This window comes from Mustela nigripes, chromosome 6 (genome assembly GCF_022355385.1).
Source record: "Mustela nigripes isolate SB6536 chromosome 6, MUSNIG.SB6536, whole genome shotgun sequence".
Lineage (NCBI taxonomy): Eukaryota > Metazoa > Chordata > Mammalia > Carnivora > Mustelidae > Mustela > Mustela nigripes.
In genome coordinates, this window is record NC_081562.1 from 48,498,537 (window position 1) to 48,570,625 (window position 72,089).

Genomic DNA, 72,089 nt, shown 5'->3' on the forward strand with positions numbered 1-72,089 from the left:
TGGTGGGGAGAGACAAAAGCCTAAACAAAAGTGAGTTCAAGAGAAAGGGAAGGAGAGGAACCAGAGGCAGTCATCACAGACAATTCTTTTAGAGTCTTTTCCAGGAAGGGGGAGCAGAGTAACAGGTGATAGTTGGGAGTGAGGTCAAGATGAAGGAGATAACAGCACAGTTATATATTGACAAGAGTAGGTTTTTTTTTTTTAAAGATCATTTATTTATTTATTTATTTGAGAGAGTGGCAGAGAACTGGAGCAGGGCAAGGGGCAGAGGGAGAGGGAGAGAGGCAGACTCCCCACTGAGTGGGGAGCCTGACTTGGGGCTCCATCCCAGGACCCTGAGATCATGACCTGAGGCAAACGCTTAATGGGCTCAGCCATCTAGTTGCCCCAACAAGAACAGTTTAACAAGAGAAAGATGCTGCCGCAGCCGCCAGTCCTTTGCACTTGTGCATGAGTGCCTCCAGACATTGCATAGGGTCTGAGGGAGGAGCGAGTGGAAGGGCTGATTTTAGGCACTCTGACAGTTCCTTCCTTGAGGAGGCAGAATACGTGAGCACTGCTGATAAAATCGGGAGATGTGGTGGGGGCTGTGGGAAAGCTCTTTGGATTGTTTCTTGGTAGCACATGAAGAAAGAGCCTTGCTGAGAATGAGGCTGGGGAAGAAAAGGTTGGAGGTTTGAGTACAGAAAAGAAGGCATGAGATAGTCTTTTCTGAGAGTGGGAGAGGGGAGTGGGCCAGGGAAATGGGAGATAATGCAGGACTACACAAAGGACACTTTTTGGCTCATGGTCACAAATTTGTTCTAAGACCAGTCATGATGAGTTGTGTGTTTTTCTCCAGCCAGGTTTGACTGCAGAGATGCAGGTAAGTAGAGAGTTGGATTTAACTGCTGGGGTTCATGTTTTGTCAAGGGAGTAAGAGGAAATGACAAAAGGGGTCAGGGAGTTAAGGTGTATATCCCAGGAAGTGACTCTGATGATTGGCCATGGAGGATTGAGTTGGTTAGGGCAGAAGAGTAGGACTTAGGAAGGTAAAGCACAGTGCAGAGGTGACAAGATCAGTGGAAGGTCTTGGCAGACATGTTGAAATTTGGGTACTCACAGGGGTTCGTTTTAAAGGTAGGAGGTGGGGGTCAGAAATTGGAAGTCTGGAGAGGTTGCAATTAGCAGTAATGGCGAGGCTTAACATATAATCATGGGAGTAAGTGGCTGAAGTCAGAGAGAGAACAGTGAGGAAGGAGGTTGAATTTCTCTAGGGAATTTTGCTGGTGGCTATTTATGAATTTCAGAGGGCACAGGGGAGAGCTTTTAGGTGGCGGGGATAGGTAGAAGATAGGATCAGAGCCCAGTTGTTCCCAAAGCCCAGTACTGAAGTCACCTCCTAGCAGGTACCCATTAAATAGGTATTGACTGAGTATTATTGGAATGACAGAATCTAAACTATTTTTTGTTGCTTGTGTATACATTGGCTTATGACAACAGGAATGTAGTCAGTGGATGATCAGAATCAGGTATTAGGAATCTCGTGCCCTCATGGACTGTTCTGTCCCCCACCAGCCACCCCATCCCCCTCACCCCATGGGGCCCAGGTTGCTTTCTGGAAGGTATAAGCTTCTGGACAGCTTTACCCACAGAGTTGACTACCCTTAGCTAAAATGAGTAGCTTTAATCCATATTGGTAGCTGGATTTATATATATTATTTTCACTCATTATGGCATTTATTGAATATTAGTTAAATTAACAAAATAAAGTAATATTGCTCTTTAATGCCAATCTGTCTCATTGTGCCCACAATGCAGTTTCTAATAAATTATTCCTATTATTCAGTTGCCCTCAATTAATATTATCCTATGTCTTTTTTTATCATAGGAATCAGAGAGAATATATTCTAATATCCAGAAAGTTAATGTCATTAACTTTTAATGACATTCAGTTGTAGGAGTGTTATGGGCAGCAGCAATTTGGGTAACTTACATGGGGCCCATCATAATAGCATTTACTGAGCACTTAACTATGTCCTAGCCCCTGTATATGCACTTGTTGAGTCTTCACAGTGGCTCCAGGAGGCTGGTCTTGTTATTCTCATTTAGATGTTAAAACCGAGGTAACATAGCTGCCAAATCATGGAGCAGAATTTGGTCCCAGACAGTGTGTTCTCAGAGTCCACATTTTAACTCCTAAATAAGACTCTCTCATAAAATTTAGAGTAGAATTCTCATAGTATTAGTGTGTCAAGGACCATTTTCACATTTTATAGATGATATTAAAAACCTACGTGTGTATTGGCTCACTTCAGTCTTTCAGAAGATGTTCCTTATCTGTTTACCCACGTACAGTAAAGGATAGCGAATGAAAATAGACCTGGTTCATGATCTTATGGAACCTACAGTCTGGTGAGAGAGATACACAGTAATTAAAGAATTATACCCCCCTCAAAAAAAGCAAAGTTAAAACTAACAAGAGTCTCAGAGTAGTATATAGTGCTATTCTGAAAGAAATTGACCTAGTCCTAGAAGTCTGGAAGCTTCTTGGAAGTCAAGGATGCTTCTTAGAAGAAGTTCTAATTGGGTTGAGATACTGAGGAAGAGGCAGAGTTGATGAGGTAAAAAGGGTGGAGAGGAGAAGCATAGCATGTGTCAGTATCCTGTGGTGAGAAAAAACATAGGGTTCTTTTTAAAAATTAATTTATTTCAGAGACAGAGAGTATGCAAGTGATCATGGAGAAGAGCGAGGAGAGGGAGAGAAAATCTTAAGCAGACTCCACACTGAGCAATGGAGCTTGATTTGAGGCTTGATCTCAGGACCTGAGATTAGGACCTGACCCAAAACCAGGAGTCAGATACTTAAAAAACTGTACCACCCAGGGGCCCCCATAGGATTCTAAGAAATAAAGGCAAGTATAGTGTGTGGCAGGGAGTAGGTCAAGTCTGGAAAAGATAGCAATATGGAAAATTTTTATCATTATCTTGAGAGCAATGGGAAACATTGAAATATTTTAAAGACCTTTCTGGTTGCCATGAAGGCAAGAGTAAACCGTGGTTACCCTTAGAAGGTCATTGGAGCAGTCGAAGTAGACATGGTGATAGCTTGGATTAAGGAGGGAAGATGTCACAGAAGTGGATGAAACTGAAGAATTGTGTAAGGGGAACATGAAAGCTCAGTGCTGGGTTGCATCATGGAGAGGGGTAAAAGACCATGAATGACTTCTATGTTTCTGCCTTGCCTAACAGGATTGATGGGGGATGCCATGTACTGAGTAAGAGAGTTCTGGAAAGAAATCACCTTTGGAGGGGGACATCAGGAATTTCACTTTCATTCACCCAATTCACTATGTAATGTGCTCTTGCTATGTGTCAGGCACCGTTCTAGGACCTGGGGATTCATTGATAATCAAGACAAAATCCTGGTCCTCATGGAGCTTACCTTTTCATTTTGAGAAATAGGTAATTTTTAAAAAAGAAAACTTCAGCACAAATAAAATCACAAAGGACCGTCAAGGTGTGGGTGAGGTTGCTTTACACTGGGCCATCAGGACAGGCATCTCTGAGGAGGTGATATTTTAGCTAAGACCTGACTCAATGAGGGATGGGTCCAGGCAGAGATTAGTGGAGACTGTTTTCCAGTTTGAAAGAGCAGTAAGTACAAGTGTGCAGCAGTAAGAGTTTTAAAGAGTGAGAAGACCAATGTGACTGGGGTGAGGAGAAGGATAGGAAATGAGCTTTGGAAGGGAGGGTGGGTGAGAGAGGGAGGGATGTAACTCTGAGGCTTTTGGGAAGCCCCGAGAGGGTTGAAAGCTACACAGCAAACATGATGTGATTTACGTGATAAAATCACTTGGGCTCTTCAGTGGAAAATGGGCTGTATAGGGGGGTACGGGGGTAGAGTGGTGGGGCCAATGAGAAGGCTTTAGGCTCAAAAACAGATCACCAAAGCCATGACATTAAACTTGGGAACCCCATAGGTTACAAATACTCTAGAGATTTCATTCAGGCCTTTTTAGCAATAGTGAAACCAATATGACAGATCTTAAATTCTGTGTATATATGTAGAAAAAGAAAAAATAATAGTTTTCCCAAGTGATACCTATAATTCTAAAAAGGGAAGCAAGAGGAAGATTTGTGGTTTATTTTAGATCTTGATTTAAAGAGAAATGTTTGTTGGATAAGACCCCAGGCCTTCTCCACTTTAAAAGCAGTACATTCTCTAATTGCAGAAAATGATACCTAAGGTCAGAAAGCAGTGTTTTGAATATTGTGTTGATAAACCCTAAGTCACAGAGTAAAAGCCACATTTACGAGGAATGATTAGGAAAGTTTGGAATTATGTTTAATTTTACTGGTATGAATTCTCCTAATAAGTAAAATTATACAAGAACTTTTAGGATAGTAATACATTATCATTGTGGAAAATAGAAAATACTGACCAACTAAACAAAGTAAATGCTTTCCTCCCTACTGTTCAGGGCCGGCCACTATTGAATGTTTGAGTTCTTTAGGTATATAGTGTATTTGTCTATTGTGCTGGAGATAAGGTTTCATAATCTATTTTTACTTACTTGGCAATGAATTGTGAACATATTTACATATCTTTAAATGTCACTTACAATTAAGTTTTAAAGGCAACATAATATGCAACCTATAGTTATACCAGCTGTTTATTATTGAAAGCAGTTTTTTAAAACTAGATGCCTGTTGTTATTTCTTAATATTTTAATTTTTTTGCTTTGAAAAAATGCTGTAAAGAAATTGTCCTTTAGCTACTTTTTTGTTCATATTATCTATTTTTGTAAATACTCCCCGAGTGTTATTGTTTGATAAAAAAAAGACAAAGTTTTAAAGCTTTCGATGTTTCACCAGCTCCTGGAAAGATTGTGCTCCCAATGACACTCTAGGAGAGTGCCAGTTTTTCCATATCCTTGTCATTATAGTGTGGCTTTTAAAAAATTTTTTGATCTTTAAATTTGGTAAATGAAAAGTTAGTATCTTGATCCTTTTATTTTGAAATTATTTGATTACTAGTGAGGTAGGATATTTCTCCTATTTGTAATTTATGTCTATATAATTTGCTTATATATATATTTTTCCATTTTTAATTAGTTAATCTTTCACTGCTTTAAAAGAAATATTTATGTGGCAATGATAATTCATTGTCAATATATAAGTTATATATTTTCTTCAAATTTGTGATTTAAAATTTTTTGAATGTTTATATATTTTTATATAGCTAAGTGTGTTTACCAATATTGGTTGTTAGGCTAATGATATCCTCCCCACACTGAGGTTACATAGGTTTTCCTGTAATTTCTCCTATTGATTTTATCATTTTATTTTTTGTGTATTTAAAGATTTGATTGTTTTATATATTATCAGACATATATATGTATCTTATTTTTTTGGTCACTTAGAAAGAAAGTCGCACCATATCCCTCCTGACTTCTCCAGCTGCTGGTATAAAAACAGTGGATCCCCTGCCTTTGAGGGAAGATTCTGAAACCAATATCCCCAAATTTGCTGAGGTAACTCTTCCAGTTTCAAAAATTCCAGAATATCCAACAAACACACCTGGGCAGTCTCCTTCTCCACCCTGGGCTCCATCCTACTGGCATCCCTCTCGTCGAATTCAGGGCTCTTTGAGAGATCCAGAATTTCAGCACAATGGTAACTACTTTGGTTTTAACTTTTTGTCTTTTTAAATGAAAGTTACACTGATGGGTACAAAGGCTTAAGTAAATACTATATGTTAATCAATTATGTTACCTAGTATTTTAGTTAATGTAACAGATTGCTTTAAGTAGGAAAAGTCTCTTCTCTGAAATAATCAGCTGGGCTATAACCCCAGTTCACTTTTGTGTGAGAGTGAGCTTTTCTTTTCTTTTTTTTTCTTTTCATTTCTTTCTTTTCAATACTATTTATTCATTTGAGAGACAGCATGAGCAAGGGAGGGGCAGAGATAGAGGAAGAAGCATGCTTCCCGCTGAGCAAGGAGCCAGATGTGGGACGTTATTCCAGGGCCCTAGGATCATGACCTGAGCCAAAGGCAGACACTGCATGGACTGAGCCCCCCCACCCCAGGGGCCCTCAGGTGTGAGGCTTCTTTCAAGTGTTTTCTATACACATATAGGCAACCCACTAGATGCCAGCAGCGCCCTTCTCAGGTGTGATATCTAAACATGTCTTCAGATACTGCTAAACGCTGCCTAGATGGGGAATTCAAGGTTGTAAGTTATTTTCGTTTGGTTTTATTAGGCATTGTCTGCTCTTTCTAGCTTCTACTTTTACTGTTGCGAAGTCTTGTGTTCTCATTTTTGATCATTGTGTGTGGCTTCTTTTTCCCTGGCATCTTTGGGGACCTTCTCTTCACACTCAGTCTTCTGAGCTTTTACCGCAGGTCTCTGTTTTGCTAGTACTCAGTGGACTTTTTCAGCTGGGGAACTTGGTTCCTCACTTTCTCAAATTATTTAGTCAGTAATTCCTTCCACTCCATTGTTTGTTTCCTGCTCTTCTGGCACTCCTTGTTATTCTGATTTTGGACATGATCTTATTTTCTTACCTTACCTTTCCTATTTTCCATCTCTGTCTTTTTATTTTAATTTGAAAGGGTTACTCATTTTTGTATTCTACCCCTTCTTCTGAGTTTTAAAGATTTTTCAGTATTTTTAATTTTTAAGAATTTTTTTAACCCTGTATGCTCCCTTTATATAGCATCCTGTTCTTATTTTATAGACGTCTTATTTTATCCCTTTGAAGAGATAAATGATACATAGAATTCCCCTGTTTTGAATATGGTACCTTTGCCCTTAGTTGAACCTGTGTCCTTCAGTCAGAGTCACTCTGATAAAGCTTTGGAGAGGAAAACTCCATTCCGCTTTTGGGAGGAAGACAGCCAACTGTGCAAATTTAAAGAAGGCCTTGGCAGACTGTTCTATACACCAGTTTCCTGGTTCAATCTTACCTTCACTCCAACTTTCAAGGGTGCTTAGTACTCATACGCCTCAGCCAAGAGCGGAGAACAAATTGGTTGCCTCTTCGTTTCCTTCCTCTGCTGGCTTAGGATCCAGCTTAGGTACGACAATAACACACTCTCAGTTTTTCTCTTTGCTTTCCATTTTCCAAAATTTTGTTGCTGTTTCATTGTCTTTTATTTTCTCTGTCCTATGGGTTTATGTCATTCTTGTAAATGTGTGTAGTCCATCTACCATCTTTAAACAGAAGCCTACAGCATTTCTTGAGGCCCCTGGGTGACACAGTCAGTTAAACATTCCACTCTTGCCCTCAGCTCAGGTTGTGATCTCAGGGTCATGGGACTGAGTCCCACATCAGGCTCTGTCCAAAGCACGGAGTCTGCTGAAGACTCTCTCTCCCTCTTCCTCTCCACCCCCAATAAGTAAATAAATCTGTAAAAATAGAAGCCTACTGCATTTCTTTAAAGTTAGAATAGGGACACCTCAGTGGCTCAGTGGGTTGAGTGGCTGCCTTCGGCTCAGGTCATGATCCCAGGGTCCTGGGATTGAGTTCCACATTGGGCTCCTTCCTCAGCAGGGAGCCTGCATCTCCCTCTGCCTGTCCCCACACCACCCTGGCTTGTGCTCTCTCTCTGACAAATAAATAAATAAAATCTTTTTAAAAAGCACAGAATAGATCAATATTGTCACTGTAAAGAATTCTAGAAATTTTCTCTTGTTTGTTTACATATTTGTTAAGCACATTGTAAATTAGTGAGTGGCTGTTAATAATAATTTCTATAAAAAACATAAAATCAATAAAATTTTTGATAGTTTACTTTCACTAAGGTTTTTCTGTAAATATACTATACTGTTAGGTGGCTTTGAAGGCTAATTTTTTTGCCCTTTCTTTTTTCAAGTGGGAAAAGCAAAGATGAACAATTTCCAGTTGCCTCAGCATGAAGTCTTTAATGATGAAGGTATTTCAGTAGTGAAATAACATATGATCAAAGTATGAGGTTTTATTATATGGTATTTTATAATAGTATTATGATCTCAACATTGGATTAGTACTTTATAGTTTACAGAGCACTTCTACAGATATTATTTTATTAGACCTGTGAAACCCTGTGATGGGGTTAAATTATCCCCATTTACAAATGAGTAAACTGGGACCTAAAATCAACTTGAAGAATTTTTTTTTAGGGCAAACAGAAAAGAGAGATTATGCCTAGCATCACATGTGAGGTTAATACTCTTTCTGTTTCCATCCTGGCTTGCTGGGGGTTCAGGAATTTGGTCTAGCAAAACTGTTATTTTTTTCAAATGTTCATATATTGTTAATTTTCATTTCTCAAAAAAATATGATTAGGGAAAATGGACTTTTTTCTTGTGTAGCAGTCATACTGACAAATTCATTTGCTTCTAATAGTGACAGGAAGAATTTTGAATTCCTGGTGTGAACAATCAAAATTACTATTTTAATTCATCCTAAAATGTATGAAATTACTGAGTTTATAAATTTTGGATGTAAAAGTAAATTTGAATTAATACTTTATGTATTATAAGTTCATATACATTGAAGATTTTCTGTCCTCTTATAAATTTGGGACTTTTTTCAGAATTCAGTGAACTAGAAATCGTTATTGGGTTTTGAAATGCAAACACCTGGATACTTCGAATCCAGCTGTGTTTTCTTCTTAATGGAAGAACAGTGTTTACAAATAACCTTATAACAGATTTGCTTACTGAGAATGAGGAATTTCTGTAATGATGAAGGATAGCATGTTAAAGTCAAACATTATTTTTACATTAAGTGAAATTATTTTGGAAATGTGATGTTAGCACTATGTTAAGGTATAGCATTTTGCTTTTAAAATGCTTATAAAAGCTTTTTGCTTAGAACATCTGTGCTTTTTAAAGTAGGACAAGACAGTATGATGATGAATTTTTTCCAAGTAATACTGAAATCATAGGCCATGTGTTTCAGGTAATGACGTTGTGGGATTTCAGGCAGGAAACAGAATGCTCATTTAACATTAAAATATTTGATTTCTAAATATGGTAAACTTGGGATATTACAGTGAACTATCCTGAAAATGTTAATATCTTATATTTTAATATTTTTTTCTGACAGATTCAGTATTGACATTATAGAGTTTGATGCCTTTAATTTTCTGTTAATGTTATAAAATATATTTATTAGAGGTATTTTCTACAATGATTATAATTTTTTCATTGCAGATGAGGACAGATTATCTGAGATCTCTGCTCGGTCTGCAGCTTCTAGTCTCCGGGCTTTTCAGACTCTGGCACGAGCTCAGAAAAGGAAAGAGAATTTCTGGGGCAAAACATAATTAAATGTGTATCTAGCTCAGTTGCTTAACAATCTAGGAAATCATTGACATAATCTTTTTTTTATTGCTTTACTATGTTGAGACTTTTCAAGTGTTTGGATTTTTTCCCATTTCCTACTTAAAAAGAATTGGTTGACTTTTCAATAGCCAATTCAGTTTACTTGGAAAATTTTAACACAGGCTCATACAAATTCAACTTAATTCTTTTGACACCTATCCCAAAGTACAAAGACGTAGATTTCTTCACGTGCTATAAGTTTTGTATCAAGGATAACTACTGGTAGAACTGTGAATTTTGCCTATCTACAGAATATTCTAAAAAATGAACAAAGTGAAATAAAAATTAAGATCCAACTATGAAGTATGTATTCCTTGAAGATTGGTTATGTTTATCTTTATGATTTGTAGATGTCATATGATGAATTTGTTGTTCCTATATCTTTTGCTGTAGTATTTCTTTTAATTTAATACTTCTATATGTGGTTGCAGTGTTAAGACTATTGTTCTTTAAATTGAAAATACGAGCTGTATATATTTTTCTTATTTATGTAACAAAATTTACTGAGAGAATATGTATATTTTTGATCTTTCCGTGTATTCTATTTGTTAAGGACTTTGGCTTACATTTGAATAATGTCTCAATTTTGAAAAATTATTTGTATAATGGAGAGTTAAAACTTTGTAGACATTTTGAAATAAAAATTGATCAAGTATTTCAATTCTGTTTTTTGAAGTGTTTCAAGTTATTAGCTTCAAGTTACTACATGGAATAAATAATTATCTTTTAGAAATATTTTACTCCTAACAGGTTAACTAAATAAATGTTCTGCTTCTTGTGCAGCTGTCCAGATGCAACAAAACTTGAATCCACAATAATTTTGTATGACTATAGAAAAAATACAGCATTTCCAAGGCAGACTTATTTTCAAAAATTTAACACATACTTTTTGACTATTCTTTATTCATAGGACATGTTATCTTACTCTTTATTTCATTTTGCAAGTCATAAATCTAATTTCCTGAAAAAATGAATTTCATAAATATTACATGTGATGTTTACTAGAAGGCACAGAAGGTACTGATAATAAAATATATAAAATATTCATGCCTGTTGGTTAGAAAACAAATGAAAAGTCATTTGGAAGTGCTTAATTTGGTCAAAAGTGCTTTTGCAAATCATTGATTCACAGTAAGTTTGTTAAAGATCTTATATTATGAGGTTGTAAGTAATGACATACATTATTTGCTTACATTTCATGGACTTAAAAATAGGATGGATTATTTACCTTTGTTGTAGTTGTTGACACCCCAAAAATAGTTATCCTGACATCTGGAATTTTGCCAAAGGAACAAATAATCTAATATGGAAACTGATCCTAGAATCATTTACATTTGGTTTTGGAATATATTTTTTGTACTTTTAGGTGAGGTGATATTAGTCATGTTAGCGTGCTCAGGGCCCAGTTTTTGTCAAACTGCCATCATCACTCACTTTCCCAAGATGAGTCAGCTGTGCAAAGCCTATTCCAGGCAAAGGAACAGTGTCTGTCATCGGACGAGTTAGGGTTGTGTTCCGCCAGCCTGCCCCTGTTGCTTGCTTAACTTGTGGATTAAAAGCAGGCTGGGAGTATCTTGCTAATGTTGAACTTGCACTCTGATTCGACCATTTGGGTCTTTCTCCGGGGGTGAGTAGAGGTATAGAAAGATCAGCTGCTTTTCTTCCTCTCAGGTTGAGAGGCAAGCTTCCTATAACACTACTTCGTACTTTATTCCCCACTCCCACCTCCTGGAGGACAGCAGCCTCCTTCAAGCAGAGGGCAGCTCTCCCATAGCACTACTGCTATATGGCTAGTGAGAGGGACAGTAGTCATCCCCAAGACCGTCTTTACTTCTCTTCCCTGAAATGAGCCATCTACTAGCCCCATCCATGGCTTCATTTTGCTCCGGTCCCAGTGTGTCCTTGGAAATTGAGTGAAAACTGAGAGCTTGCCTTTGGCTGTTAAACCCTCAGTTGTTTGAAATTGGCCATGGTGGGAGGATTTATACCATAGAAATCGGCTTCCTCCCCACTTATCCACCAGAGGCGGTTTCAAGCCCAGCAATGTGACCACTACACCAGTCTCTGATTTTCTTTTTATATCATTTGCGGTAGAAAACGATCCACTTAAGAAAGGAGAGGAGGCAGCCCAAGAGAAGCTGCTCTAAACCATTCGCATCTTCCCTAGTTTATAAAGACAAATAGCACATGATTTCGCTCATATGTGGAATTCAAGAAACAAATGAACAAACAGGGAAAAAAGATAACAAAAAACCCAGACTCTTAAATACAGAGAACAAACGGGTGGTTGCCTGAGGGGAGGTGGTGGGGTGGGGGGGCAGGGGGGCGGATCTGGTGAAAGGTGAAAGAGATAAAGGGAATTAAGAGCACACTTATCGGGATGAGCACTGAGAAATGTACAGAATTGTTAAGCCATTATATTGTACACCTGAAGCTAATATGACACTGTATGTTGACTACACTTGAATAAAAAAAATACATTGGTTTAGTTTCCTTTCTTGGCTGAAGTTCACCTAAAGAATAAAAATAAGCTACAAATAGCAGATAATAGATTGCAGAGGGAGACTCTCCATGATCCACCCATGGTACTGCCCAGAAATGGGGTCTGGGGGTCTGTGTGTATAATCTTCCAAATGGTTCTGATATTCAGGTAGTTGAGGAGCTACTGGCTTTGGGGCTATAGTAACCTATGGCCAAATTTCAACTCTACCTCGAGCAAGCTGGTTAAACTTCTTTGACTCTGTGTTCCTCATCTGCAAGATTTAAGATTCCATGGCTTAAGGTCTCTAAAGGTGTTTCATATACCCTATTCAGTTACTCAAAATGTTCTATTGTGTTAAAGGCAAATTTTCATTAAAATAATGGGGGGGTGTGGAGATCATGTTTTAGAGAGGCTAAGTTTAAATCTAGAAAGCAGGAGGCAGTGTATCTTAAAATTGTGGCAAATGACCTTGGGTCATTTGGGTAGCTCAGTTGGGTAAGTGTTTGCTTTCGGCTCAGGTCATGATCCCAGGGTCCTTCAGGTCATGATCCCAAAGCCCGGCATTGGCTCCCTGCTCTGCAAGGAGCCTGCTTCTCCCTCTCCCTCTGCTGCTTCCCCTGCTTGTGCTCGTTCTCTCTCTCTCTCTCTCTCTGTCAAATGAATAATATATATTTTTTTTAAATTGTGGCATCTGGCATCAAAGCCCTATCTGTGATGACCTACATTGAGCTCACACGGAGACAGTATGGGGCAGGGGTGGTGAAATGATTTGTCTGTTTCCGTTATGTGGTAAAGCAAAAAAGACTGACTATAGTCTTGTGACTCAGCAACTCTAGAAGGTGGAATCAATTACCTGAGATAGGCAAACTGTATTAATGTAACCATGAATTGGAGATGTTATCAGGAACAAGTCAGGCAATGCGGAGGTAAAGGACCCACCATAATTACTGATGAGAGGAAAGATAGGTAAGGTTGCTCTCTAAATGAATATACCCAACAATACCAAAGATTTCCTTTGTTTGCTACAAGTTATTTTTTATTTTAGAGATTGATGATATAAAACTCAAAAGTTTTGTATTTCAAGAAGAACATATAAATTAACCTAAATGGCACACATTCTTGGAAAATGTAGAAGTTTTACACTTACAAATTCAATTACAGTCAGAGTTTGGGCAGGTCACTCAGGAAGACTTTGCCCACAATGAGTACCTTAGCATTTGATGTTTCTGTTAAAAAATTAGGTCAAAACAGTTAAGGTTCTGGACAAATCAAAGAAGATTGGAAGTAGGTTTGCATGACAACACTAACTCTTTGGTTCCATAAAGAACCATTAATGTTATTAGACATGACTTGTAATTTTGTGAAGATGAAACAGATAAAGAAGATGTGGTTCATAAATATAACGGAATATTCCTCAGCTATCAGAAAGGATGACTACCAGTTACATCGACATGGATGGAAATGGAGGGGATTATGCTAAATGAAATAAGTTAATAAGAGAAACAATTATCATGTGGTTTCACTCATATGTGGAACATAAGGAATAGTGCAGAGGAGAAGAGGGGAAGGGAGAGAAAATGGAATGGGAAGAAATCAGAGAGGGAGACAAACCATGTGATCATGACTCTTGACTCAGGGAAACAAACTGAGGGTTGAGGAAAGGGAGGTGGATGGGGTAACTGGGTGACAGAAATCAAAGAAGACACATGTGATGAACACTGAGTGTTATAGTCAACTAATAAATCATTGAACATTATATCAAAGACTGACGACATACTATATCATGGCTAATTAAATTTAAATAAAAATTTTTTAAAAAGAAACCCAAAATGCATTGCAAATTAGCCTAACCTGGTACTACCAGCACCCTAGCCTGATCATTTAAATTAATTACTACATGAAGTATAGCTGCTAAGACTTTATTTTTTTTTTTACTTTAAACATTTTATTTGAACTTAAGATGCATGCTTACACACACATCCATTCACTAATATTTATGTGTGATTCTCTTTAGTGTATGATTCTGGTTATTTTATTATATTTTTTGAATTTTATTTTTTTTTAAAGTTCCAAAATTCATTGTTTATGCACCACACTCACTGCTCCATGCAATATGTGCCCTCCATAATACACACCACTAGGCTCACCCCCAGACTTCCTGCAAAACCCTTAATTTGTTTCTCAGAGTCCACAGTCTCTCATGATTTGTCTCCCCCTCTGCTGCTGAGACTTTAAAAATATCATGGATCAATGATCTAAAAAGTCGTCACTTTCTTTCATCATTTAGAATCAAAATGTGGGGACCAAGAAAAGACATTTCATTCAGGTTTGTTTTTATAATTTGAAGAAATACAAAACCACGAAGTACTAGAGACTAATATTCAACATGTACAATTCTTTATTCACTACTTAAATAACATAATAAAAATAAAATGTAGAAGCTGACTACTTTTGATTGGAGAAGCTTCTAGAAAAATATCAACCCTCCCTAGTTTACAAATTTAATGAATATATTCACTCATTCATTCATTCAAATGCATGCAAAAATTACACATATTATATCACACACATTAATCTCAGTGTATCTTCAGGCAATAATCATTTAAACATGTTAGAACTGCACTTTACAAAATCATCTACTAGACATTTGGCTATTTGGCTTTTGTTAATTCCATATAAGGAGAAAGATAATTTTCCACTCATGCTATATGGATTTTTAAATTTTCAAATTTATGGATACTTTCTTTTTTTGTAAGGGCAGCATAGCCACCCAACAAGTCTTCATTTTTCCTGTGACAGACTGCCTGTGTTAACTCCCTTTCCTAGTTGTTAATAGCAAAAATATCCATCTAAGTTACAGTCAGATATGGTATGTGTGGTGTGTGTGTGTGCAAGGGTATGTTTCTGCATGCATGTTAATAACACCAACACATTGTTACGTGTCATTTCCTGCCGGTTTTTTGTTGTTCACACAGAGTAAAATAAAAATATAACAAACCTTGTATGGCTTTCCCTCTGCCAAACCAATGTGCTTTAAAGAACATTTGACCTGTCTGTGTCTTCTGATTTTCCATGGTCCAAGGCATTGCTTCTAGAGAACGCATCTTTTCCTTGGCCCTCTGCAAGGCATCTCCTATCCAGACATGGCAATGATACAAAGCCCAATGTGTTAATGTATGTTAACATATTTTTCTCTGGGGGAATGAATCGATCTCCATAAGTGTTCCTGTGATAGATTTTCTTTAACAATCTTAAGACAACAAAGAAACTGGCAGTACCTGTGTGGCTCAGTCCTTTAAGGGTCCGCCTTTGCCTCAGCTCATGATGCCATGATCCCCTGCTCAGTGCAGAGCCTGCTTCTCCCTCTCCCCCCTGATTTCTCTCACCTGATTTCTCTCTTTCTCTCTCTCTCTCAAATAATAAATAAAATCTTTAAAAAAAAAAACAAAGAAGCTAAAAAAAAGAAACACCTATCAGTGTTCATTTTAAACAGAGCTTTCACTCTTGGATCCGACAAAAGATGCTTGAATCTTGGTTCTACCTCTTGCTAGTTGTGTGATACTGGGTCAGTTACCTAATTTCTCTGAGTTCTAGTTGATAGTATGCTAAATATGGATCATAAACAGGGGTAATAATAATAATAGGGATAATAATATGTGGTCTCTAATGGTTCTTATGGAAATTAAATAATTTCATGCATGAAGAGCAACTTAATGCAGGTGCCTAGTTAAGAGTTCAAGAATTATAACTGTGATAGTCGTTTTCCATCTTATTGCCTAAAATTGCTCTATTTTAAAGGAGATGAGAGACACTGGGAAGGATAAATATAATTTGAACTTAGTATCTGGAGAAATTGTAGTTAGCTCGTGAGACAGAAGTTGGGACAGCTGGGCAGGCAAACCCTGACAGGTGTGCCACCCCGCACAGGCGACTTTCTGTCTGGACCTCGCGCCTGCTCTCTCCTGACAGCATTTTACCACCCACCTGAACGGGACTTAGAAGTTAGAAAAAAGAGAGGATGTTTTTCATATTGAAAACTATAACCACAGCAGTGCCCCCACCCTGGAGATTAAACACAGAGGCACATCCAGTAAAGGGGCTGTATTATACACCAGCTACCACACTGAGTACCTGGAGCTTAGTACAGCTGGGAGAACTCTGTGAGCTTGTAGCTCAGCACCGAGGGTGGCAGGAACACCCATCAGTCCCTGTGGGAAGGATGCTGAGATGCAGAGGGAAGTGAGGAACATCAGTGGCATTGACACCAGGCAGGTCATGGAAGCAATGGTAAAGCCCTCAGGCCAGGGAGAGCAGGTGCTTCCACTGGAAATCAGTATTTACATCTTGTAAAAATGTGCAAATTGTTTTCTAGGGAATTGTATTAGTTGGCTGGGGCCGCAGTAAAATGGCACCACAGACCCGGTGGCTTCAAGAACAAAACTGATTTCCTCACACACCTGGAGGCTGGAAGTCTGAGATGAAGGTATTGGCATAGCTGATTACTTCTGAGGCATCTCTCCTTGGCTTGTAGGGACTTTCTTCCTGAGTCTTCACGTGTGTGATCTTCCCCCTGGGTCCCGATCTCCAACCCTACTGAGTTAGGGCCCACCCAGATGATTTCATCCTACCTTACTTACCTCTTTAAAGACCCTATCTCCAAAAATGGTGATGTTCTGAGGTTCTGAGAGGTCAAAACTTTAACATATGAATTTGGGGGTGAGAGGCAGATACAATTCAGCCTATAATAGACATATATCAAAAATATGAAATTGTGGGGTTACAGAGTCCATGTATTTTAAGTGTTAATAAACTGGCAAGATTGGCATCCTAAAAATGTTCATTTTCCTTATAGAGGAAAATAAATGAGGTTGTGTTTCTTGCACACCCGAGTTTGTATCCTGGGCAACCGCTGAAACCCATGGCACGTCTTCATGACTGAAGAATAATCCTTGGCCTGGCAGAGCTGGTAGGGGTTTGGGAGGTGAGGGGGAGTGAATTATTTATAATGGAGTAAACTATTATTTCTACACAGTAAACAGAGATTGTTCTTACCCCCATTCCCCAATCTGTTTTTTTCTGCTCAACTGTTACTCTCTCCTAGTTTGGCACTAAGAACGCAAGTTGTTATTACCTGTAAAAGGTTGTCACTGAACAGTGAAATACAAAGTCAAGCTTTAGGGTTTTGTTTTTGAAGGAAAAACATCGGATGACTTTGTAGTCAGGCAAAGCCAGTGCTTCCAGCCTCCAAGAGACCCAGAGTGGCCAGACTAGGGCTGGAAATAGGAAAGAGACAAAGAGATGTTGGTGGACTGTTGAGGAGAGGTCCTGGACGGAGCCCTGAGCTGATTGAATGAGTGAGGATAGCAGGCATTTCCATTCAGGTGAGGCAATGTGTGCTGAAGCCACTGCACCTGCTTGAGGGAGCCAGTCCTGGCGTCTCTGCCCAATTCTACCTCCAGGGTTCTCACACTGGGAGCTTGAACTGGCCATGGTGAGAATCGTTATGCTGCAGATCTCGGCAACTGAGACAAATCAAGACTTTTTCCCTTGAAGAATTGGTTGGTAGACGTTTACCAGCACAACGCCGGTTTGGGAAATATTGAGGATAAAGGTGACCTCTGCCTCACTCCCTGGATAAAGTCTAGAGAAGTGGCAAACCTTTGGAAATCCATCGCATGTCTAACCTGTATCTGGCAAAAGGTACAAATGACTTTTGCTGTGTTGTCTGTGACTTACTTTAGCAGAAGGGTTGTAAGACAGTATCCCACAATTTTCCATTACCTCAGATGGACATGGAAGGGCACTCAAATTTGTCCTGACTTTTGTTTTTTGTTTTGTTTTGTTTTGTTTTAGAGAGACAGAGAGAGCAAGAGTGAGCGCATTTGGGAGCGGGGGAAGGGCAGGTGGAAAGGGAAAGAGAGAATCTTTTTCTTTTTAAAAAGATTTTATTTTTTTCACAAGATAGAGAGAATGAGAGAGAGAGAACGAGAGAGCAAGCCTGAGGAAGGAGAGGCTCAGAGTTAGAGGGAGAAGAAGACTCCCTGCTGAGCAGGGAGCCTCACGTGGGGCATGATCCCAGGACCCTGAAATCATGACCTGAGTCAAAATCAGACACTCAACCATCTGAGCTATCCACGGTCTCCAAAATAGAGAATCTTAGCAGGATTCCACCCTCAGCATGGAACTCAACTCGTGGCTTGATCTCACAACCTGAGATCATGACCCGAGCTGAAATCAGGATTTAGACATTTAACCAACTAAGACACCCAGGGGCCCTTGTCCTATACTTTTGAGAGGGGCTCAGAAGTCACTGAAATGGAGCGCTATCTGTGGGTGTGATGATCAACAATCAGACAGGAAGATGTCCATCGCAGGGTATAAGAGGTAGACAGGTAACAGTGGAAGACTACTTTCCTTTCTGTCCCCATTGGTGCACAAGAATATGGAGATATTCAAGATATAATGGAGAAGCAAGAGGGATTCTTGACTGCGATTATCTGGATACCTGAATAGGACTTGAAGAAAGTTAAGTCTCATTATGGAGGAAAGTAAAGGCAACTATTTTTTGCACACCTGATCTTGGAGCCTGACCTGTATTCTCACCTCTTGAACCCTTAAGAAAGTTGGAACATCACCTGGGATATGCCTGCACACACTAGCTGAGAACCACTTCTCCAAAGCTTTGCTTTGTAAAAGTTGTAAACTTTTTTTTAAAGATTTATTTATTTGAGAGAGAGAGAGAGAACGAGAAAGAGAGAGTGAGAGAGCATGAGCAGGGCAGAGGGGCAGAGGGAGAGGGAAAAGCAGACTTCCACTGAGCAGGGAGCGTGATGTGAGGCTTCATCCTGAGCTGAAGTTAGACGCTTAGCTGACTGAGCCACCCAGGAGCCCCTTAAAGTTGTAAATATTTGAATAGTAAGAGCAAAATGGTATTAACCAACTTATGATATATTTTGGAAAAAAAATCTCTGAATGGTACAGTGGTTAAGCATATACACTCTATAGTTAGAATTTCTGGGTTCAGATTTAGCTTTGACATGCTGATATCTCTTAGACAAGTTACTGAATTTTTTTTTAAAGATTTTATTTATTTATTTGACAGAAATCACAAGTAGATGGAGAGGCAGGCAGAGAGAGAGAGAGAGGGAAGCAGGCTCCCTGCTGAGCAGAGAGCCCGATGTGGGACTTGATCCAGGACCCCGAGATCATGACCTGAGCTGAAGGCAGCGGCTTAACCCACTGAGCCACCCAGGCGCCCAAAGTTACTGAATTTCTTTAAGCCTGTGTTTGGTTCCTCCATGGATGAAACTAGTGGGTCCGTTCAGGATTCTTACCTCAATACCTGCACACAGCCAATGCTCCCTAAGCGCTAGCTATTGTTAAAAGGCAAATGACAGTGATTGATGCATTTTATGTGACTTGTCCTTTGGCTACATTATTTAATTCATGTTTCTAAACCATTTTATAGCATTGTCTCCCTTCTGCTGGCATGACAACTGAGGCTAAGATGAGTTGAAATCTAAACACAGATCTTCTAACTCCCAAACCAGGTCTAATCCTGTCCACTACCATCAAGCAAGGACAAGGAGCACCCACAGCCTTCTCTCAGTGACAGATCAGTGACAATTTGATAGTCAAATGAACTGCAGGACATTCTGACTTTAAGATCATAAGAAGTTGGAGCATCTGGGTGTCTCAGTCTGTTAAGCATCTGCCTTTGCTTCAGGTCATGATCCTAGGCTCCTGGGATAGAGCCCCATATCAGACTCAGCGGGGAGCCTGCTTCTCCCTCTCCCTGCTCATGCTTGTTCTCTTGTTCTCTCTCTCCCTCTCGAATAAAGAAATTAAAAAAATTTAAAATCATGAGAAGCTACACAAAACCTTTTTGACTTCTGAAATATCAGTCAAAAATGAAAAGATTTTCCTTAGAGAAGAAAAAAAGGTTTATTCTGAACAGGCAAAGAGAACAGGTCAGCCCCTTTAGTCTAAGAAAGGGGTTACAGTGGACCCATGTATTTGTTTTTATTTAAAAAAAAATCTTAATATCCTACTCTACATTGCTACTACTTTGTTTTCACTAATTAACCAGTGCTTGATAAAAAGAATTATACTAGGTGTTTAAGATAGTTATACTTTATCCACGTGAGGAAAGTCCAGCTGGTTGTCCCGTGAAGCCCGAAGCTCTTCATCCAGTGGCAGCTACATAAGTGCCAAAGTGATGAACTGGAAGGAAATACCCTAAGGAACTTGTCCTTAAAAGTACAATCCATAACATCACATGGGAGATTGGGTTGCAGGGGGAAAGTGCCACTTGCTTCCCTGAGTCAGCAAGGTTTAAATCAAAAAAGACTTTAATTAAATGATTAGGTTGAACCCTAAGAAATTGCCATGTGTGCAGGTCCCCAGTCATCAACTATTAACAATTCACATGGTTCAAACTATGGGTTAAATTAAATCTTTAATTCCATGAGGCGCCTGGGTAGCTCAGTCGGTTAAGCAGCCAACTCTTGATTTTGGCTCCAATCATGATCTCAGGGTCATGAGATCGAGTCCCCCATCAGGCTGTGCACTCAGTGTAGGTAGAGTCTGCTTGGAATTCTCTCTCACTTTCTGCAACCCCCACTCCATTCAAGGACTCTCTTGTTCTTTCTCTCTCTTAAATAAATAAATAAAACCTTTAAAAATAAATAAACTAATTTAGTCTTTGATTCTAGGTTAACTTTTTTCTTCCCCTAAGCTGGACTGGATGATAGTCCTAGCAATAGGAGGAGGTTTTGTTGTCTTAAGCATTTATACTCATTGAACGCTTATGATGCCCCTCTTCTATTTTTAGTGTTTTACATATATTAATTCATTTTGTACCACAATAACCATGTGGAATATTATTATTTCCATTTGAAAGATTTATCAAGTTGTGTATGGCAGCTGTAAGCATTGTGTTAAATGTTCTTCATGAATAATCTCACTCCCTAAATGTGATTGCCAAATAAGCACCAGCCCCTTAGAGCTTGCAATGTCTCAGAAGGTAACAGATAAACGCCCTTGCACTGATGTGGCAGTGAAACAATTTCTCTGGGTAGTGGCTCAGTATTACTGGATCTCCTCATAGACATACATATTTCTGTTACCAGGCAAGGTAAACAACAACTAAAGCTAAGTTGCTCATATCTGTCAGAATGGCTCTTACTAAAAGATAAGAAATGACATGTGTGGGTGAGGATGTGGAGAAAAGGGAACCCTCGCACACTGTTTCTGGGAATGTAAACTGGTGCAACCCCTACGGAAAGCAGTACGGCGTTTCCTCAGAAAAATTAAAATAGAATTGCCATATAACCCAGCAATCCCACCTCTGGGCATAAAATCCAGGATGAAAACATTCTCTCAAAGAGGTTCTGTGACCCCATGTTTATTACAGCTTTATTGACAAAAGCCCAAACATGGAAACAATCTAACTGTCCATCAACAGATGAACGGATAAAGAAAATATAGTACATGTATTTTATAGTGGAATACTATTTAGCCATAAAAATAATGAAATCCAGTTACTTGCAATGACATGGATGGACCCTGAGGGCATTATGCAAAGTTAAGTAAGTCAGATGGAGAAGGAGAAATACCCAAACTGATCTCAGTTTTGTATGGAATCTAAAAAGGCCAAACTCATAAGAAGAAGAATGGTGGCCAGGGGCTGGGGGTGGGGGAGATGGGGACATGTTGGTCAAAGGGTTCAAACTTCCAGCTGCAAGATGAATGAGTTCTGGGGGAATTTAACATAAAGCATGAGGAGTACAGTTGTCAATACTATATTATATATTAGAAAGTTGTTAAGAGAGTAGATCTTAACTGTTAATCACTATAAGAAAAAGATAATTATGTGAGGGGGTGGAGGTGTTGACTAACCTCACTGTCCAACTACGTCATCATATACACAGGTATCAAGCTGTCACATTGTACACCTTAAACTTACATATGTTACATGTCAGTAACATCTCAAGAAAGCTCAGGAAAAAAACCAAACTGCTATTTGCACTCTGTATGTGAAAGGTTTTCTGAAGACAAATGATTTAACTGCTTTTAAAGGATTTGCTGCCTTTGATCCAAGATCCAACCACAGTTGAGATTTTCCCCCCCATGTGGTTAAGTCGCTGAAGTGGGTTGTTTCCTGCTGTAAGAGGGTAGCCCTCTACGCCCAGAACATAAAGAGTGGGTTCATTTGGAACACTTGCCACACTCATGCCCATAGCTTTACACACTTGGTTCCTGTAGGAACTGTACAAATGAGGGCCTTACTCTCTTTAATTTAAATGAGTTGAAATGAAAAATAAAATGACAGAGAGATCATGAAAGTATCTGGTATCCCTCCTTCCAAACTTCAATGACTCTGCATGATATTTTGCCTAATGAGATACAGAATAACAGGCCCCCTTTAACACAGGCCAAATAATAAGACTAATGGTTACCATTTACTAAGCCCTTACTGTATGTCAGGCACAGAGCTAAGTGCCCATATGTGGATAATCTTTCCCGTTATCACCTGCATTTTGTAGATAAGAAAGCAGGTTTACAGAAATGAACTTGGCCAAGTTCACATCCTGTATAAATGGCATACTTGGGGCTCAATCCAAATCAACTGATTTTGGAGCTCTTAGTTTTTAGCCCCCTGGTACATTGATTTTCAGAAAATGCAACCAGTAAGCTCTGGACTGAATCTATAAGCTGCATCCTTTAACTGTGGAGTCCTGGTTTGTTCAGCTTTCCTGTCTGCACAAGACAGCCTCCAGTCCCTCTTTTGGGTGAGTGACTTTCGTAGTTGTTTTGTCCTCCTCAGGTGACATAATTGGCTATAATGGTTCCCAGAACCCAGGGTAACACTTTGCTTATTGTTATGGTTTATTGTAAAGAAGAGAAATGAACATTCCAATAAAGGGGGATGTAGGGCACGATCTGGAAGAGTCCAGAGTCCAGAAGCTTCTGTCCCCATGGAGTTTGGGATAGGTAACCCTCCCAGTGCACAGACACATTCATCAACCCAGAAGTTCTCCATACCCTTTGTTTAGAGTTTTATGGAGGCTTTATTATGTAAGCTGATTAAGTTTTAGGCTGCTGGTGGTTTTCACAATCTCTAGCCCCTTTCTCCCCCGTGAAGGTCTGGGGGAGGGGGTTGAACATTTCAATAATCTAATCCTCCCTTGATCTGGCTTATGTGTAAGCAGCACCCATCCTGAAGCTACCAGACCCACCAGGAGTCTACTCCTTAGCATTCAAAGAGGCACTTCAGTCTGGAGATTCTAAGGGGCTTAGAAGCTCTTGTGTCAAGAATCAAGGACAAAAACCAAATATAAAAAAGATGGTCCTATTACCCTTATCACTCAGGAAATCAATCACAAGGGTGTTATGAAGTCTATGCCAAGGATAAAAGACCAAAAATATATATTTTTTTAATTTTTTAATTTCTTATTATGTTATATTAGTCACCATACAGTATGTCATTAGTTTTTGATGTAGTATAATATATTTCTTATTATATCACAATATTACATCTGGTAATGTTTCTATGTTAACACGGGGAAAAGATCTACTTTGTACTCTTTTTTTTATTATATGTTTTTATTTTTCACTGAAATATATTTGACATAACATTGTGTAAATTTAAGAGGTAGAATATGGGGGCACCTGGGTGGCTCAGTGGGTTAAAGCCTCTGCCTTCGGCTCAGGTCATGATCTCAGGGTCCTGGGATCAAGCCCCACATCGGGCTCTCTGCTCAGCAGGGAGCCTGCTTCTCCCTCTCTGCCTGCCTCTCTGCCTACTTGTGATCTCTCTCTCTGTCAAATAAATAAATAAAATCTTAAAAAAAAAAAAAAGAAGAGGTAGAATATGTTGATTTGATACATCTCTATAATATAATATGGTTGCCATTGTAGCAATAAATAGCATCTTTATCTTGCCATATAATGTCATTTCTTTTTAGTGGTTGAAATAGTTAAGATCTAGTCTCTTAGCAAGTTGATAATTATAATACAGCTTTCTCATTTTTATTCACTATATCGTGAATTAAATCTCTAGGACTTATTTCTACTCACTGCAAGTTTCACTTTTTACTCTTTACATTTACATAGTATGGCATTATTTGGTTATGCTCTATTTTATCTAATTAGTCCCCATTAATGGGCATTAAGGGCATTATGATAATATAATGAATATTAAAGTTTTGGAATTTTATAATTACAAACAGCATTACAATGACTAAGCCTGTATAAATGACATCTTTAAAAAAATCCATGTACCGGGGCACCTGTGTGGCTCAGTGGGTTAAAGCCTCTGCGTTGGGCTCCGGTCATGATCTTAGGGTACTGGGATCGAGCCCCGCATTGGGCTCTCTGCTCAGCAGGGAGCCTGCTTCCCTCTCTCTCTCTGCCTACTTGTGATCTTTGTCAAATGAATAAATAAAATCTTTTAAATAAATAAATAAATACAATTTTTTTAAAAATCCATGCAGTTATATCTACAGGATAAATTCCCAGAAGAGGGACTGGTAGGTTAAAGGGTAAATGCATTTTTGATGGTTATTGTCAAATCGTCTATTATGGGACTCTCCCACCAGAGTCATATAAAATCCTCTTTCCACCACACTGCCAATAGAGTGTGTTATCACATTCCTGGGTTTTTGCCAATCTGATAGGTGAGAAATGGTTTCCTAATGAAGTTCTGATTTATAGTTTTTTTTTTTTTTTAATGACTGAAATTGAGATCTTTTCATATGTTTAAGGGCACTATGTTTCCTTTCTGTGAAAAATATGGAGTGGAGTGGGGAGATTATGTGCTTGAGATATAAGTGACAAGTACCTTTCCCAGTTTGTCACTTATCTTTTGACATTGCCCTTGGTGTATTGTTATTGTCATCATTGTTATTGCTATCATTTTGCCATTTCGAAGGCTTTTGTTTGTTATAGACTTGAGTGTGTCATTATTCTCTCCCATAACTCCTGGATTTGGAACCAAGTTAGCCTTTCTTACTCTGATGCTACAAAGGGATTCCTCTGTTTTTCTTAAGGTATTTTATAGTTTCTTCTGTTTTCCATGCATGTTTAAATTTTTATTTGGTGATATTCTGATGAGTGTTATGTTAGTAATGAATCTAACTTTGTCTTTTTGAGTGTGACTCCTCAGTTGCCCCAGCACATTTTAATAAAGAGTCCATTTTTACTCAAGATGCTACCATTGTCATATACTAAATCCCTGTAGGCATTTGGTTCTAATTCTGACTTTCTTTTCTTTTCCAGTGGTCCATTTGTCTGTTTGGCTAGTAGTATCACACTGTTTTAATTACTGATGCTTTATAGCACATTTTAATGATTTATAATATTTCTTTTAAGGAAGAGAGGATGTCCTTCTCCTAGTGTTTTAAAGAGGAAAGAAAGTTGCTCCTGCCCATTATATTGTGTGTATAAGTCTCGCCTTTTTACACATCAATATAAACTAGCACCAGCCTGCTAGTGATGAGTGATGCTATTTTACACCTCCTCTTTATGCGGATAGGGGTGGAGGGCATGAGAAGTATGTGGGGTTGGAGTTGATCGGGGAGTTTGTCTCCTGTTCTACTTGGATGTTTGAAACAATTCCTGAAAGGGAACCTCCTTGGAAGAGCACCAAGAAGCCAGCTCAGGGACTGATTTCTACCAAGTGGTATCTAAGTGGAAAGTCTTAGGCTTGATGCCTGTCTCTTGGAGCTTTAAGCTTTCTGCCCACTGACTTTTCAAAAGGTCCTTATTTCTTTACAGCCCAAAAAAGAAAAGAGAGTGCCTCTGTGAATTTTGATGAACAAGCCCCCTAAATCATGTCTTGTCCACCACGTTCTTAAAAAGCAGAATCACCTTTTCGGAGACTTTCCAGCAACATCTTCAGTCAGGATACATGTGCAGCCAGCACTTCCCACTTCCCAGCGATGCTATCCAACGGTGTTTAATTAAGAGAGAGTGTACGTACACATAAAATAAATATGCGCATTTCCCTAAGGTGTAGGCATTACGAGGATTGCCTTTTTATTTAGCCACCACGATAATAGCTCATTACGAGTCTGCAGCTGTGCTTTACTTTCTGCACGCATCACTTCATGGGCTCCTGGAGCAGCCTCGATGAAGTTAGCTCGGCGTGTGTGGTCATTTACAAGCTGTGCAGACCGCGGGAGCGCGGCCCAGCTGTCTGTGCGTGCGTGTGTGAAGGTGAGCAAGCAAGATGTAGGAGTGGGCAGGAAACCCTCTCTACTTGATACTGCAAACCTCTGAGTCATTCTCTTTCTCAGTAGGTGCCCATGTTATTAATTCCTAGACTATCTGTGGTTTGTTTTTAACATGCCTTGGCCCCCTTGCCATAGTGGGAACGCCTCCCTATGTCTTCACTGCCTTCTCTTTCTCCCACTTTGCATAGTCATTCCAGTTTTTCCCATTCTCCTTCTAGATCCCTCTAGTGTTTGGAGAGAACTCTGGCAGCTGTGACAGGCATCCTCACAAAACTTGATTTCTATTCTGGTCAAAGATCCATCAACCTCCTAATTAGTGGTACGGTTCTGACAGCGACTTTTCTCATAGGCATTAAAAGCGTTTCTTTTATTTTCCCTTAACAAAAGGCATGTATACCCTTAGATAAAATCCAAACACTGCAGAAATACGTATGGTTAAAAGTGAAGATCCCTTGGAATCCCTGCAGAGAAAACCAGTTTAACAGTTTAGTACTCCCCATTTCTAAAAAGGGGCTACATTGTTCTTATATTACAAAAATGGAGTTTTACAAAATGGTATCCACACTGTTTTGCAGTTTGCTTTCTTCAACCTCTCCATATGCTGAAATCCCTGTTGTAGTAATGAAGCCAAATACTTTTTTTTTTCTTCAAGAGAGAGCACAAGCAGGGGGAGCAGCAGGCTGAGGGAGAAGCAGGCCCCCCGCTGAGCAAGGAGCCTGATGAGGGACTTGATCCCAGGACCCTAAGATCATGATCTTAGCCAAAGGCAGATGCTTAACCAATTGAGCCATCCAGGTACCCAAGGCCAAGTATTTTTGCTTCCTCTCATTTCCATTCTCCTATTTTTGGCTCCTATTTTTGGTATTGAAAAAAAAATAAAACTGATATAAGATGAAGGAGTCTTGGGATTTTTAGCCATAATTCTGCTCCCAGCTAGCCTCGGGACTATAGGTAAGTTGTTCAGTCTTTGGGCCTCAGTTTTCTTCTTTGAAAATCGGGGGTAGGGCACATGGTCCTGAAGGTGCCTCCCAGCTCTATCAGACCAGGCCTATTGGGAACAGATTGGTATTGAGCATGTACGTGTCAGGTGCTCCTCGATGCTCTCCTAGATGCTGAGGAAGCAGCAATGAACACAAGAGAAGAAAATTCCTTCCCTCGCAGAACATGCGTTTCAACAGTGAATGACTGTTCTCCCCTCTGATGAGCACAACCAAGTTTCCTAAAACAGTTCAGTCTCCCTTCTCTCCATTCCTCCACCACCCCAAATTATTTCCCAACTCATAGCAACCAAATCCTTGCCTTAGTTGCTCCCACAAAAGTGCTCTAACAGACGCCAGTAACTACCTTATATTCACAACATCTAACGGACTCTTACTGAGTCTTCATTTTACTTGAATGCCATGTGGAATGTGACACTATTATTTGTTTTCTCCTTTAACTGATAGTCTTCCACAGCAGTAATTTTTTCAAGAATGACCATTCCTTCTTCTGAATATATGTGCAGGTAATTGTTATTTGCAGATTCAATATCTGTGAATTTCACTGACTCGAACTGTTTTTGTAATCTTGAAAAACAATATGGCTAGGTTGTAAAAGTCTTTGACTTTTTTTTGTAAGTCAGTCAAAAATAGCCAGAAAGCTAAAAAGTCAATTAGTTATAGCAAGAAATTTCCAAATGGTGAGACTACTTCAACAATCAGCGGAACTCTGGGTGTGGGCCCAGCTCCAGCAGTGAAGTTGAAGAGGACTGGGTCATGGCAATTTGGGCCACACCCTGAGTCAGAAAAGACCTCAGAGGCATGGGGTTCAAACGCCACAGGAGATTCAAGAATCACTCTGCACCGTCCAGGATGTGACGTGACCTGCTTACAACCCTTTGATAGCTTCCCATGTTTCTAGGGCAAAGTCCAAACTCCTTGACATGGTGACGTGGCCTAGAAGGTCTTCCACAGCCTGTCCTCTGCCAGTGTCTTCAATTTGGCTTTATTTATTCATTCCTTTACAACCTGTTTTCATCAAATATTTACCGAGTGCTTACTGTATTCCAGGCATTGTTTTGAGAGTTCAAAGTAAATAAAACACAGAAAATTCCCTTAAAGGTTATATTCTAGTAGTATAAGGCAGGCAATAATCCAGGAAATAGGGGCACCTGGGTGGCTCAGTGGGTTAAGCCGCTGCCTTCGGCTCAGGTCATGATCTTGGGGTCCCAGAATCGAGTCCCACATCGGGCTCTCTGCTCAGCAGGGAGCCTGCTTCCTCCTCTCTCTCTCTCTGCCTGCCTCTCTGCCTACTTGTGATCTCTCTCTGTCAAATAAATAAAATCTTTAAAAAAAAAAAACAGGAAATAAAATGTGTTGTCAGCTGGTAATGAATGCCATGGAGGAAAAGAGCATGGAAGATGGAGTGATTTTAAATATGTTCATATGTCCTTTGATACTCCTCCCTCCAGGAGGTCGAGCCTAATTTCCTTTTCCTTGCATGTAGACTGGACTTAGTGGCTCATTTCAAATGAATAGAGTCAGTCAGAAGTGATGGTGTGTGACTTTGGAGACGAGGTCATGAAAGGCTCTGTGACTCCCACCGCTCTCTCTTAGACCTGACACTGCGGGAGATGTTAGAGAACCTACTGTGAGCAGTCGTCTGGAGAACCCCATGTGGTAAGAACACCAGGCTTCCAACAGCAACCATGTGAATGAGCCTACTTAGAAGTCGATCCTCTGGGCCTTACCAAGCCTTCCTAGGAATGCAATGGCGGCCATCTCAACTACATCAGGAGTGACCCAGAGCCAAACACTTAGAAATTTTATCACATAACAAATGTTTGTTGTTTTCAGCTGCGACATTTCAGGGGCAATTGGTTACATCACAATTGGTGACAAATAAAAAAAGAAAATAGTGAATGTATATATTAGTGTTGGCAGTTGCCGAGGTGGCTGGGGGAGGCTTCACTGAGAGGGAGCCTTGTTATAAACACCTGAACGACACAGCTGCCCTGCCAAGTAACGGGCTCATAAAGCCTCTGCAGCTCTTTGCTCATCTGCAATATGCCCCCGATGGGGAATGCTGGTAAGGATCATAAAGGAGCTGTGTAAATTACCCAGCAGCCTATGTCCTACATAAGCAATGCCACATTCTGGCGATAGGAGTTTGTTCCTTTACAAGACAGTCCATTGCATTCATTATTGAGAGTTCTATTAGGAGAGAAGTGGTTCGAGGTCTGGACATCCAAGGCAGGGCCTGTGTTTTTGACTGATTCTCTGTTGGCCTAGAAGGCGGTTACTACAAAGGGTTAGGGTTAGGGTTATTATAGTGCATCCTGATTCCTTTAAAACCGTCTCTCAGAGAAGAATTGTGAGCAGGCACTGACAACTCTTTAGCTCCATTTGGGACCCTGAAGGGCAAATCTCTTTCTACTCTTTAATAGAAACAGAAAAAGGAAGATGGCAAGATTTCTAAACACAGAGGGACTTTTAAGAAGAAATCTGTATGTACATGCACATGTTTCTCACTCTGACCTGAATCTCTGTGATACTTCATGTCAATACTTTTTGTTACTGCAGTGCTCCCTAGCTGCTTTTGCTTTGTGTTTTTCTCACTAATTCAATTATAATATGAGGAACGTTCCCTGTGTTTCTTCTCTCCTGCATAACAAGGACTGGTAGAGGGCTGGGCACACAGTAGTCACTCAGCTCCTATGAGAGACTGACTTGTGGGGAGAAATGGCTTTTGGTAAACTCATGAGAAGGTCCTCTGTGGATAGATTAGGACTTCAGGATAGAACTTCTACAAAAATTCCAGAACTTTTCATGTATTTTGATAAACGAATCTCTTGCCAATTTGTGTGAGGTTTTGCCAATTCATGAAATAAATGACCTAGCAACACCATGACACAGGTAGACATCTAGGAAAGTGGATTATCTCAAAAGATCAAGGTGGAGTTTTGGTTTTATCTGTGGGTGCAAAAAAATGAAAGAAGGAAGCACTTGTGGCTCTTGAGGTAAAGTGATGCTAGCTTCCAGTTCTTTCCCCCAATCCATTTCGTTCCGTAAGTCATTGTCGAGAATACTAAACCACGAGGGTGATACAGGGGAATCCCATTGGCAAACATGATGTGAGAACATGTCCTCAGATGGGTCTTGGGAGAGGTATTCTGGACATCCCTGGGGAGTTAACTAATGGCTACCTGGTCGTAAATATGCTGTAGATCCCTAAAGTCAACCTGGTGCCAAATAACACATCTATTTTGGGATTCTATGTAAAAATATCAGAACACTGTCTACTTTTTCTCTATTACAGTGAATGCCATTAACCACAAATATTTCCAAAGAGGTCACAGAAATTTTAATGCTAGAAGAAAGTCAGAAGGTCAGGGGTAAGTAAGGCCTAGCCCAACATATGTGAAAGAGGCACAGAAAGTTACAAAAAGACATTTATCTAAATTTTTCCACTTTGATTCTGCCATTTTCCCCAGATTTCTGATTCATCATTCCTTGAAATAAGTTGTCAAAGAATCTTGCAAAAATACCTATCTGCCTTGAGAATGTCTTGTTATTCATCCTTAGGGGTGGTTAGTTGGTCATTATAGTCTCAGTTACCTTGTGCCACCTTGAGTAGTAGCAATATAGGCTAGGGACAATTTTTATAAGTTTGGGGACAGGATGGAACTTCCAGAGTGTAGGATGCTTCCAATGAGGTTGTGCATCTATGGAGAAGACATTGGAGACCCTGGATAGTTTGGAGGTCAACACAAGTATGACCAGAGATGGCAGAAAAAGAGGAGGAGAGTAGAGGTAGTGAAGTTGTGTGTGTTTGCCATTGTGGTTTTTCATCTAGAGTGCTCTTAGGGTGGCCCTGCCACTGATGTGGAGAGAGCAGATCAGTGGGGAACTTGGGTAGCAATGACCATTGGGTTACTCTGGGGGCATACATGCCTGGTTGCAGTAGGAAGAACTGGACAACTCTTGTGAGACACAGAGACCTAATCCTTCCTGATCTGACTTTCCTTGAGTGAGTCTTTGAGGCCCAACATAGCTCAAAGGATGGGCCACAAATTGGCTGCCTTGGTCATGTGAGTGCAGGCTTATCCTTTCGGAAATGAGGTATGCTGTTTGCTGCTCCTTTCCCCTTGGGGCCAGGCGGCACTCTTCTTCTTCCAGGCCATCCTTTCTCAATCTCTGTTCCTAATGTAAGGGGGAGGAGGTTTCCTATAAAAACCTTCATGTTTGGTTTGAACAGTCATTTAATTTACAGGAAGTTGTGTAGAGTAGCAATATTTTCATATTCCTTTTTTTTTTTTTTTTCCATTTTACTCCAGACTATACCCAGGGAGGTACACAAGTGAGCAGAGGAAGCCCTGGAAATTCTTGCCCAAATTAGGGAAAAGGTGAACAGGGTCACAGTGGAAAAGGTTTAACTGATTTTGAGGAATAATGACATTAAGAAAACTTCTATTAAACTCTAGAATATATATGTATATATATATAGAAAATAAATAAATCTTAAATGCATAGCTTGATATATTTTCACCAGATAAACAGACCCATACAATCAGTCAGATAAAGAAATGCATTGTTATGATCATCCCAGAAATCCCCTTTAATTCTTATTTCAGTGTCTAACCACCCCTGGAGGTGGTTGCTCTGTTCAACTTTGGTAGATATTTCAAAAACAATTTTCTAAAGTGGCTGTACCTGTAATGAGATATTATGTCAGAATGACTAGTATAAAAAAGGAGCAAAATAGCAAGTATGATGAGGATATGGAGAAAAACGAATCCTTGTGTACTAATGGTGGGGATGCAAACTGGTGCAGCCACTGTGGTAAACAGTATGGCGTTTCCTCAGAAAGTTAAAAATAGAAATACTATATAATCTAGTAATTGCACCACTAGGTATTTACCCCAAGAAAATGAAAATATTGGGGCACCTGATGGTTCAGTGGGTTAAAGCCTCTCTGCCTTCAGCTCAAGTCATTGTCCTGGGGTTCTGGGATCGAGCCCCACATCAGGCTCTCTGCTCAGCAGGGAGCCTGCTTCCTTCTCTCTCTCTCTGCCTGCCTCTCTGCCTACTTGTGATCTCTCTCTGTCAAATAAATAAATAAAATCTTTAAAAAAGAAAATAAAAATCTTAATTCAAAAAGATAGATACACTTCTGTATTTATTGCAGCATTACTTACAATAGCCAAGATATGAAAGCAACCCAAGTGTCCATCCATAGATGAATGGATAAAGAAGATGTGATACATATACACAATGGAATATTATTCAGGCATAAAAAATAATGACATCTTGCCATCTACAGCAACATGCTTGGATCTAGATGGTAAAAGTCTAAGTTAAATAAGTCAGACAGAGAAAGACAAATACCACATAATTTCCCTTATATCTGGAATCTAGAGAACAAAACAAACAAACAAAAACAGAAACAGACCTATAAATACAAAGAACAAACTGATGGTTGTCAGGGGAGAGGAGGTCAGGTGATAGACCACATGGGTGAAGGGGAGTGGGAAGTACAGGTTTCCAGTTATGAATTCAGTGAGTAAATCATGAGAAGAAATGGTACAGCGAAGGGAATGTAGTCAATGGTATTGTAATAGCATTGTATGGTGACAGTTGGTAGCTACGGTTGTGGTGAGTATAGCATAACATATAGACTTGTTGAACTGCTATGTTGTACATCTGCAGCTAATGTAGCATTGTGTGTCAACTATGCTTCAATAAAAAAAAAAAAAATGACCCGGTTGTAGCAATGTATACTTCTAAAGTGGTTTACGTGAGTTTCATTTGCTCTAGTGCTTACCAACAATTGGTATTGTCTATCTTTCTCATGTTAGTCATTTTGGTGGGTGTGTGGCTTTAGTTTTGCCTTTCCTTATGCCTACTGAGGTCTAACCCCTTTCATGTTCTCTTTTGAAAAGCATCTGTTCAAGCATTTGTTTGTTTGTTCCTCTAGGGTCATTCTTATTTATTTGCAAGAACTCTTCATATATTTTGGATTTGAATCTTTTGTTAGATATATTATGAATATTTTTTTTCTGGAGTTGTTTTTAAGAGCAATTCACACTTATGGTGGTCATACATTAAGTGGCAGTAGATATTCATGAAAAGATATTTATGAAAATAAGAGATGTTTCAAAGAAAAAAAAAAAGGAAAGATTTAGGACAGTTTGACCATACTGGATGAAGGAGAAGAGATACTTATGCTAAAATCTAAAATCAAGAGCAATATATATTAATTCATTCAACAGATTTGGTTTCTGCAAGGTAAACAAGTTACAGGATCTCTGTTTCCTAACTCTTGGCTACTTTATAACTATCGCCATTCCTTTCTCTTCCGTGTTCCATATTTTGTCCATGAAGAGGCTTGTTCTTGTTAATAACAAATGTTTTCTGAATATTACTGGGTTTCAGGCACTAGCCTAAGCACTTCAGATTTTTAAAGCTGTATGTAGTAAGTACAATTATTATTCTCTTTTACAAAACATTTGGCTAACTTAGCTAAGGTTATCTAGTTACTAAGTAGCAGAGCTAGATTCAGACCTAAGCAATCTGCCTGGAGAGACCATACTCTTCATGGCTGCCTCCCTGCTACACTATGTTGACCTCATGGGACTTCAGTTCTTTAATTCAAATTAAACATCAGTCTTATTACATGTATGGCCCAAAGTCATCATCAGCAATCAACTTGAAGAAACCAGACTTCAGAGGATGGAAAAAGAAAGAGGTAGATAAAGAGTAAAATCAGTGGTCATTGTATCAGAACAACTGACCTCAAATTCTGGCTTTTTTCATGATGACTCTGTGGCTTTGGGTACGTCACAAAGAAATCTTACTCTTCCCGGCTGTAAAGAGGGGGTACAACCACTTGTCTTTTCTACATTAGGGTGGCTCGGGGGTGGCTGCAAATATGAGAAGAGATAAAAGTGGTGAGAGTTATTGTCTCAATAAATATTCATTTGTCCCCTCAACTAAAAGAACAATTATTAAATGCCTACTGGATGCTAGGCACTGTGCTAGGAGCTTAATAAATTGAAAGGTCAAAATATAATGATGGCAAAAATAATCAGGTCACTGTTGCTTATAGTTCATTCAATCAATTGACTAGAATTTATCAAGGGCTTATGATGGTCTAAGGATTATGCCAGATGGAGTCTGTGCTCTTATGGAGTTAATCTTACAGGGAATGAATGAATGAGTAAATGAATGAATAAAGCTTATTGCCCTCTTTTCTCTCATCCAGCACCCAATGGGCACCCTGTGAATATCTCTTTGATTCTGTTTTATTTCCTGGCAAACCTCACACAGACATTTCCTCTTACACTCCTGCCTTTAAGCTGTATATTCTAATAGATGATCCCACTTGTCTATGACTTAATTATTTATTGTAACTCCTCCCTTTGTCAGCCTGTTAAGTATTCCAAGCACCATTTCCATCCAGCTCTTATATTTAATTCCCTCTCTATTCATCCAAGGTCTTATAGATCTTCTAATTTTTTTAAAAATCAGGTTCATTAACTAATATGAGTGCAGTTTAAATTTCAGTTCTCTAATCAGTATTTAGGGACATTCTAGCTTTTCTCTAAAAAGTGAGCCCACTTCAGATTAACCCTAAGGCTGCTACAACACAATTACTATGTTACCTATTACTGTATTTCTTTGAAGTGTTAAACATGAGTCCAAGAACAGCTATGTGGTAAAATATTCAAACAGTAAAAAAAATAGGTATTTATTAAAAAGAATGAGATAGTATTAGCCTAGTTGATTTAGTTGTATGAGTTTGGAAGTGGTAACAAAATTCTACCTCTTTTAAAACATGCTTCACTTTGAACTTGCCATTGTTCAGAAGGACATATTTTTCCAACCAACTTAAATTACTGATACTTCACCTGATGCATAGCTCGCACACAACTTTTGAATTAGGACAGTGACAAAGAGAAAAGGAAAAAAGGCATTTCCTTAGGATGATGTTTATGATATTTTAAAACCAGTTAACTTCAGGATTGGAACTGTGTTTGATCACATGTTTTTTTTAAAAAGTTCAACAGGGTAGTGGAACCATAGGAAATACTGAGCTTACTTGGCCCCCAATTTTCCTCCAGAGACTAAGAGGATCTGGTAAATCTGCACCAAGAAACACAGTTTTGAAAAGGAATTTTTGAAAGTTATGCTTTAAAATAGTATTTAACCTATGCGAATGATTGTGAGAAACAGTAATAATTCTAAAATAGGTTAGAGAATTGGGATAAAAGCTATACTGATATTGGTTGATTAATGATGACTGAATATCTGGTGTTATAAGCAAGTGTGAATTATGATTTTTTAAAAACTTATTTACTTGTCAAAATAACAAATGAAATGAGAGCCTGGGATAGTCCCATCGATTTAAAAAAATATATGACAGCAGAGGGCAGACATCAGGGGCCCAATGCCAAATTCTGTTTGTATGTACTAGTGTAGGGAGACATTTGAATAAACATTGCTTTCTTCTATCATTCAAATTGATCTCAGTTCTTGGTTTTACTAGAGAGGAAAATAAACTCATTTATAGTACGACATATTGCTGTGGGTATAGTCTTCACCTTGAAAATGAGATCCAGTACAGATTCACAAGATTTCGTCCTCAGGAAGGAGAGAAAGTTGGCTATGGTTGACAAGTATCTTTGTGGGCAGGGTGTTAGCGGGGGTGGTAGGCATGGAAGAAAGTCAGCCTGGGTGTTGTCAGGGTCAACTTTGAACATAAGAAGAAAATAAAGTATCTCGGGCTTTGTTGGGGGCTACCTCTAACTCTCTGCTCTGCTGAACCTGAAAAAAGAAACACGTGCTCTTCATTTTCCCAGGGGATGACTGTCCCAATAACCCCAACTTGGTACTCTTTCACACCAAGATGAAAGAGATTAATAACAGTTTAAAATCTTACTTTTCCTATAAAGTGATTAGGAACTAAAAATAATGCACAAAGGGCACCAGGGTGGCTCAGATGGTCAAGCGTCTGCCTTCAGCTCAGGTCATGATCCCAGGGTCCTGGGATCAAGTCCCAGATCCAGTTCCTGCTCAGCAGGGAACCTGCTTCGCCCTCTCCATCTGCCTCTCCCTGGCCACTCAATCTTTCTCGCTCTCTCAAATAAATGAATAAAATCTTTTAAAAAAAATAATACGTAAGACTCAATGAAGAAAATTTTGAAACACTATTAAAGGATATAAAAGATCTTAAGTAGCAGATAATAAATGCTCTTAGATGGAATGAGTTACTATTATAAAGATATTAATCCTCCTCAAGTTAAGTGATAGCCCAGAGTCTCTTCTGCATTTTTTTTTTACAGGAACTTGAGAAATTTATTATAAAATTTCTGTAAAAAATATATGAAAAGTCCATAAATAGCTAAGTCAGCCTTATAAAAGAGCAAAGAGGGCAGACTTCCCTGTCCAGATATAAAGACATTCCTCATTAAAAAAACATTATGAAACTGGCTCAAGAACAAAAATAAAAATAAAATAAACCAATGGAACAAAACAGAGAGTTCAGAGATAGCTATTTGTATATGGAAATTCACATACAATAAAGGGCTCACTGGTGAACTGTGTTAGGAAAACTGGCTCACTATGTGGAGGAAAATAAACTGATTCCCTAATTTCCATGATATACAAAAAGTCATTAAAGACCAATTGTAAAAGGTAAAACCATAAATAGAGGAAAAGTTAGAAGAATACCTCTGTGACCTGGAGGCAGAAAGAGACTTTCTAAATAAAGCCTTGAAAAATACAAACCATGAAACAAAATAATGTCTTAGATGTCATCCAAATTAAGTTTCTGTTAAAAAAAAAAAAAACCCAAGCAAAGTTAGTAGAATACAAATTGGGAGGAGAGTTTGTTATGCCTACAAGCAAAAAGAGAAGAATTACATAAAATATACAGAAAACTCTTATAAATCAACAACAATAAAAGACCAAAGCCCGCTGGAACAATGGGCAATTGATAAAAACAATCATTTCATAGAAGGGGAAACTCAAGTGGCTCCAAGTGTATTAAAAAAAAAAATCAAATCGCGACAATAATAAGATAGTATTTTAAACCTCCAAAAGCCGGCAAAAATCTGAGCTAGATAGTGGGTGTGGATGTAAGGAAACAAACCTGTATTCAATGATTTGAGAGAGTAATCACTGCCGTCTTTTGGAGAGCGGTTTGACAGTATCTAGGAAAAAATCAGTCAACTTTAAGACCCAGTGTACCTACTGATTGGGTAATTATTCCAAAAATATCCTCAAAAATATGCCATGACATGACTTGGATGAGGTTGCTTATGGCTGCAGGGTCTGTAGCGTGCTATTCGAGATGGATTAGGTGCCCATAGAAGGCAGAGCAAAAAGGTAAAATATGGAAACACTAAGGAATGGCATGTTAGAGAAAGGATCTACTTATGGTAACATGGACAGATTGCAAGAGCACAGTCCTGAAAGAAAGATTAAGAAAGAGAACCATTCCTATAAAATCAAATGACACTTTATGTTTTACAAGGATTCAGAAATGTATATAAATACATTAGAGCAGTGGCCAATGGCAGGTATAGAGGGGGCGGTGTGTGGTGGAGAAGGAAGGAGGGTAAGGAAAGTGAGGTCTCTCACACACACAGGGGACGAGGGAGACAGCGAGAAGGAATTGGCAGAGAACCATGATCATGTGTCTTGTACTGAAGAGTATGATGAATGTAAAGCTTTTTACCTGAGTTGCCTGACGTTGAATTTCTCCTGGAGAGATGTGTACTTCAAATGAATGCTGGGCACCTGGGTTGTTCAGTCAGTTAAACATCTGCCTTCGGCTCAGGTCATGGTCCCAGAGTCCTGGGATCCAGCCCTGCGCTGAGCCTCACATCAAGCCCCAGTTGGCCCCACAGTTGACTCCCAGCTCAATGGGGAGCCTGCTTTTCTCCCTCTCCCCTCTACTTGTGCTCTCTCTCACAGCTCTCTGCAACTCTCCTAATAACAAATGTTTTTGAGACTTCTTGTATCACTCTTCAGAAATCCCAGTGCAGATTTTCACTTGAGTGGGTTTGGTAAAAGCTCATGGAAGCCTAAGATCTTGTCTCCACTAACACTGTCTGATGTTGGTCCATCAGGAGTTTATAAGGAATCAGACTGCTGCTGTTAAAGACTGGTTTGCAAAGTTCTGGCATTCTATTTTTGTTTCGCAGCTATTTATTCCCTATTCAGGAATGATAATGATGCTGGCAAGGAGGACCAAACCCTCACTTTAAAAGTACCATGAAGGCAGTCCCAAATCACCTCCATGCATGTTCCCAAAGATACATAGTATGTTATTTAAATTGACAGATCTATATATCTATTCACTTGACATCTTTTTGTTGATTTCTTTTTATATGTCTGGCACTGTTTTAAGTGTTGGAGATAGAAAGATAAAAAAGACTAAGACTCTTGCCTGGAAAACACATAATTTGATGATGTCAAACTTATTTTCCATGGGAACAAAATTATGTGTGCTTGTCAGGTTCCCAGGCAAACCAACAAAAAGCGTATTTAATCCACAGGATAGCTTAACCCTAATGCTAATATAATTATTCAGAGTTTTAGACAAAAATGGCCATATCGGAGGCCCCTGGGTGGCTCAGTGGGTTAAGCCTCTGCCTTCAGCTCAGGTCATGATCTCAGGGTCCTGGGATCGAGCCCCGCTTTGGGCTCTCTGCTCAGCAGGGAGCTTGCTTCCTCCTCTCTCTCTCTCTGCCTGCTTGTGATCTCTCTCTCATTCTGTGTCAAATGAATAAATAAAATCTTTTTTAAAAATGGCCATATCTCATATAATAGAAAATCGGATGAGAAAGCATTTCCTCACCTTGGGCTCATTAACAACCTCAAGCAAGTGTTTGGAATGGGCCTTGCTTTTATTTACTTTCCTGAATCTTCCCTTTTGCATTTGTCTCCTAAGCCCCCTTCCCAAATGCTCAATGTCATCACGTTGTTCTAATCCTTCACTGTGGCTCCCCACCTGGGTATCTGCCATCTCACCAATGCACAAGATTCTATAATCATTTGCTTTCCTTCTTACAGTTCAAGACTCCTGATCTTGACTAGTTTTGAGGAGAAAAATCTGATCAAATAAATTTGCACATTCCCTCCCCTAGCAATAGGTCGGTGCACATGCTCCTTATTGTGGACACCCCTGGGGGAGAGTTTCCAGTCTAGTTTTTAGCTGTTGTTTAGAATTCAATGTATTTTTAATAATTCAAAGTCAATATATAACCACCTTATTGCCAGATTCTCTTCCATAGACATCCATGTACATAATAAAAATTGTTATAAGAATTTTGGGAATATTATTTTGAGACTTAATTTGTGTGCTGTTTAGAATGAGCACAGGTAAGATTTTAAGATGAGCCACTATAGCCACTGTATTCTTAAAATACTCATATGTTAAAAAAAAATAGTGATTAGGTGGTTTAACTTTAGTATTTCCAAATCTAATTTGATTTTCTAAATCTAGATTGATGCTGGCAATAATTCAATAAAAAAAATTGTAAGTAATCTCTACACCCAATGTGGGGTGCAAACTCATCCCCCCAACATCAAGAGAGTCATATGCTCCACTTACTGAGCCAGCCAGGTGCTCCCAATAAAAAAATGTTAAGATCTATTTGCATCCACCATAATTGTTTAGATCACATTAGAAAGTCACAGAATGAGAAGAAACCAGTGCTTAGATTAGTTAACACTGTTCTTTAAAAAATGTGAGTCTTCCTCAGGATTCAGTGTATTTAAAAAAAGAGATAAAACTATTTTTAAAAATAGAGTTACCTCCAAATATCACTACTATGTATTTTAAAGCAGGGTATACAAACACGGGTCCTTTATTTCTGATCACCTTTAATGAGATAAGAATCTATGAAGCTGGTGGGAAAATGAGTCCATGACCAAACTGTTTACTCAGCTACTGCAGAAGATCAAAAAATATTATACAGAATCTGGAATCTACGAAGACAAAGCAATTGTTGTTGTTGTTGGTTTTTTTTTTTTTTTTTGAAAAATAAGTGGGTTTTAGACAGTTTCTGGGATTTATCTGTAAAAACACCTTCAGGGCCCTAATAGTGACGTTTTAGGGAAACACTCGCATTTCAAAGTGGGAAAAATAGGAGGTGGCGTTTTGTGGGCTCCTGTGGTGGTTAGGTAGTTCTCAGAAGACAGTACTGGAAATTAGATATTTGCTGATGTCATATTTTTCACCAAAAAAATGTGTATTCTGGGGGCTATAAAAAGCAGCAGCTTCTACCTTCCCCTCACAAGCAGAATCATCGGAACAGTAAGTGTTTCTACACACTTGGGATGATGGGTTCATTTGAGGTGCTATACTTCTTGATACCTAATGGTTTGCCTTTATGTTTTTGCTTCTTGTTCTCTTGATACTAGGTTTTCCTTTTCTAGTCAACATTTGTTCCAGTTAGAGTTGTCTGCAATGGCTGCCCTGCAGAAATCTGTGAACTCTTCCCTTCTGGGAGCTCTGGCTGCCAGCTGCCTCCTCATTGCCCTGTGGGTGCAGGGAGGAGAAGCTGTGCCCATCGGCTCTCACTGCAGGCTTGCCAACTCCGACTTCGAGCAGCCCTATATCACCAACCGCACCTTCATGCTGGCTGGGGAGGTACTCATCTCAGTGTCTATCTCTCTTTCGCATCTTCTTTACTTGGAACCTGATAATAGTTACTCAAATTTTCTCCAAAGTGTTACTGAGATCTTTAAGAACCCATCATCTAGCCTTGCTGGTAGACCAGAAGATTATTTTTCTATGTCTCTTTAGAGACTCTTTGGAGATTGGTCTTTACCAGAAGACCTTCTGTTTTGGCCTTGATATGTACATTGAGTTTTACTCCAAAGAGGCCATTTATGAGCCCACCTGACTGTTTTCCCTCTTATTCCTCTGTGCATTATTTTAAACTCATGCATACATCTGAATTTTTTTTTTTTTAAGTCTTCATGGGGTTGCTCTGGGGAGAGTGGATAGAGAGCATCTCTACTCACAGACTTTTCTACTAGCTCCTTGATGTCCAGGCACTTAGTCTTTTCTTCTCTTCCAGGCTAGTTTGGCAGATAACAACACAGATGTTCGTCTCATTGGGGATACACTATTCCACGGAGTCAATGTAAGCCATACTCATGATAAACAGGACAGTATGTCATCCTTGGTTATTTGGATACTGGTGATGATGGTTTGGGTCTTCTGGATGCCCTCTAATATGACGCCTGCTGTTTCACTTTTGCCTACAGAAAGAAGACCACTGCTATCTGATGAAGGAGGTATTGAACTTTACCCTTGAAGAAGTCCTGCTCCCCCAATCCCATAGATTCCAGCCCTATATGCAGGAGGTGGAGTCCTTCCTGACCAAGCTCAGCAACAGGCTAAGCCAATGTGTGAGTTCTTTTCTTAGCCTAACTCCAGACTCTCCTGCTTGCTTGCCTTCTTCCCTTCTCCTCTTTAGAGCCCTTCTCCACCAGCATTCCCTGCACCTTCCAAGGCTTGCAGCAAGAGGTGCCTCGGCAACACCATCACAAGTGATTTTGAATCACAGATATTTGTTTTTGCTTTAATTCAGTCACATTTTGAATATATGGTGGTGAAGGGGGTCTAATAGACAAGAGCACAGAAGGCTCCTTGTCCCTGGGAAAAAGCACCTCAGGTTATGTGAGATGAGAAGGGTGTTAGGAACTGTAGAGAAAAATGCCTAGATGCGGAAATGGATGCCCCGAGTATAGATAGAAGAGACAAGAAAGAGAGACAGTAATAGGAAGATTTAATGTTCGGCACTGGGTAGGCAAAGATAGTTGCCTTTTGGATGGCGTGAGAAGTGACAATGGCAGAGGAATGTGACCTTGATGGCTCTAAACATTTAAAATTATGAAAAAAGACTGGAGTGGAGTGAGCAGAGTGAAGGGACCTAGTATTTATGGAGGAGGGCCTCCTGTTCACACAAGACATTCTATGTCCATTTCTTGTTCTGAGAATGAATTTTTTTTTTTTTTTTGTAGAGTTAGGGTTTTATTCTTCACAGCATTTACAAAAACCACTCCACTCTTTCTACAAACTTAAACCTCAGTAGGATTTCCCAAAGTTGAAGAGAGGTCCCATGTAAGGGAAATGACTGGATTTTGGCGTCCAAGGGAATTCAAGAGTTCTGAATTCAAAATCTAGGTCACTGGTGAAATCTAGGTCATTGTGGGTAAAATTGCTAAGAACTTTTAACTCCAGGTGCATCGTAACACACCTCAGTTAGGGACGCTGAAGTTCACAAAACTTCAGTACAACAGTGTTAAAGTAAGTACTCTGTTTTCATTTTGTAGCATATCAACAGTGATGACCAGCATATTCAGAGAAATGTGCAAAATCTGAAGGACACAGTGAAAAAGGTACTACTAAAACTACTAATGCTAGCCTATTAATAGGAGAGACAAATGTTGTTTTTCTTTTCTTCCCTTTCTTTCTTTCTTTCTTTCTTTCTTTCTTTCTTTTTTTTCCCCCTATGTATAATTTTCTACTTGATTCACCTGCATCAGTTTGATTATTTAGGTACATATGTATATATATCTGTATATTTATAAATAAATCTCCGAATTTTGTGAATTATAGAATGACCAGGAAGTTAGGTCCTCTAATCTCATCATCGCATGCTCTGGGCATGACCAGTAGCAGAGCCAGCGCTGGAATGCAGGTCTCTTGAATCCTGTCCAGCATTGTTTCCAGCAGCAATTTGTGTTAGTTTTACTATTATTAATTCTTCAGGAAATTTGAGATTTTTACTGATTCATGTAATTTAAATAAGTAATTGTTCAAAAATAGAGAAGTACCTGGGGACAAATTTATTTGAAGTAATATTGGAAGCCATTGACTTGATGGTCTAAAACTTGGAGAAATAAATCCAGAACAACCATAACAGAAGAGTTGGACTTACCTATAAGATGAATTTCTGGAATGACTGATACTTCTGTTTAATTATTATAATATAATACCTAATAGCAATTGGTTTTAATTTATAAGCAAGAGTGAGCCACCCCAATTTCTTTTATGCAGTTTTAATAGCATGGATTTATTAGAATGAACGCAAGTCTGAACTGAAAATCCTCTTTCATTCCTTTCCTTTCTAGTCTCCTCCTTCCCTCAACATATCCCCAGTGAGCATCTATCTGGTGTAGGTTAGTGTGCATTTGTACAGAGAATGATACTGTCACGTGGTCTATTTGGGGAAAGGAACACTAGTAGAAGGCTCAGACTAGCAATTGTGACTCATCCAAAAACCAGAGGAATGATTGCTAGCAGCGAAAGTGATGCTCTTGCAAGTGAGTACAGTTAAACCTCAGCAGCATCAAGGGTCTAGCTGACGGAATTTTTAGTAACAGGTGTAACCTCAATCTTCCCTTTTTTTCCACCTTGATATTTCTTTACAAAAAAACTATTTCTTCCCAATCATGATTTAATGAATGACCGTTTCTTTGATCATTGAAAGCTGTGTAGTCTTCCACTGTGAAGATAAATTCTCTTGTCATGGATCTCTTACTCAGGTGTGGAGGGCTGAATATTAGAATGCCATTGCCAAGAAGTGCTTTGCACTTCCAGTGTGAAGAATTCCTGATGTCAGTTAACTTTGTTGGTCTTAGAAAAATGCAGCGTGAGAGAGAAACATCTGAGGGGGATCCACATGGGGAAATAGATTTTAAAGATATTAACACATTTTGAGAGAATCGATTTTCACATTTGCAATAGGGTGTCATGTGGAAGAGTAGTTATGCTTTAAAACAAAACAAAACAAAAAAAACAAAGAACAACAACAACAACAAAAACAAAGCAAAAACCAGTAGCTCCAGAATGCATAGGTGAGAGAGGAATGTTACTCTGGGGAAGCTCAACCTGAGGGGAAACTTGTCAGCACAAACTGAAATGGGAGGGTGGGCTTGGAGGTGTTAATTCCCGGCCACTGGAGGTAATAGCAGAGAGCAGGCTGTGGTAGAATGCATGATAGACAGTAGGGCAAGAGAACTGAGACATTCTTTATGCTCTTTGGCATCTTTGAGATATAAAATGTCTCGTTTGGCATTATGTGCAAGGGGGAAAGATGGAAGACAATAGGAAGAGAAAGGAGAACAAAGCATTGAGAACGATGATGGCTTACAGTTTTCCTTGAAAGAATCTAGAGCAAATTTAATAGATTAGAGAATTTCAAAGGAGGATGCTTTGGACTTGAATTTGCCTTCCCGTCTTATGTAGTTGGAAAGCCTCTTTAGCATAGGACTTGGAAGGAGGAGGAGAGAAGAGGTGTTTAGAATGTGTATTCGGCTTTCTACTAATTTGAGCAACTGGATGGGACTTACTTGGTATATTCCCCACAAAAGTGAAAATCTGTATTTTTTCCGTTTGTTAGGGAGGTGGGAACAGAAAAAAAAAAAAAACACGTGTACTGGTAAATGTGCAGTTTTGATTCAATGCTGTGTGAGCTGAGCTGTTATAATTAGTTGGTCATAGATCATCGTGAAGGGGTGAGGCAGGGCACCAGCGGGGACGAGGGGGCAGCACTTGTTTCTGCAGATGCCTGCACAGCTTCAGTCCCCTAGCTCTGGTGAGCAAGTGACTTGAAACAGCTTGATACGTGTAGATCAGTTGAGAGTGGTGCTTGTTGGTGTTCTTTTCAGTTCAGTTAACCATAATTCTAAGGTCTATGGCAAATCATATTATTTTCTTGGTAAAAGGGTATTATTAGTAATCTTACAAAAGGCAAAAAACTCGGTTTCTGTCTCCAACAACCTAACCATCTTTTTCTGACTTGATCCTCTTTAAAAAGCATGGTATAAATGCTCAAATACTCATTTGTTCTTATTTTCACAGCTTGGAGAGGATGGAGAGATCAAAGCAATTGGAGAACTGAATTTGCTGTTTATAGCCCTGAGAGATGCCTGTATTTGACCAGAGCAAAGCTGGAAAATGGATGACTAACCCTTCTTGCCTGTTAGAAATAACAACAAGATCCCCTACAGGTTTTCTTTTACCAAAAGGAAAATGGGAAGCCAACATTTACAATCATGCGTGGATTCTAAATTAACCCCTGCTTAGCTTAAAAAAGAGAAAAATGTCATCTGTGTCTGGAAGACCAGAAGGCCAACCCTCCAAGCTTAATGAGAATTGCTGATAACATTTTATTGTAGTCGGTGTTTTATACACAGAAATTTATTTTTTTAAAGCAATTGTCTATTCCCATCAAAAAGATTACTTCCTCTTCCTTTAGGAACAAAAAACCCTAAATAACTTCATATCCAGGATCAATATTTTGTATTTATGAATTTATTTATTATTGTCATTTTAATAATATAGACTTATTTATAGAAGCATTATATGGTATGTTACTTAAGTATAAAGCTAATATTTATATTTATGATAGTAATTATGGAGGTATGTTTATTTGACCTCAATAAACATTTCATTATCCTACATCTTGTGTCTTTGTGATTTGTGTCCCTTTTCTATCATCATCATCCTCATCATCACCTCCATCATCATTACCATCATCATGTAAACATTACCACTTGGTAAATGGGCCAAGGATCTCCACTTTGTTCTTGACTCTAAGTCAATGAGGTGACTGTTAGTATGAGCTCTATTTTAAAGATGAGAAAACAGTATCAGAGACATGTTACAAACATTGGGGTAACTACACATGGTAGACCTGTATCCAGAAGGTCTATCTGATTTCTGGGCTCTCTGCTATATTATTGCCTGTGTAGATGTATTATGTTGACTTAGCATGTAGTTCTGAAAGAAATACAGTAAGATACTGAAAAGAATCCATTGGCCTTATTAACAGTTGTGGATAAAAGAACAGAATGTTACTGTCAGCAGAGAAATACACATATAGTAGTTCTTACTGTGGAAGAATACTTTAACTCTAGTCTGAATCTATTAGGGCAGGCATTTTCAGTTTTCCTGTAAGTCAGGAAATAAAATAAAGGGGAAGTTGATGGAGTCTGGGGAGTCTTAAAATTTGTTCAGTGATAGAAGGAGTAGAGATAGTTGGACTGGTTCTATCTAGAAGAATGGACAAATGACATTAGCATTTGGGAGTGTGCATTTTTTTTCCACAGAAAGTGAAAGTCAGGGTTCAGGAGAGGTCAGTGGGTCAATGGTCTACTGTCTATGGTGTTTTCTTCTCTGAAGAGTCAGGAACCCCAGGTTTATTGTACAGGTCACTCACTAATTGTTTGTCAAGTTCCTGCAGGAGTAGGTCAAGTCTGGTGGTTAAGGTGAGTGTATACGTAAATTGCAGTTTCACTCTTGGATAAAGGGAGTTAACATTTTTGAGTGCGGGTTCCAAATGCTGACAGGTCCCAAAGATAAGCTGCTTAGGTAATAGAATTATAATTATTTCTGGGAAGGGTTTAGGACTCTTTCCTCTCTTCTTCCGAATGCATCTCAGTGTAATAACTTAGCAGAAATTGGGGTTGTACTTATTTTTGGCTAATTACGGAGCAATCTTCTAGAAATTGAGCCTTAAATGGAAGAATGTCCTCAGAATTGGTTTCATGAATGCTTCCATCTGGGGCAAGGAGTCTGAAATGAAGAGATTTTAAAAATTCTGGTTGCTAATGAACATAAAACAAAAGGTAGCAGAATCTTCTTCAGTTCCGAAGGGCAGTGCTGGCAATTTTTTTTTTTTAAGATTTTATTTATTTATTTGACTGACAGGGATCACAAGTAGTCAGAGAGGCAGGCAGAGGCTTAACCCACTGAGCTGCCCAGGCGCCCCAATGCTGGCAAATTTTGCAACTATATGAGATAGTCCGAATTCCTCATAGGGAATCTTGACATAATCATCGGTACCTGCTGTAGCAATTCCTTTACACCAGTGGCAGAGGGCACCATTTAGCTGGTACTATCAACACTGGTCTTGTTCTTGGCATTGGCAGAGGCCTTGGGTATCTCCTCCCCCAGTAGCAGACGACAGCACCCAGCTGTTCAGGAAGACTAATCTGTGAGGTTGCATGAGACATAGGCCCTCAGGGACATCAACCAGCATGTCGGACCGATGAGAAGCCACTGCAGGGTTTCGAATGTAGGACAAACTTATTATGACTCATGTTCGAGAAAGAGCACTTTGGTGTTGGGTGGAAAGTAAGTCTAGGAGGGTTAAAACTAGAAGCAACTTCAGCACAATCCTTTATGGGGAAGGTGGCGATCACACTGGAGTGAATGGGAATGGAGCCAGAGAAAACTGGCATATGACCCTTTCTGTGACACTCAGTTTGGGTTGCCTGGGAAATAAGAGCTACATGTAGGTCAGATTCACTAAGAGGAATCATTTACACTGTATTATTCACTAGCATGCTGTTCTTCATATAAGTAAGGACATACAGGTAGTTCTGTTCTGAAAAGAGGTCAAGATTTTAAAGTTTGAGTGAAGATGCATATCAGATGAGAAACAGTGATACCAAAGGTTGAAAACTGTGGTCCTATTGTCTCTGAAGCAACCACAGCAATAGTGGCTTTATCTTTAAAATATACTTTCGGGGCACCCAGGTGGCTCAGTTGGTTAAGTGTCGGACTCTTGATTTCAACTTAGGTCATGATCTTAGGTCATGATCTCTGTGCTGAATGTGGAGCCTGCTTAAGATTCTCTCTTTCTCTCCCTCCGCTCCCCTCCTCCCTCTGCTTAAGCTCTTTTTCTCAAAAAAAAAAAAAAAAAAAAAAACCCAAAAAAAAAAAAACAAAAAAACCCTATATATATATATGATATATATATATATATATACTATATATATATGTAAAAACTATATATATATATTTAGTTTCAATGAATGTTTAATGTTTATGGTTGAAAAAACAGGTGGAGGTTCCCAGGTGGCTCAGTTGGTTAAGCATCTTCCTTCCACTCAGATCATGATTCCAGAGTCCTGGGATGGAGTCCTGCATTGAGCTCCTTGCTCAGCCAGAAGTCTGCTTCTCCTTCTGCTCTTCCCCCTGCCCATGCCCTCTCTCACTGTATGTATCTTAAATAAATAAATAAAATATTTTAAAAGAAGAAAAAAACCAGGTGGAGAAGACTGGGATGATGGATCCTGATCACCAAAAGAAAATTGTACTGCTGCTACACCATGAGGGCTGGGTAGACAGTAACTAGATCAAGGACATGGACTAAGATTCAATAGGCTCACCAGTGGAGAACTGTGTCAGTTGAAAAAGACAGGATTGGGGCGCCTGGGTGACTCAGTTGTTAAGAGTCTGCCTTTGACTCAGGTCATGATCCTGGGGTCCTGGGATCAAGCCCCGCATCAGACTCCCTGCTCAGTGGGGAGTCTTCTTCTCTCTCTCCCATTCCCCCTGCTTTGTTCCCTGTCTCACTGTATCACTCTCTGTCAAATAAATAAATAAATAAATGAACAGACAGGATCATCAAGAACTCCATTTCTATAGGAATGAGGGTTTAAGTCTCTATAGCCAGTAAAAACCCCATCCAATGGAGGAGAGGCAGAGAGTAAAGGGAAAATGGAATGAGCAGTGGAAGAAAGAATTCATGATTATTAACTTAGGTTATATGAACAGCTATAAAAATAGAAACTGTAGCACATAAGCCAATAACGAGCTTAGTGAATTAATAGGATCTTGGCTCACTCTCCTGCTTTGGCCCTTCATCTAATATGAACTGGTAAGACAACTGCCTCTACACTCTGTACTCTAACTTTCTCTTTTTTGAGTTTGGGTGGCTGCCATCTACTAACACGTCCCACCACCAGATGTCTCACAAGAATTATGGGAAATGTGATGTTGCTAATGGCAGGGAGTGAAATCCATTCAAAAAACTAAATACAAAGCAATTAAATCGTTTTTGACACAAGCAGACAAGAGACCTCCAGAAGGATATACCCACTGTAAGAGACGCATCCACAGCCTACCTGGCCCATTTTGTTGATAACCTCTGACATGTGAAGTTTGCTAGAGAACCCTTGTTTCAAAGCCATGGTAGTATCATTCTGCATTCTCTGTCAATGGTTTTGTCAAAATCTCCATGTTTTGTTTTCATAGGGTGGTTCTAATGGACTGGGGCATGTCCCCAGAGTACGTGTAATCTGCTCTTCATCATCTCCACAGTCTTTGAACTGCAGATTCCTTGTTCTTCAAATGAGGAGAGTGATACCTACCTTCATGAAAGAATGATCACTCCATCAGGGCTAGAAGGAGAATTTTCTGAATTGAATTTTTTTAAATAAAGATTTTTATTTATTTATTTGACAGAGAGAGATCACAAATAGGCAGAGAGGCAGGCTGAGAGAGAGGAAGGGAATCAGGCTCCCTGCTAAGCAGAGAGCCTGATGCAGGGCTCAATCCCAGGACCCCAGGATCATGACCTGAGCCGAAGGCAGAGGTTTAACCCACTGAGCCACCCAGGCACTCCCTGAATTGAATTTTTTTTTTTTAAATTTCATTTTTATTCTTCTTTATTCTTTTTTTATTATTAATTTTTTAAATTAACATATAATGTATTATTTGCTCCAGAGGTACAGGTCTGTGAATCATCAGGCTTACACACTTCAGACTTTTTTCTTTTTTTAAGTAGGTTCCATGCACAGTGTGGAGCCCAACATGGGGCTTGAATTCACGACCTTGAGCTCAAGACCTGAACTGAGATCAAGAGTCGGCCACTGTGCCACCCAGGTGCCCCTAAATTGAATTTTAGTGATGTTCAGGAAAGAGAAATAAGGTGCAGCACCCTCTAATTTCCTTCTCTCTCCCCAAGTGTGGAGCCCAAAGAGGCACCTCTCTGCCCCACCTAAAAATTAGACACACCCCAAGCATCCAGCTCTTGGGGTTTATAAAAATTATCTGTGAGTTTATAAAAACTCTTGGGGTTTATAAAAACAATGCGTGAGTCAGATTTGGGCTATAATTTACCAACTGCTGGGTTAGCTCATTCACACTTCATTTTCCATCATTAGGTACAAACAAAATTCTGTGTGAGTGGGATTAAAAGGGAATGGTTTTCTGGGCAACTAAAAGATCTGCTCTGAGCAACAGAATGGCCAATGTATTCAGCATTGAGTATAACCCGAAGTCAACAAAAATTATATTTAAAATTAAATTTCCCTGTCAACCATGAGTTGTTATAGCAAAACCATGAACTGTGATCATTACTATCGTACTGCTTTATCTTGCTAGCCATTACAAAAATAGACTTTATTTTATTAGAGTTTAGGTTCACAGCAAAATTGAGAGGAAGGTACAGAGATTTCCAATATAGGTCCTGTCCCCGCTGTTGGCATCCACAACTGGTTATCTACATTCTTATTAGCTATTTCTTGATGACAAAGAATATCCTTTATTACAATAAAAAGTAAATCTCTGTCTCCCATTTTATGGGCCATTTCAGAGTCTCTTGGCTTCTTTTGTTCCCAGCCGCTACTAGGGTGACCATTTCTGGTTCCTTTTGCAAACTTAGGCTCAGAAAAAGTGCCCTGGGGCAGACTCTGGAGTCTTTCTTCCCCTAAAGTGCTGAAGATGCCAGGTAATACTCAGAGGCACGGGAAGTTAATTCTCTGTTCCGAGAAAACATTTGCATATATATTGCATTTGAGAAGAATAAAAGAACCCATTGATTCAAGGCAGACCTCTGTAAGACATTAGCAACCAAACAAGTTTGTGGGAAGGATGAGACCCCTTACTAGCTGATTCTTATCATCAGACAGCACCCAGCCTTGCAATACAAAACACAAAGGTGTGTTTTTTTGTATTGTGGTAAGGTGAAGAGCTGGTGTGTAGGAAGTAACGAGAAAAGATACAGAGCAAAAAGGAGTAGCCAGTGTTGGGTCCATGGTCAAAGGAGCGAGACTGATACAAAGCGAAGGTCAAGCAAAGCTTTATTTCGCGCCAAGCATTGAGAATCAAACTGACCGGCCAGGGCTGTCTCTTGCAAAGAGGCGGCCCCTCCCAGCCTCACAGACTAACTTTTATAGAGTAAAGGCCATGTGGTTGAGCCTGGTCACACACAGGTGGCCAATTGAATTACAATTTACCCTATAGTAGTTATTTGAACTAGCCTATCACTTTGGTCAGAATTGGTGCCTAAAAGGCAGGGCCCACATTCTTGGGTGGTTAGGGAGGTGCTCTCCTGATTAGATGTCTCCACCTGGCTTGGCTCATTCTTATATTCTGGGCTCTGTTACCTCCCCCTGACCTGACACATCCTGGTATATGGGCTCTGTTATCAGGGGCTGGTCAGTCATATTTTCCTGGTTTCCCAGACTTGTTTCTAAGTTAAGTTTCTCTGGGGGGGCAGGGTCAATCTAAGTTTACTGCATAAACAACAAAATGGCTCGCTCTGGCTAAGCCCGCCCTTACAGCCAGCATCACTGAACACAGAGTGGCTGGCGAGCTTCCTGTCAGGCCCAGCGGTGAGTCAGCTGATCTGATTGGTCTATTCACTTCCTGGTGGGTCTGAAATGCAGAGGAGAGACAGGAAACAGCACGGAAAGCTGGGCGGGGGTGCCCACTGTGGGTTCTGTAGAACTTCTAGGCACCATTAGAAGATCAAGAGCTGCTTGTGGCTGCCCAGCAGAGCCCAGAAGTGGGTGGAGAAGAAACATCTGAGATACTGTCTCTGGAGAAGTTTATTGTGTCAGCGCCCAAATGATGAGGGAGCAGGAGGCTGGCTGAGGACAAAGCAAAAGCTGGCGCCTTGCACCCCCTCTTCACCCACTCCCCTCCATAAGTGTAGCATCCCTCAGGCAGCCCTGACTGCCAGGAACAATAAGCAAATAGTTAACTTGCAGAGCTCACAATCCTGCTAGACAGGAGTCTCCCTTGGCTTACAAATGTCCTAAATCTCACTAACAAAGACGATTGATAGCAGGATTGTGAGACCCCACCAAAAAGTCTCCCAAAGATCTTAATGTTAATGGCTGGTCTAAAGACAACATTGATCCAGCAGCAAGGGCAAGGCCTCCAGCAGGCCCGGAACATCCTGGCACCTTGTAGGCCCTCTTTAGCATATGAAAACTCCACTGACACCTCCCTTCCCCTCACCTTCCCCCAACAGCAGGACATATAACATGCCGACCCTCACAACCCGGGGCAGCAGCAGCTCTTCCTGCCCACGGGTCCTGTCCCGTGCTTTAATAAACCACCATTTTGCACCAAAGATGTCTCAAGAATTCTTTCTTGGTCATCGGCTCCGGACCTCAGCCCACCAAACCTCACCTAGGTTCTAGAACTTCATCACAAATGTCTTCTTCCCTCTTTCTCTGAACCCTGACTGCCTTTGGTCTTTCTTCCTTCATGGGGTGTTGGGTGGTGCATACACATGTTGGGGTGTATCCAATAACCCAATATTATTTATTGAACATATACTATGCACCAGGCGCTCTTTAGAACAGGTGTAATAGCGATGGATGAACAAGCAGACTAAAATTCCTGCTCTGGGAGATGGGGCACCTGGGTCGCTCAGTGGGTTAGGCCTCTGCCTTTAGCTCAGGTTATGATCTCAGGGTCCTGGGATCGAGCCTCACATCTGGCTCTGTGATCAGCAGGGAGCCTGCTTCCCTCTTCCCCCTCTATGTTTACTTGTGATCTCTCTCTCTCTGTCAAATAAATAAATAAAATCTTTAAAAAAAAACATCCCTGCTCTGGGAGAGTATAGATTTTAGTGAAGGGAGATAGATGTGGTAAACAAAATGCATAAGTAGAATATATCGTACGTTGGATAATGACAAGGGCTTTGAAGAAAAGAGAACAGAAAATGGGTTAGAGGAGCTGAGGATGGGGTTACTTCTTTTTTTTTTTTTTTAAGATTTTATTTATTTATTTGACAGAGAGAGATCACAAGTAGGCAGAGAGGCAGGCAGAGAGAGAGGGGGATGCAGGCTCCCTGCTGAGCAGAGAGCCTGACACGGGGCTCAATCCCAGGACCCTGAGACCATGACCTGAGCCAAAGGCAGAGGCTTTAACCCATTGAGCCACCCAGGCGCCCCTGAGGGTGGGGTTACTTCTATTAGGGTAGTGTATTAATTGGCTGGGGCTACCATAACAAAGCCCCACAGCCTGGGTGCTTCAACAACAGAAATTTATTTTCTCATCCTTCTGGAAGCTGGAAGCCAGACATCAAGGTATCAGGAAGATTGGTTTTGCCTCGGGCTCCCTCCTTGACTTGCAGATGGCCTCTATGTTGTCTGTGTCTTAATGCCCCTCTTCTTATGAAGACACAGTCTTACTGGATTAGGGCCTACCCAGAGGACTTCATTTTAACTAGGTTACATCTTTGCAGACCCTATCTCCAAATAGCATCCAACCCATTCTAGGGTTAGGATTTCAACAAATGAGTTTTGGGGGGTGGGGACAACATTCAGCTCTTAAAAGATATCCTGGGAAAGTCTTGCTGAGAAAGTGGTATTTGAGTCAGATCTTGAAAGATTTGAAAGAGCTGGCCGTGCAGATATCTGGGGGGAAACGCATTTCTGGCAGAGGGAGCAGCAAGTACAAAGGCCTTAGATAAAGGTGTGCTTGGTGAGTTGGAAGAGCAACAAGGAGGTTTTGTGGCTAGATCAGGAGAGCAAGGGGACAGCAGTAGGAGAAAAGGACAAAAAGGTGAGGACAATGGGCAAAATCAGGTAGGCCTTTAGGCCACTGAAGGGCCTTTGGCTTTTACTCTGAATGTGAGGGGAAGTCTTTAAGGGAGCAATCATGTTGCTAGTGGTCTGCAAGTTCAGGTTCAAATGCATTGCTCAGTCTGAGTAAATTCTATCAGGTGTTTGTGCTGTTTGCTGCAGGGCCCTAGGACTGAAGAGACAGAACAATAATTAATCCATCTTGATGGAAAAGGGACATCTATTTCTAGGACTCTCACAGTATGATTTCTAAACTCTGTCTCCATTCTTGCTATTACTACTGCAAACCTTGTTTTTAACGCACTTTGAAAATGAAGTAGAAAAGCTGTTTTTAAGTCATATGTGCTTTGAAAAGACTTTGAAGTTCTGCCTTGTGCTTCTTTCTTCTCCATTTTCTTTAGCTTCTTCCCTGGGCTCAGGAAGGGGACAGCAGCAGACATCTGCATTCTGTCATCCTTTGTGGTAGGATATGATAATCTGCTTCTAATTTTTGATTTTTTTTAATTTTTAATTTTTTAAAAGATTTTATTTATTTGAGAGAGAGAGAGCTCAAGTGAGTCCACAAGTAGGCAGAATGGCAGGCAGAGGGAGAGGGAGAAGCAGGCTCCCGCTGAGCCGGGAGCCTGATGCGGGGCTCGATCCCAGGACCCTGGGATCATGACCCCAGCTGAAGGTAGACGCTTGGCCAACTGAGTCACCCAGGCGCCCCGATTTTTGATTTTTTAAAGCGTGGTTAGGATATCATGTTCTTTGCAGGATTTATGGATGAGGTACGTTCCATTGCCAGAGAATGAATGGCCAATATGGATGGTAACACAATGTTATGTCAAATCTGCAAATGCTAAGATAGCCAAAAATCTACAGAGCTATGTAGAAGATTGATACTGAAAAACAGTTATTGGTATGTCGAATGATTTTTTTTTAATTTTTAATTTTTTATTTTTTATAAACATATATTTTTATCCCCAGGGGTACAGGTCTGTGAATCGCCAGGTTTACACACTTCACAGCACTCACCAAAACACATACCCTCCCCAGTGTCCATAACCCCAGCCCCCTTCTGCCAACCCCCCTCCCCCCAGCAACTCTCAGTTTGTTTTGTGAGATTAAGAGTCACTTATGGTTTGTCTCCCTCCCAATCCCATCTTGTTTCATTTATTCTTCTCCTACCCACTTAAGCCCCCATGTTGCATCACCATTTCCTCATATCAGGGAGATCATATGATAGTTGTCTTTCTCTGCTTGACTTATTTCTCTAAGTTCTACGCTCTAGTTCCACCCATGTTATCGCAAATGGCAAGATTTCATTTCTTTTGATGGCTGCATAGTATTCCATTGTGTCCAATAATGTTTTAATACTAGGTTTATTTTTATATTTCCCTTCAGAAGACCATGGAGTCATGCATAAATCCTGTTTCCTTATAAACCCAGAGGCAAAATTGTCCAGTGGAAATACCATTGGGTTTGTTTCTCAAAAACAAGGGTCAAGGCTAGGTTTTCTCCTTTCTGGTTCTGTGCCTTCGAGAAAGTCATTTTACCTTTTTCCATCTCAGGTCTCCCACCTGCAAACTGGAAAAAACAAGACCTTTTTCACCTCTCAGAATATTGGGAAGAAACGTAAAGGAATAATACTTTGTGATGTTTAGTACAAAGTTAGATATTTTTATAATGTAAATGCAAAGGCTATCAAATACCACAAACAATTGTTTTGCTCTTCCTTACTTTTTTCTTCTTGTTCTTTTTTCCTCAGATCACCTTCCCACCTATTGTTGTCTGGTGTCCATCACAACCTCCGGCATGCCTTGTGTCCTATTCTCCAGTGTGGTTGGAGGTTGCACTGGCAGTGAGAACAGAGGGCTTTGGGGTCTCGTGAACATGGATGAAATCCCCTGCCTCTTTTATCTAAGGGTCACTTGGCTATATGATTAAACTTCCTTGGATTCTGTAAAATGGAGCAATACCAGATGCTCTAAAATTACCTACATTTTCAAATATAATGAGAAGTATTTAACTATCACCTCTATTTTAGGATATGAAAGTAGTCTCCTCCCAACCAGCCTATGGAATATTAAGGGGCCACACATGACAGTCAAGGCCTCTCTTAATTCCATGAATTCTAGGTTTAGTAGAAAAACAAGTAGCCTGGGCATGATTTCACCTCTTTAAGAAAGCATTCAGATGGATCTAAATATGTTTTAAAAATTGGATGAGGTAGGATTCTTTTCCACTTAAAAATGTTTTTCTGAGGAGTCAAGATGGCGGAGAAGTAGCAGGCTGAGACTACTTCAGCTAGCCGGAGATCAGCTAGATAGCTTATCTAAAGATTGCAAACACCTGAAAATCCATCGGCAGATTGAAGAGAAGAAGAACAGCAATTCTGGAAACAGAAAAACAACCACTTTCTGAAAGGTAGGACTGGCGGAGAAGTGAATCCAAAGTGACAGGAAGATAGACCCCGGGGAGAGGGGCCGGCTCCCGGCAAGCGGCGGAGCAACGGAGCACAAAATCAGGACTTTTAAAAGTCTGTTCCGCTGAGGCACATCGCTCCAGAGGATAAACTGGGGCGAAGCCCTTGCGGGGTCAGCGTGGCCTCAGGTCCCGCAGGGTCACAGAAGGATCGGGGGTGTCTGAGTGTCGCAGACCTTGTGGGTATTGGAACGGGAAAGCCGGCTACAGAGACAGAGCTGACAGTAAGCTTGCAGCTCGGTGTTACCTTGAACCTGTCGCAGGCTCAGTGAGCTCGGAGCGCGGCCGGAGGCCAGGCAGATGGGAGTAACTGGGCGCTGTTCTCTGAGGGCGTACTGAGGAGTGCGGCCCTGGGCTCTTGGCTCCTCTGGGCTGGAGACCAGGAGGCCGCCATTTGTATTCCTGTCCTCTGGAACTCTACGGAAAGCGCTCAGGGAACAAAAGCTCCTGAAAGCAAACCCGAGCGGATTACTCACCCCGGCCCCGGGTAAGGGCGGTGCAATTCCGCCTGGGGCAAAGACACTTGAGAATCACTACAACAGGCCCCTCCCCCAGAAGATCAACAAGAAATCCAGCGGAGACCAAGTTCACCTACCAAGGAGTGCGGTTTCAATACCAAGGAGAGCAGCAGAATTCCAGAGGAGGAGAAAGCCAAGCACGGAACTCATGGCTTTTTCCCTGTGATTTTTTTTTAGTCTTGCAGTTAATTTAATTTTTTTCTTTTTCATTTTTTGTTTTTTTTTCTCGCCTTCGGGTAAAATTTTTTTTAACTGTTACCTTTTTCTTTTTTAACGATTTTTACTAGTATATCTAATATATATATTTTTTCTTTTTTATATTTTTCTTAGGTGTTTTCTTTTTTTTTAATTCTTTTCTTTTTTTTTCCTTTCTTCCTTTTTTGAACCTCTTTTTATCCCCTTTCTCCCCCCACACAATTTGGGATCTCTTCTAATTTGGTTAAAGCATATTTTCCTGGGGTTGTTGCCACCCTTTTAGTATTTTACTTGCCCCTTCATATACTCTTATCTGGACAAAATGACAAGACGGAAAAATTCAACACAAAAAAAAGAACAAGAGGCAGTCCCTAAGGCTAGGGACCTAATCAGTACAGACATTGGTAATATGTCAGATTTAGAGTTCAGAATGACAATTCTCAAGGTTCTAGCCGGGCTCGAAAAAGGCATGGAAGATATTAGAGAAACCCTCTCGAGAGATATAAAAGCCCTTTCTGGAGAAATAAAAGAACTAAAATCTAACCAAGTTGAAATCAAAAAAGCTATTAATGAGGTGCAATCAAAAATGGAGGCTCTCACTGCTAGGATAAATGAGGCAGAAGAAAGAATTAGTGATAAAGAAGACCAAATGACAGAGAATAAAGAAGCTGAGCAAAAGAGGGACAAACAGCTACTGGACCACGAGGGGAGAATTCGAGAGATAAGTGACACCATGAGACGAAACAACATTAGAATAATTGGGATTCCAGAAGAAGAAGAAAGAGAGAGGGGAGCAGAAGGTATACTGGAGAGAATTATTGGGGAGAATTTCCCCAATATGGCAAAGGGAACGAGCATCAAAATTCAGGAGGTTCAGAGAACGCCCCTCAAAATCAATAAGAATAGGCCCACACCCCGTCACCTAATAGTAAAATTTACAAGTCTCAGTGACAAAGAGAAAATCCTGAAAGCAGCCCGGGAAAAGAAGTCTGTAACATACAATGGTAAAAATATTAGATTGGCAGCTGACTTATCCACAGAGACCTGGCAGGCCAGAAAGAGCTGGCATGATATTTTCAGAGCACTAAACGAGAAAAACATGCAGCCAAGAATACTATATCCAGCTAGGCTATCATTGAAAATAGAAGGAGAGATTAAAAGCTTCCAGGACAAACAAAAACTGAAAGAATTTGCAAACACCACACCAGCTCTACAGGAAATCTTGAAAGGGGTCCTCTAAGCAAAGAGAGAGCCTACAAGTGGTAGATCAGAAAGGAACAGAGACCATATACAGTAACAGTCACCTTACAGGCAATACAATGGCACTAAATTCATATCTCTCAATAGTTACCCTGAATGTGAATGGGCTAAATGCCCCTGTCAAAAGACACAGGGTATCAGAATGGATAAAAAAACAAAACCCATCTATATGTTGCCTCCAAGAAACTCATTTTAAGCCCGAAGACACCTCCAGATTTAAAGTGAGGGGGTGGAAACGAATTTACCATGCTAATGGACATCAGAAGAAAGCAGGAGTGGCAATCCTTATATCAGATCAATTAGATTTTAAGCCAAAGACTATAATAAGAGATGAGGAAGGACACTATATCATACTCAAAGGGTCTGTCCAACAAGAAGATTTAACAATTTTAAATATCTATTCCCCCAACGTGGGAGCAGACAACTATATAAACCAATTAATAACAAAATCAAAGAAACACATCAACAATAATACAATAATAGTAGGGGACTTTAACACTCCCCTCACTGAAATGGACAGATCATCCAAGCAAAAGATCAGCAAGGAAATAAAGGCCTTAAACGACACACTGGACCAGATGGACATCACAGATATATTCAGAACATCTCATCCCAAAGCAACAGAATACACATTCTTCTCTAGTGCACATGGAACATTCTCCAGAATAGATCACATCCTCCGTCCTAAATCAGGACTCAACCGGTATCAAAAGATTGGGATCGTTCCCTGCATATTTTCAGACCACAATGCTCTAAAGCTAGAACTCAACCACAAAAGGAAGTTTGAAAAGAACCCAAATACATGGAGACTAAACAGCATCCTTCTAAAGAATGAATGGGTCAACCGGGAAATTAAAGAAGAAATGAAAAAAATCATGGAAACAAATGATAATGAAAATACAACGGTTCAAAATCTGTGGGACACAACAAAGGCAGTCCTGAGAGGAAAATATATAGCGGTACAAGCCTTTCTCAAGAAACAAGAAAGGTCTCAGGTACACAACCTAACCCTACACCTAAAGGAGCTGGAGAAAGAACAAGAAAGAAACCCTAAGCCCAGCAGGAGAAGAGAAATCATAAAGATCAGAGCAGAAATCAATGAAATAGAAACCAAAAAAACAATAGAACAAATCAACGAAAGTAGGAGCTGGTTCTTTGAAAGAATTAATAAAATTGATAAACCCCTGGCCTGACTTATCAAAAAGAAAAGAGAAAGGACCCAAATAAATAAAATCATGAATGAAAGAGGAGAGATCACAACTAACACCAAAGAAATACAAACTATTATAAGAACATACTATGAGCAACTCTACGGCAATAAATTTGACAATCTGGAAGAAATGGATGCATTCCTAGAAACATATAAACTACCACAACTGAACCAGGAAGAAATAGAAAGCCTGAACAGACCCATAACCAGTAAGGAGATTGAAACAGTCATTAAAAATCTCCAAACAAACAAAAGCCCATGGCCAGACGGCTTCCCGGGGGAATTCTACCAAACATTTAAAGAAGAACTAATTCCTATACTCCTGAAACTGTTCCAAAAAATAGAAATGGAAGGAAAACTTCCAAACTCATTTTATGAGGCCAGCATCACCTTGATCCCAAAACCAGACAAGGATCCCACCAAAAAAGAGAGCTATAGACCAATATCCTTGATGAACACAGATGCGAAAATACTCAACAAAATACTAGCCAATAGGATTCAACAGTACATTAAAAAGATTATTCACCACGACCAAGTGGGATTTATTCCAGGGCTGCAAGGTTGGTTCAACATCCACAAATCAGTCAATGTGATACAACACATCAATAAAAGAAAGAACAAGAACCATATGATACTCTCAATAGGTGCTGAAAAAGCATTTGACAAAGTACAGCATCCCTTCCTGATCAAAACTCTTCAAAGTGTAGGGATAGAGGGCACATACCTCAATATCATCAAAGCCATCTATGAAAAACCCACCGCAAATATTATTCTCAATGGAGAAAAACTGAAAGCTTTTCCACTAAGGTCAGGAACACGGCAGGGATGTCCATTATCACCACTGCTATTCAACATAGTACTAGAGGTCCTAGCCTCAGCAATCAGACAACAAAAGGAAATTAAAGGCATCCAAATCGGCAAAGAAGAAGTCAAATTATCACTCTTCGCAGATGATATGATACTATATGTGGAAAACCCAAAAGACTCCACTCCAAAACTGCTAGAACTTATACAGGAATTAAGTAAAGTGTCAGGATATAAAATCAATGCACAGAAATCAGTTGCATTTCTCTACACCAACAGCAAGACAGAAGAAAGAGAAATTAAGGAGTCAATCTTGTTCTTTCTCCATTTACAATTGCACCCAAAACCATAAGATACCTAGGAATAAACCTAACCAAAGAGACACAGAATCTATACTCAGAAAACTATACAGTACTCATGAAAGAAATTGAGGAAGACACAAAGAAATGGAAAAATGTTCCATGCTCCTGGATTGGAAGAATAAATATTGTGAAAATGTCTATGCTACCTAAAGCAATCTACACATTTAATGCAATTCCTATCAAAGTACCATCCATCTTTTTCAAAGAAATGGAACAAATAATGCTAAAATTTATATGGAACCAGAAAAGACCTCGAATAGCCAAAGGGATATTGAAAAAGAAAGCCAATGTTGGTGGCATCACAATTCCGGACTTCAAGCTCTATTACAAAGCTGTCATCATCAAGACAGCATGGTACTGGCACAAAAACAGACCCATAGATCAATGGAACAGAATAGAGAGCCCAGAAATAGACCCTCAACTCTATGGTCAACTAATCTTCGACAAAGCAGGAAAGAATGTCCAATGGAAAAAAGACAGCCTCTTCAATAAATGGTGCTGGGAAAATTGGACAGCCACATGCAGAAAAATGAAATTGGACCATTTCCTTACACCACACACAAAAATAGACTCAAAATGGATGAAGGACCTCAATGTGCGAAAGGAATCCATCAAAATCCTTGAGGAGAACACAGGCAGCAACCTCTTTGACCTCTGCCGCAGCAACATCTTCCTAGGAACAACGCCAAAGGCAAGGGAAGCAAGGGCAAAAATGAACTATTGGGATTTCATCAAGATCAAAAGCTTTTGCACAGCAAAGGAAACAGTTAACAAAATCAAAAGACAACTGACAGTATGGGAGAAGATATTTGCAAACAACATATCAGATAAAGGACTAGTGTCCAGAATCTATAAAGAACTTAGCAAACTCAACACCCAAAGAACAAATAATCCAATCAAGAAATGGGCAGAGGACATGAACAGACATTTCTGCAAAGAAGACATCCAGATGGCCAACAGACACATGAAAAAGTACTCCATATCACTCGGCATCAGGGAAATACAAATCAAAACCACAATGAGATATCACCTCACACCAGTCAGAATGGCTAAAATCAACAAGTCAGGAAATGACAGATGCTGGCGAAGATGTGGAGAAAGGGGAACCCTCCTACACTGTTGGTGGGAATGCAAGCTGGTGCAGTCACTCTGGAAAACAGCATGGAGGTTCCTCAAGATGTTGAAAATAGAACTGCCCTATGACCCAGCAATTGCACTATTGGGTATTTACCCTAAAGATACAAATGTAGTCATCCAAAGGGGCACGTGCACCCGAATGTTTATAGCAGCAATGTCCACAATAGCCAAACTATGGAAAGAACCTAGATGTCCATCAGCAGATGAATGGATCAAGAAGATGTGGTATATATACACAATGGAATACTATGCAGCCATCAAAAGAAATGAAATCTTGCCATTTGCGACAACATGGATGGAACTAGAGCGTATCATGCTTAGCGAAATAAGTCAAGCAGAGAAAGACAACTATCATATGATCTCCCTGATATGAGGAAGTGGTGATGCAACATGGGGGCTTAAGTGGGTAGGAGAAGAATAAATGAAACAAGATGGGATTGGGAGGGAGACAAACCATAAGTGACTCTTAATTTCACAAAACAAACTGAGGGTTCCTGGGGGGAGGGGGTTTGGGAGAAGAGGGTGGGATTATGGACATTGGGGAGGGTATGTGCTTTGGTGAGTGCTGTGAAGTGTGTAAACCTGGCGATTCACAGACCTGTACCCCTGGGGATAAAAATATATGTTTATAAAAAATAAAAAATTAAGAAGATGAGAAAAAAAATGTTTTTCTGGGGGCTCAGTGGATTAAGCCTCCGTCTTCAGGTCAGGCCATGATCTCAGGGTCCTGGGGTCAAGCCCTGCATTGGGTTCTCTGTTCAGCAGGGAGCCTGCTTCCTCCTCTCTCTCTGCCTGCTTCTCTGCCTACTTGTGGTCTCTCTCTCTCTGTCAAATAAACAAATAAAATCTTAAAATATTGTTTTTCTGGAACTACTAAAATGTTCACATTTGCAATACAGTTTTAAATAAATTCCTTCTGGATTGAATAAGAAGGAAAGGAGCATGACATCAGACAAGACTTGGTGTAGCTATGACTCAGAGATAGCTTCTTTCCCTCCTGCTGCTTCAGCAGCTGGACTCTCCTTGTCTGTCTTCTTTCTTTCTTTCTTTCTTTCCCTCATCCTCCTTTCCTTTCTTTTCCTATCCTTCCTATTTTTCTTTTATTGAGGTGAAAGTCACGTACAAATGAGCAATTCATTTGCATTGAGTACATTCATAATGTTGTGCAACCACCACTTCTATCCAGTTCCAAACCTGGATTACTCCCAAAAGGAGCCCAGCAATGACTCCCTATTCCCCCTTCTCTCAGCCCTGGCAACCATCAGACTGTTCTATGTCTTCAAGTATTTACCCATTCTGGATGTTTCCCAGAAGTGAAATCATACACTATGTGACATTTTGTGTTCAGGGTCTTTTATGCAGCGTATAGTTTTCGAGTTTATCCATAGTGTAGCATGTCAGTACTTCATTCCTTTTTATGACTCACATTCTGTTGTATGGATATCTTACACCTGGATTATCCATTCAGTCCTTCGCAGATATTTGGGTCCTGTTTTCTTTTTAAAGATCCTAGGCCATGGGCACTTGGGTGGCTCAGTTGGCTAAGTGATTGCCTTCAGCTCAGGTCATGATCCTGGGATCCTGGGATTGAGTCCCACATCAGGCTTTCCCTGCTCTGTGGGGAAGTACTTCTCCCTCTCCCTCTGCCTGCCACTCCCCCTGCTTGTGCTCTCTCTCTCTCTGTCAAATAAATAAATAAATAAATAAGATCTTTAAAAAAATAAAGAACCTAGGTCAGATGATGTACCTCCTTTGTGCAAATCTTCCATATGACCAAGAGTGGAAGCTGAAGTCCCACTAATGGCTTTAAAGGCTCTGACCTGTGTCCACATTTCCTCTTAGATGTCACATTTTTCCACCCCCCCTCACTTGCTCTGCTTTGATCACACAGGCTTCCTAGCTGTACTGAGTACACTAACCATGCACCTTCCCTAAGGTCTTTGCATTGACTGTAACTTGTGACTGAATAAGTATCCCCATGACTAACTCCTTTACTTCATTCTACTGTTGCTTAAATGTTACCTTTCCATTGAACCTTCTGTGATCATCCTGTTTACAGCCCATCCCCATCTGAGCCCCAACATCATCCTTATTTCATCCCATTTTCTCCGAAGCTTCTATCATTTTCTAACTGTGTATAACTCATTTATAACTTACATACGTTTTACGTAAGTGTTTACATATTTTCTGTCCTCTCCTTCCTCCACTACCACAAGAATGCTGTATGAAATCAGTGATCTTCTGTTTTGTTTATTGATGCATCCTAAGCCCCATTAAGCCTGGGAAATAACAAGCACTCAAACAATATTTGGTGACTGAATGGATTAATGATGCGAGGGAAAAACATGTAGAGTTCAAGCCACCTAGCACAGGGCAAGGAACACGGGCTGATTCTCAGAGGATTTTCATGCACTTTTCCTCTTCATGATGTTCCATGAGTCCAGCTTCCATGTCCATTTTCTTTCCCATCCAGATCATTTACAGCACTCTTCATTCTTTCTCTAGCCTGGTCTCATCCATCCTTCTGATGATGTAAACACAAGATAAACATGTTTCCTGGTGGAATTGACAGAGAGGGACCAACCTTTTCTGAAAGGACAAAATCAAGATATCACCATATTAAGTATTTTGATCAATTTATGACTATTTCTTATCTATATCTTCTGGCTCTATCCTAGAAAAGTCCTATTGGGATTTCAGAGCTGTTTATGGAACGACTGATTTTAAATATATCCTCTTCTTATTTTTAACTATATGGATTTTAGGATTTATAATCCTAAGGAATTTCTCCAATCACTGAGGTCATTAAAGAAATTTAAGGTACCATACATTCAAAGTTGTTCCATTATTTTATTTATCACTAAGAGGAAAAAGTGCTGATAATTAAACTATTATGTGATGCTTTCTTCTCCTCCTCCTCTTCCTCCTTCTTCTTGAGATTTTAGTACTCCTTTATCAGTATGTGATAGAATAAATGACAAAATATCAATAAGCATATAGAAAATTTGAGTGACACTCTTCACCAACTTGACTGATATATTTAGGTGATCCCATAACCGTAGAATACACATTTACAAGTACACATTGAACATTCACCAAGATATATCCTGTGTTACTAAGCTATATATAAAACTAAGAAATAATACCATTTACAAGAAAATCAAAATGTAAACTACTTAGGAATAAATAAATTTTAAAAATGTGCAAAACCTATATAATGAAAACTACAAAATATTTTTATCTTTTTAAATGTTTTTTATTTTTTAATTTTTAAATTAACATGTAATGTATTATTTGTTTCAGGGATACAGGTCTGTGATTCATCAGTCTTACACAATTCACAGCCCTCACCATAGTGCATACCCTCCTCAGTGTCCATCACCCAGCCACCACCTCCCTCCCACCTCCCTCCACTCTAGCAACCCTCAGTTTATTCCCTGAGATTAAGAGTCTCTTGTTGTTTGTCTCCCTCTCTCTTTCATCCACCCCATTTTATTTTTTCCTCTCTTCCCCCATGATCCTCTGTCTTGAAAACTACACAATATTATAGAGAGAAATTAAATATCTAATAAATGGAGTGGTAAATTGTTCATGGATCGGAAGTCTCTATTTTATCATTATGTCTTCCTCTATAAGTTGATCTCTAAAGTTATGACCATCCAGTCAGGGTTCCAGTTTATAAGCTGGTTATAAAGTTAATGAGAAATTCAAAGGCTATAGAAGAGTCAAAATGATCCTGAAAAAGAACAATATTGGAGGACTTCACTATCTGTTTTCAAGAATTAATAAGAAGCTCCACAGTCATCAAGATGGTGTAATATTGGTGTAAATAGATCAATGGAACACAATAGAATTCAGAAATAGACCCACACATATACAGTAATTGATTTTCATTAAAGTTGACAGGAAAATTCAATGGGGGAAAATAAGTCATGTCAAAAAATGTGACTAGAACAAGTAGGTATCTATATGAAAAAATGTCATTGTATATTACATTCATAGTACATATTTATGACAAATTACAATTTTGAGTCTATGTTATACATACCCCACGAAATAAATTATGCATGCAACTGCTCTATAAGCTCTCTCAAATCTCAGGAGTCACATTTATTCAGTGTGCATTATTAAAGAGTTGCAATTGCACCGAGGACACAAGGGCATCATTTAGAAAATAGTTTGAAGCTTTAAATACTATTTTATTTTCTCGGGGAATGTATGAATGACTTTCTATTTTTATTTATTGTTTTAAATTCAAATTGAATTAAGTAACATATAGTGTATTATAGGTTTCAGAGGTAGACTTCAGTGATTCATCAGTCTTTGCCTTCTTACCATTTAGCACTTGGTTGTGGCCCTGCAAGAAAATACGTAATTTTAGTCATTCTTCCAAAGATAAATATTTGCTTCTCCAACAGCAGATTTGCATCCCACTGCTGTTCTGTGCCTTTCTGTGAACACAGTAACTTTTATTTCATTGCTGAATCATAGTGCAGTCTTTCTAAAGATATTTGAAAGGCCATGAAAAATGCATGTAGTAACAGCCATACACACAATTCCAAGGAGGAACATGATGGGAAGGAGGCACTACTGCACCAGGGGCTGACTTGGTGATGTCATCATGAGTCTCTATGGATCATAAAATAGATTGTAATTTCAGAGCTATTAAAACGTGGGGGCAAAAATCCAAACCACAAATGTGTCTTAGAGTCAACAAAATGGTTTAGTAATTTGGGAATCCCAATTGGTTTTTTGGTTTGGTTTTGTTTTGATTTGTTTTGTTTTCCCCTCCTACAGAGGAACAGACACAAAGTTGCACCACTGAGATCTCCAAGTGAGCTGTGATTCTCCCTTTGCTCATTGGAAATGCTTGACCATCAGAGAAAACAGCTAGCGTTCTCTTGGGTGTGTGGGGGTGGAAATGAATTTTAAGGGATTCAGGGGATGCCGGCATTGAGGAATTGGAGTAGCCAATTGTGCTTTTGGCCAGATCAATTGTTTTCATGTTCTTCCATACATTATCTGGGAGTGGCAGTTCTAAAATGCCCACCTAACGGTCCTAGTCTGCTTTCTGGATGTGTGGGGAAACTGACCTCCTCATGCCCACATACTCTTTGAAATATTGCCAGATCATCCTGCACCCTTAACTTTTCTCACTTTCTTCAACCATTTCTCCAAAATTCTGAAAGCTGGTAATAAACTTTAACATTATTCAGTATTTATTGCACATTTACTGCACATACGATGGTCCGAATGTTTATGTCTCCCTCCCTTCTTAGATTCATATGTTGAAACCTAACCCCCAAAGTGATGGCATTAGGTGGGGCCTCTGAGACACGGTTAGGTCACGAGGGCTGCATCCTCATGAATGGGATTCGAATCTTTATAAGAGAGGCTCCAGAGAGATCCCTTGCCCCTTTTACCTTGTGAGGACACAGAAACAGGTTGACTGCAACCCAGAAGAGAGCCTTCACCAAAGTGTGACCATGCTGACATGTGGATCTAGGACTTCCCAGCCTTCAGAACATTGCTAAATACATTTCTTTGGCTTAGAAGATATCCAGTCTGTGGTATTTTGTTATGGTGACTGAACAGACTGAGACACATTTATTGTTTGAAAAATAGTGATGCTAAATTACCACTTCTAGAGTGCATCTGTGGCTGGCCTTGTGTGGAGGGTTTTACTGATACTACCCTATTTGTTGCTCATCACAGGCCTGTGAAGTAGGTACAATTATTGCACCATTTGAATGATGACAAAAATTGAAGCTCAGAGAGGATTAGAAACTTTACCGTGGCTATACAACTCGTAGCATAGCTCTGTCAAAACCGACTCTTCTTGTAATTAGTAGCCATTTTTATACAGTTTTGCATAAGGAGCTTGTGCAAATGATGTAAAAAAAATACAAACACATGAGCAGAGACTTTGTTTCAAACTGGTGCCCCAAAGACATTATGTACTTATTCTAATGGTTTTTCTGTTACTTGGGACACTTTTGGAACACCCTTTGGGAATTGTCTTTAGGACCTGTGTTCTGAGTATCATCTTTTAATCAATCACGATTCATCCTTCGAGGTCGGATTTGACTGAAGGACCCTAATGAGGCAGATCTACCTACTCGGGCTTTGGATGACTATGATCAATGGGACAATAGAGTTTTCAGTCATAAGAAAATGACCAGTTTCCTTGTGTCTCTTGTCAACCAAAGCAGAGGCCTCCTTGGGATGTGTGTGATCCTCCTTGGGTCATAACAGTTTGAGAGACATGAGACATTTATGTAAATGCAACTAGGAGGAATTAAAAAATAGAACACACATCGCCTTCATTTATCAATATTAGCAATTTGTGTCACACTTATGTTTCGTTGGTACACACCAGGGACCTCAAATTAGCTGCTCAAGGCAATGAACAGCTCCTGGAAGTATTTTGTGTGGTCCTTTTAGTGCAACCACACAGTGTGTTAATGGGCTATAATTAGGGAGATTTTAGGCTTGGTGGCAAAATAAGCAATTCAGTTCCAGTTGTCCTATACCCACCCACTCACGGTGTTTATGTTAATCCCACACCTTCTGAAGGCATCTTGGCTTTTGACTCCTGGTGTTCACACTCTTTTGTCTAAAGGAATTCTGAACAGGCATTTACTCAGTTCAGAAAAACAAAAAAATGACACACCTTAGGGTACTTCATGCCCCAGTTCAAACTTAAAGTTTAAGCTTCTCCCAGCTAAAAATAATTCTCCCTTTTCCTGAATTTTTCTAAAATTTCAGTGAACTCCCCTTTGCACTCCCAATCAGTTCTTTGTGGAACAGTTCTCTTGAGGGGGTGTGTCTTTGTCAGCAGAGGTGGTCTTGCGGAGATGAGGCTGGGGCTTTTCCAAATCTACTTTTTTGAAAAAGCAGGAAATATCCCTAAGCGTTTGGACCTTTCCTTTATACTTTCTCCTTGCCCCTTTGCTAGCCTGGTTGTCTTGATTTTGACATGGTTCTTGGATTCTGAGGCTTGTTATCGACTCTGCTGAGTTTTCAGGCATCTCTTGCTCATGCCAGATTCCTAGTATTGCCTTGCCCAGGTACTTCATTAACTCTATGCCTGCTAGGCTTGGTGGTCTGTCTCTGCTTCTCATTATACAATTCTGGGCTATGCCCATTTCCTCTTGGGGCTGCTACCTCAAATGAATCATACCTACCACGATAAGAAGAACTGGGACAAAACTGAGCACAGTGTTCTCGGGAGCTTCTGCCCCCTAATATGGAGCACTGTCTTTGTATAGGCAGAGCCTTGACAGAAATTTGTTGATGAAATATTTTTTTTTTTTAAATGCAGTTACAATAGCATTTCATGATGTGGAAAGTAAAGTATTCAGTGAACTAATATTGGATGTACTTCTTTAGAAGAGGCACCATGGAAGGTGCAGAGGAATCAGAGATGGAAAGTTTGGGTCTCTTTCCTTAAGAAATGTACATGTTACTCAAAGTCTAGAGCTTGAGGGCAAGTCTGGGTGGTCATTTTGGAAAGAGATGATAGAGAATTTACTATTTGTGCCAAGCAAATCTTGACTATGTTAAGGGAGTTATAATTTCTGAGCTGGAAAGATTCTTGAGAAAAATTGGGAAAGTCCTCTCTTGGGTTTTGATGCTGGCTGAAGAATGGTGGTCCCTGAGGGCGGAAGGGGGTCCTGGAGAAGGGCTTAGCAAGGGAGATGTGTAAAGCCCATATGAATTCACGAGCAGGTTTCCCAGGGCTGTCCATTCTACCTTTGGTTAATTTTGGGGGTGGGATATTGGTTAGGGAGGTTTGGGTTTTTGTTGTTGTTGTTGTTTTGTTTTATTTTGTTTTTTTACATGGCAATTTTAATCACCATAAAACACATCCATAAAAATACATCATTAGTTTTTGATGCAGTGTTCCCTATGGGAATTTTTTAAAATCACACAGCCTCCTGGAGATTAGTCTCTTTTACTGGCTTAGCACCACTTTTAAAAATAATGAATCTGTTGTGATATGCAACTGAAATTCTGTCTTCTTTTTTTAAAGGGGGGCCCCAACCTTACCAGTAAACCTGAACTTTTTCTTAATGTCACAGTTGCTGTGGTCAAAGTAGTTTTGGTTATGAAGCGAGCTCTAAAAAAATAGAACAACCAAAGGGATCTTCCTCTATAGACACTGTAAGTTATCTACCACAGCATCTCATTGGTGAGGTGGACTTGAGAGCTCCAGTAAGTAGGTTGTCCAATCATCTAACCAGCACAAGGAACTCTCTGGCTGCTACCAGTGACACGAGCCCAGAGTGGGGTGGAGGGAAATGCAGGTGAATTGCATTTGGAGGTCTGGGTTGCTGTTTGCTGTTCTGTCTCTTGCCTTTGCCAAGCACAAGCCATCTTCCTCCGCGAAAGGTTGTTACCCAAGGGGAACACTGTCCCAAGCTGTTGACACACTGTACGTCAAGGCAGCATGGCTCAAAACAACGATTCCAGTAAGTATTAGGCTCTGCTTAAGATGATGGCTGAAAGGACATTTGTCATTATGGATGAAACTTATTTCCCTTTGTTTTACTGTAGGAAGACCGCATAAAAAACATACGATTATTAAAAAAGAAAACAAAAAAGCTATTTATGGTAAGCCAGAGGATTTTTGTCTCTTTCATTTTTCTACTCGTCCGATGCTTTCTCTCCAGCATTTTAATTTTTCCAGATAGCCATCAAGTAATAATCGGGTGGGTGTTTCAGCAACATTTTACCAAAGCTCTTCATGCTTTACCTTAGGCAATTTCCTATATGTCATTTACAGAAAAACTGCAGGTTCCAAGAACAGCTTCTGTCCTTCTTCATGGAAGATGTTTTTGGTCAACTCCAAGTACAAGTCTGCAGGGAAATACATTTTGTGGAAGAACTTCACAGTCTTAGGCAGCTGTTGAGCCGCTGTGTAAGTATATCTATCTGGCAAATATGGTGAGTTTGAACCTAGAAACCTACCTAACAAGTAGGAAGCTATCTCTGCCCCGAAGGGTGAGTAACAGGGGCTTTCTAACTGTTGGCTTGTGGTCCCAGTGGACAGTTTATCATCAGTGAACCAGCACTGAATAAATATGTAGCAGGTGTCTTTTTCTTTAAATCCTTCCTTCCTTCCTTCCTTGCTTTCTCATACTGATGAGGGCTTTTAGATTACTTTTTTCTTAATTATCTAACCTTTTTTGGTGACTCCTTTTTTAAGGCATACTCTCCGTCAAAACTTTAAAAAAGGGTGGTATGTCTTCTTTGGGACTTAAATGACATCATGCTATGGTATGGTCACCATCGGTCACCACAAGCAATGAGGAATTCATTAGGAAGGTAAAAGTGACCATATTTCTCCATAAACATCCACAGTAATAAAGACCAGTACAGAAAAATGAAACCAAGCACACCAAAATAATTAAGCCAGGACGCGTGCAGTAGTAGTTGACTTGCCTCTGTGGGGAGTGGTGGATCTTTTCCGTGAACTTGTTCAGGGTCCAAGGATGCTTTCCCAGCCTATTGTGACTGCACTTTGCAGGAGGTGTAAGCACGGAATGGTGATGATTGCTAGGTTGCCAGATGGAAACAAGCTCTCCACTCTAGGAATTATGGTCATTGAGACTTAAATGCTGGGCAGTTGGAGGCAGATTTTTATTTCTTAAGAGCTAGAATGTCTTTTCCTTGTGGTCCTTAAAAGTGCTCCAGATCTCAAGTTGCAGACCAAGGCACAGAGGCATTTTATGTGGGTGAGCTGGTCAGTTAAGTAAAGACTTCCAATGAATTTGCCTTCCCCTTTGCTTTGGTTAGTTTGTGTTTAAGTTATGTCCTTGTTTGAGACGTGGGTTGCATGGTCTTCCATAAACTCTCTTATTCCATCCAGAGAAGTGCAATGAGAAAAATTACAAACTGGACCTTTGTAGAAGACAGCAAATGCTCTGGGCCAGCTCCCTTGCCTAAACCAGGGGAAAGAAACTTACTTATCTTTAGCTGTTTCTATACTTGAGCTATGAGCTCATCTTATTAAGACAGTGAATGGTATAAATAGTCTCTTAAAATTAAGCTGAATTATCACATAATTCATATATTTCATCCCCCCCGCAACTGATTAACTCATAAGTACTCCTACTAGAGCATTTTCACCGCTGAAAGATGGAAGAAGGGAAGATCCCTTGAAGGACTTGATATAGGGGAAATAATGCCATGTAAGGCAGCCACTGTAAGCTAGAGTGAGTCTAAAGGAATAAGTGAGCGGCTCCCTGAATTTCAGTGTCAGGTGAGAGGCATCCTTTTCAGCCTGGCTTTGTTTGTTAGTTTGTTTTGACTTTTAAATGCTTCTGTTTCTCTCCATGTTTTTGTTTGAACCCTGGTTCCTCTGCCGTAGGTGCTGGCCTTTGCATTAGCCATCAGATTTAATCTAACGTTCTTTCAAATGAAGTTGTTAATGA

At 39.8% G+C, this 72,089-nt stretch overlaps 3 protein-coding genes across 5 annotated transcripts in view; all 3 read left to right on the forward strand.

Moving 5' to 3' along the window:
• Window positions 1-10,017, forward strand: part of MDM1 (Mdm1 nuclear protein) — a 33,140-nt gene extending 23,123 nt beyond the window's left edge. For 2 of the 3 annotated variants that reach the window (XM_059402516.1, XM_059402517.1), the window contains 3 exons: window positions 5,406-5,658; window positions 7,862-7,921; window positions 9,186-10,017. In XM_059402516.1, the coding sequence (XP_059258499.1) occupies window positions 5,406-5,658; window positions 7,862-7,921; window positions 9,186-9,298 (426 nt within the window). In that variant the 3' untranslated portion in view covers window positions 9,299-10,017. The remainder of the gene's footprint in view (window positions 1-5,405; window positions 5,659-7,861; window positions 7,922-9,185) is intronic. The other variant, XM_059402518.1, reaches the window with a different exon arrangement.
• A 12,537-nt stretch (window positions 10,018-22,554) lies between these two features.
• On the forward strand, window positions 22,555-45,344 carry IL22 (interleukin 22). Its single transcript, XM_059404702.1, has 6 exons — window positions 22,555-22,631; window positions 40,487-40,715; window positions 41,149-41,214; window positions 41,339-41,482; window positions 42,410-42,475; window positions 44,943-45,344. Exons 2-6 carry the CDS (start codon window positions 40,533-40,535, stop codon window positions 45,018-45,020), a joined length of 537 nt encoding a protein of 178 aa, XP_059260685.1. The 5' UTR covers window positions 22,555-22,631; window positions 40,487-40,532; the 3' UTR covers window positions 45,021-45,344.
• Window positions 45,345-69,926: 24,582 nt separating this feature from the next.
• IL26 (interleukin 26) overlaps window positions 69,927-72,089 on the forward strand; it is a 17,684-nt gene continuing 15,521 nt past the window's right edge. The window contains exons 1-3 of the mRNA XM_059404703.1: window positions 69,927-70,124; window positions 70,210-70,266; window positions 70,439-70,573. Coding sequence (XP_059260686.1) covers window positions 69,954-70,124; window positions 70,210-70,266; window positions 70,439-70,573 — 363 coding nt within the window. The 5' untranslated portion in view covers window positions 69,927-69,953. The remainder of the gene's footprint in view (window positions 70,125-70,209; window positions 70,267-70,438; window positions 70,574-72,089) is intronic.

What these genes read in the sequence shown, in the direction of transcription:
- IL22 (XM_059404702.1), top strand. Translation starts at nt 40,533, where the DNA reads ATGGCTGCCCTGCAGAAATCTGTGAACTCTTCCCTTCTGGGAGCTCTG. An exon ending in CCTTCATGCTGGCTGGGGAG is followed by an intron (nt 40,716 to 41,148) that starts GTACTCATCTCA and finishes CTTCTCTTCCAG; the next exon opens with GCTAGTTTGGCAGATAACAA. An exon ending in GCAACAGGCTAAGCCAATGT is followed by an intron (nt 41,483 to 42,409) that starts GTGAGTTCTTTT and finishes TTCATTTTGTAG; the next exon opens with CATATCAACAGTGATGACCA.